Raw genomic sequence first — 72,089 nt, 5'->3', positions numbered from 1 at the left:
ATGCTTCACCTCGGGTTTACTGAAATCCTTGGACTTTATAATTGACGATGAAACAGAGAAATTGCATCGAATTAAATTGAAAAGGCACAAGCCAACTTAAGTACAAGAGTACAGTCACTCTAACTTTCGTTGATTTGAACCTCTCCTGTGAGTCCAGTTTCAGATTCCAATGCTCCACTTCAGGTGTACTGTCTACCTTGGACCTTCTTTTCGACGATGAAGCACAGAAATTGCGTCGGAATTAAATACAAAAGGAACACTGCCGACTTAAGTAAAACATGACTGACACTCTAACTTTCTACGATTTGAACCTCTCCTGTGAGTACAGTTTTAGATTCCGATGCTTCACTTCAGGTTTACAGTATCCCTTGGACCTTCTTATTGACGATGAAAGACAGAAATTGCATCCGAATATAATACAAAAGGCACAATGCCGACTTAAGTACAAGACGACTGACACTCTAACTTTCTATGATTTAAACATCTCCTGTGAGTCCAGTTTTAGATTCCGATGCTTCACATCAGGTTTACTGTATGCCTTGGGCCATCTTATTGACGAAGAAACACAGAAATTGCATCCGAATGTAATACAAAAGGCTCAATGCCGACATAAGTAAAACATGACTGACACTCTAACTTTCTATGATTTGAACCTCTCCTGTGAGTCCAGTTTTAGATTCGGATGCTTCACTTCAGGTTTACTGTATACCTTGTACCTTCGTATTGACGATGAAGAGCAGAAATTGCGTCGAAATTAAATTCAAAAGGCACATTGCCGACTTAAGTACAAGAGGACTGACACTCTAACATTCTATGATTGGAACCTCTCCTGTGAGTTCAGTTTTAGATTCCGATGCTTCACTTCAGGTTTATTGTATACCTTAGACCTTCTTATTGCCGATGAAGCACAGAAACTGCGTCGAAATTAAATTCAAAAGGTACAATATCGACTTAACTACAAGAGGACATACACTCTACCTTTCTATGGTTTGAACGTCTCCTGTGAGTCCAGTTTTAGATTCCGATGCTTCACTTCAGGTTTACTGTATACCTTGGACCATCTTATTGACGATGAAACATAGTAATTGCATCCCAATATAATACAAAAGGCACAATGCCGAATTAAGTACAAGAGGACTGACCCTCTAACTTTCTATGATTTGAGCCACTCCTGTGAGACCAGTTTTAGACTCCGATGCTTCACTTCAGGTGTACTGTATACCTTGGACATTCTTATTGACGATGAAGCACAGAAATTGCGTCGGAATTAAATACAAAAGGCACAATGCCGACTTAAGTACAAGACGACTGACACTCTAACTTTGTATGATTTGAACGTCTCCTGTGAGTCAAGTTTTAGATTCCGATGCTTCACTTCAGGTTTCCTGTATCCCTTGGACCTTCTTATTGACGATGAAACACATAAATTGCATCCGAACTTCATTCAAAATCACAATGCCGACTTAGGTACGAGAGGACTAACACTCTAACTTTCTATGATCTGAACATTTCCTGTGAGTCCAGTTTTAGATTCCGATGCTTCACTTCAGGTTTACTGTATACCTTGGACTTTCTTATTGACGATGAAGGACAGAAATTGCGTCGGAATTAAATTCAAAATTCACAATGCTGACTTAAGTACGAGAGGACTGACACTCTAACATTCTATGATTTGAACCTCTCCTGTGAGTTCAGTCTTAGATTCCGATGCTTCACTTCAGGTTTACTGTATCCGTTGGAAATTCTTATTGACGATGAAAAACAGAAATTGCATCGGAACTAAATTCAAAAGCCACAATCCCGACATAAGTACAAGAGGACTGACACACTAACTTTCTATGATTTGAACCTCTCCTGTGAGTCCAGTTTTAGATTCCGATGATTCACTTCAGATTTACTGTATACCTTGGAACTTCTTATTGACCATGAAGCACAGAAATTGCATCGGAATTATATTCAAAAGGCACAATGCCGACTTAAGTACAAGAGGACTGACACTCTTACTTTCTATGATTTGAACCTCTCTTGTGAGTCCAGTTTTAGATTCCGATGCTTCACTTCAGGTTTACTGTATCCCTTGGATCTTCTTATTGACGATGAAACACAGAAATTGCGTCGGAATTAAATTCAAAAGGGCCAATGCCAACTTAAGTACGAGAGGACTGACACCCTAACATACTTTGATTTGAACCTCTCCTGAGGAGTCCAGTTTTAGATTCGGATGCTTAGCTTCAGGTTTACTGTATCCCTTGGACCTTCTTATTGACGATGAATAAAAGAAATTGCATCCGACTTTAATACAAAAGGCACAACGCCGACTTAAGTACGAGAAGGACTGACACTCTAACTTTCTATGATTTGAACCTCTACTGTGAGTTTAGTTATAGATTCCGATGCTTCACGTCAGGTTAACTGTATGCCTTGGACCATTTTATTGACGATGAAAAACAGAATTTGCATCCGAATTTAATACAAAAGGCACAATGGCGACTTAAGTAATACATGACTGAGACTTGAACATTCTATGATTTCAACGTCTCCTGTGACTCCAGTTTTAGATTCCGATGCTTCACTTCAGGTTTACTGTATTCCTTGGACCTTCTTATTGACGATGAAGCACAGAAATTGCATCGGAATTAGATTCAAAAGGCACAATGCCGCCTTAAGTAAAGGAGGACCGACATTCGAACTTTCTATGATTTGAACAACTCCTGTGAAAGCAGTTTTAGATTCCGATGCTTCACTTCAGGTTTACTGTATCCCTTGGACATTCTTATTGACAATGAAACACAGAAATTGCATCTGAAATTAATACAAAATGCACAATGCCGACTTAAGTACAAGAGGACTGACACTCTAACTTTCTATGATTTGAACCTCTCCTGTCAGTCCTGTTTTAGATTCGGATGCTTCACTTCAGGTTTACTGTATACCTTGGACCTTCTTACTGACGATGAAACACAAAAATTGCATCTCAATTTAATACAAAAGGCACAATGCCGACTTAAGTACAAGAGGACTGACACTCTAACTCTCTATGATTTGAACCACTCCTGTGAGTCCAGTTTTAGATTCCGATGCTTCACTTCAGGTTTACTGTATCCCTTGGACCTTCTTATTGACGATGAAACACAGAAATTGCATCCCTATTTAATACAAAAGGCACAATGCTGACTTAAGTACAAGAGGACTGACACTCTATCTTTCTATGATTTGAATCTTTCCTGTGAGTCCAGTTTTAGATTCCGATTCTTCACTTCAGGTTTACTGTATCCCTTGGACCTTCTTATTGACAATGAAACACAGAAATTGCTTCCGAATATAATACAAAAGGCACAATGCCGACTTAAGTGCAAGAGGACTGACGCTCTAACTTTCTATGATTTGAACCACTCCAGTGAGTCCAGTTTTAGATTCCGATGCTTCACTTCAGGTTTACTGTATCCCTTGGACCTTCTTATTGACGATGAAAGACAGAAATTGCATCCGAATATGATACAAAAGGCACGATGCCGACTTAAGTACAGGACGACTGACACTCTAACTTTCTATGATTTGAAAATCTCCTGTGAGTCCAGTTTTAGGTTCCGATGCTTCACTTCAGGTTTACTGTATGCTTTGGACCTTCTTATTGACGATGAAACACAGAAATTGAATCGAAATTAAATTCAGAATTCACAATGCTTACTTAAGTACAAGAGAACAGACTCTCTAACTTTCTATGATTTCAACCTCTCCTGTGAGTCCAGTTTTAGATTCCGATGATTCACTTCAGGTTTACTGTATACCTTGGACCTTCTTATTGCCGATGAAGCACAGAAATTGCTTCGGAATTAAATTCAAAAGGCACAATGCCGACTTAAGTACAAGAGGACTGACACTCTAACTTTCTATGATTTGAACCTCTCCTGTGAGTCCAGTTTTAGATTCCGATGCTTCACTTCAGGTTTACTGTATCCCTTGGACCTTCTTATTGACGATGAAAGACAGAAATTGCATCCAAATATAATACAAAAGGCACAATGCCGACTTAAGTACAAGACGACTGACACTCTAACTTTCTATGATTTGAACATCTCCTGTGAGTCCAGTTTTAGATTCCGATGCTTCACTTCAGGTTTACTGTGTACCTTGGACCTTCTTATTGACGATGTAACATAGTAATTGCATCCCAATTTAATACAAAAGGCACAATGCCGAAGTAAGTACAAGAGGACTGACCCTCTAACTTTCAATGATTTGAACCACTCCTGTGAGTCCAGTTTTAGACTCCGATGCTTCACTTCAGGTGTACTGTATACCTTGGACATTCTTAGTGACGATGAAGCATAGAAATTGAGTCGGAATTAAATACAAAAGGCACAATGCCGACTTAAGTACAAGACGACTGACACTCTAACTTTGTATGATTTAAACGTCTCCAGTGAGTCCAGTTTTAGATTCCGATGCTTCACTTCAGGTTTCCTGTATCCCTTGGACCTTCTTATTGACGATGAAGCACAGAAATTTCATCCGAATTTAATACAAAAGGCACAATGCCGACCTAAGTACATTAGGACTGACACTCTAACTTTCTATGATTTGAACCTCTCCTGTGAGTCCAGTTTTAGATTCCGATGCTTCACTTCAGGAGTACTCTATACCTTGGACCTTCTTATTGACGATGAAGCACAGAAATTGCGTCGGAATTAAATACAAAAGGCACAATGCCGAGCTAAGTACAAGAGGACTTTCACTCAAACTTTCTATGATTTGAACCTCTCCTGTTAGTCCAGTTGTAGATTCCGATGCTTCGCAGCAGGTTTACTGTATCCACTGGACCTTCTTGTTGACGATGAACCACAGAAATTGCATCCGAATTTTATACAAAAGTCACTATGCCGACTTAAGTACAAGAGAACTGACACTCTAACTTTCTATGATTTGAACCTCTCCTGTGAGTTTAGTTTTAGATTCCGATGCTTCACTTCAGGTTTACTGTATACCTTGGACCTTCTTATTGACGATGAAGTACAGAAATTGCATCGGAATTAAATTCAAATGTCACAATGCCGACTTAAGTACAAGAGGACTGACACTCTAACATTCTATGATCTGAACCTCTCCTGTGATTCCAGCTTTAGATACCGATGTTTAACTTTAGGATTACTGTATGCCTTAGACCTTCTTATTGACGATGAAACACAGAAATTGCATCCGAATTTAATACAAAAGGCACAATGCCGACTTAAGTACATGAAGACTGACACTCTAATTTTCTATGATTTGAACCTCTCCTGTGAGTCCAATTTTAGATTCCGATTCTTCACTTCAGGTTTACTGTATATCTTGGACCTTCTTATTGACGACGAAACATAGTAATTGCATCCGAATTTAATACAAAAGGCACAATGCCGAATTAAGTACAAGAGGACTGACACTCTAACTTTCTTTGATTAGAACCTCTCCTGTGAGTCCAGTTTTAGATTCCAATGCTTCACCTCGGGTTTACTGAAATCCTTGGACTTTATTATTGACGATGAAACAGAGAAATTGCATCGAATTAAATTGAAAAGGCACAAGCCAACTTAAGTACAAGAGCACAGTCACTCTAACTTTCGTTGATTTGAACCTCTCCTGTGAGTCCAGTTTCAGATTCCAGTGCTCCACTTCAGGTGTACTGTCTACCTTGGACCTTCGTTTTGACGATGAAGCACAGAAATTGCGTCGGAATTAAATACAAAAGGAACACTGCCGACTTAAGTATAACATGACTGACACTCTAACTTTCTATGATTTGAACCTCTCCTGTGAGTACAGTTTTAGATTCCGATGCTTCACTTCAGGTTTACTGTATCCCTTGGACCTTCTTATTGACGATGAAAGACAGAAATTGCATCCGAATATAATACAAAAGGCACAATGCCGACTTAAGTACAAGACGACTGACACTCTAACTTTCTATGATTTAAACATCTCCTGTGAGTCCAGTTTTAGATTCCGATGCTTCACATCAGGTTTACTGTATGCCTTGGGCCATCTTATTGACGAAGAAACACAGAAATTGCATCCGAATTTAATACAAAAGGCTCAATGCCGACTTAAGTAAAACATGACTGACACTCTAACTTTCTATGATTTGAACCTCTCCTGTGAGTCCAGTTTTAGGTTCCAATGCTTCACTTCAGGTTTACAGTATACCTTGGACCTTCTTATTGACGATGAGCACATAAATTGCATCGGAATTAGATTCAAAAGGCACAATGCCGACCTAAGTAAAAGAGGACTGACATTCCAACTTTCTATGATTTGAACATCTCCTGTGAGTCCAGTTTTAGGTTCCGATGCTTCACTTCAGGTTTACTGTATCCCCTGGACCTTCTTATTGACGATGAAACACAGAAATTGCATCCGAATTTAATACAAAAGGCACAATGCTGACTTAAGTACAAGAGGACTGACACTCTAACTTTCTATGATTTGAACCACTCCTGTGAGTCCAGTTTTAGATTCGGATGCTTCACTTCAGGTTTACTGTATACCTTGTACCTTCGTATTGACGATGAAGAGCTGAAATTGCGTCGAAATTAAATTCAAAAGGCACAATGCCAACTTAAGTACAAGAGGACTGACACTCTTAGTTTCTATGATTTGAATCTCTCCTAGGAGTCCAGTTTTAGATTCCGATTCTTCACTTCAGGTTTACTGTATCCCTTGGACCTTCTTATTGACGATGAAAGACAGAAATTGCATCTGAAATTAATACAAAAGGCACAATGCCGACTTAAGTACAAGAGGACTGAAACTCTAATTTTCTATGATTTGACCATGTCCTGTGAGTCCAGTTTTAGATTCCGATGCTTCATTTCAGGTTTACTGTATGCCTTGGACCATCTTATTGACGATGAAACACAGAAATTGCATCCGAATTTAATACAAAAGGCACAATGACGACTTAAGTAAAAAGGACTGACACTCTAACTTTCTAAGATTTGAACCTATCCAGTGAGTCCAGTTTTAGATTCCGATGCTTCACTTCAGGTTTACGGTATACCTAGGACCTTCGTATTGACGATGAAGCACAGAAATTGCATCGGAATTAGATTCAAAAGGCACAATGCCGACTTAAGTAAAAGAGGACTGTCATTCTAAATTTCTATGATTTGAACCCCTCCTGTGAGTCCTGTTTTTGATTCGGATGCTTCACTTCAGGTTTACTGTATACCTTGGACCTTCTCAATTACGATGAAGCACAGAAATTGCGGCGGAATTAAATTCAAAAGGCACAATGCCGACTTAAGTACAAGAGGACTGACACTGTAACATTCTATGATTTGAACCTCTCCTGTGAGTTCAGTTTTATATTCCGATGCTTCACTTCAGGTTTACTGTATCCCTTGGACCTTCTTATTGACGATGAAGCACAGAAATTGCAACGGAATTAAATTCAAAAGGCACAATGCCGACTTAAGTACAAGAGGACTGACACTCTAACTTTCTATGATCTCAACCTCTCCTGTGAGTCCAGTTTTAGACTCCGATGCTTCACTTCAGGTTTACTGTATCCCTTGGACCTTCTTATTGATGATGAAACTCAGAAATTGCATCCGAATTTAATACAAAAGGCACAATGTAGACTTAAATGCAAGTGGACTGACACTCTAACTTTCTATGATTTGAGCACTCTTGTGAGTCCAGTTTTAGATTCGGATGCTTAGCTTCAGGTTTACTGTATCCCTTGGACCTTCTTATTGACGATGAAAAGCAGAAATTGCATCCGAATTTACTACAAAAGGCACAAAGCCGACTTAAGTACGAGAAGGACTGACATTCTAACTTTCTATGATTTGAACCTGTCCTGTGAGTTCAGTATTAGATTCCGATGCTTCACTTCAGGTTAACTGTATGCCTTGGACCATCTTATTGACGATGAAACACAGAAATTGCATCCGAATTTAATACAAAAGGCACAATGGCGACTTAAGTAATACATGACTGAGACTTGAACATTCTATGATTTGAACCTCTCCTGTGAGTCCAGTTTTAGGTTCCTATGCTTCACTTCAGGTTTACTGTATCCCTTGGACCTTCTTATTGACGATGAAGCACAGAAATTGCATCGGAATTAGATTCAAAAGGCACAATGCCGACTTAAGTAAAGGAGGACTGACACTCCAACTTTCTATGATTTGAACAACTCCTGTGAAAGCAGTTTTAGATTCCGATGCTTCACTTCAGGTTTACTGTATCCCATGGACCTTCTTATTGACAATGAAACACAGAAATTGCATCCCTATTTAATACAAAAGGCACAATGCCGACTTAAGTACAAGAGGACTGACACTCTAACTTTCTATGATTTGAACCTCTCCTGTCACACCTGTTTTAGATTCGGATGCTTCACTTCAGGTTTACTGTATACCTTGGACCTTCTTATTGTCGATGAAACACAGAAATTGCATCCGAATTTAATACAAAATGCACAATGCCGACTTATGTACAAGAGGACTGACACTCTAACTTTCTATGATTTGAACCACTCCTGTGAGTCCAGTTTTAGATTCCGATGCTTCACTTCAGGTTATCTGTATTCCATGCACCTTCTTATTGACGATGAAACACAGAAATTGCATCCCTATTTAATACAAAAGGCACAATGCCGACTTAAGTACAAGAGGACTGACACTCTAACTTTCTATGATTTGAACCTCTCCTGTGAGTCCAGTTTTAGATTCCGATGCTTCACTTCATGTTTACTGTATCCCTTGGACCTTCGTATTGACGATGAAACACAGAAATTGCATCCGAATTTAATACACAATTCATAATGCCGACATAAGTACAAGAGGACTGACACTCTTAGTTTCTATGACTTGAATCTCTCCTAGGAGTCCAGTTTTAGATTCCGATTCTTCACTCAGGTTTACTGTATCCCTTGGACCTTCTTATTGACGATGAAAGACAGAAATTGCATCCGAAATTAATACAAAAGGCACAATGCCGACTTAAGTACAAGAGGACTGACACTCTAATTTTCTATGATTTGACCATGTCCTGTGAGTCCAGTTTTAGATTCCGATGCTTAATTTCAGGTTTACTGTATGCCTTGGACCATCTTATTGACGATGAAACACAGAAATTGCATCCGAATTTAATACAAAAGGCACAATGACGACTTAAGTAAAACAGGACTGAAACTCTAACTTTCTAAGATTTGAACCTATCCAGTGAGTCCAGTTTTAGATTCCGATGCTTCACTTCAGGTTTACGGTATACCTAGGACCTTCTTATTGACGATGAAGCACAGAAATTGCATCGGAATTAGATTCAAAAGGCACAATGTCGACTTAAGTAAAAGAGGACTGTCATTCTTTCTATGATTTGAACTTCTCCTGTGAGTCCTGTTTTAAATTCGGATGCTTCACTTCAGGTTTACTGTATACCTTGGAACTTCTTAATTACGATGAAGCACAGAAATTGCGTCGGAATTAAATTCAAAAGGCACAATGCCGACTTAAGTACAAGAGGACTGACACTGTAACATTCTATAATTTGAACCTCTCCTTTGATTTCAATTTTAGATTCCGATGCTTCACTTCAGGTTTACTGTATCCCTTGGACCTTCTTATTGACGATGAAGCACAGAAATTGCAACGGAATTAAATTCAAAAGGCACAATGCCGACTTAAGTACAAGAGGACTGACACTCTAACTTTCTATGATCTGAACCTCTCCTGTGAGTCCAGTTTTAGACTCCGATGCTTCACTTCAGGTTTACTGTATCCCTTGGACCTTCTTATTGACGATGAAACACAGAAATTGCATCCGAATTTAATACAAAAGGCACAATGCAGACTTAAATGCAAGAGGACTGACACTCTAACTTTCTATGATTTGAGCACTCTTGTGAGTCCAGTTTTAGAATCGGATGCTTAGCTTCAGGTTTCTGTATCCCTTGGACCTTCTTATTGACGATGAAAAGCAGAAATTGCATCCGAATTTTACAAAAGGCACAAAGCCGACTTAAGTACGAGAAGGACTGACACTCTAACTTTCTATGATTTGAACCTGTCCTGTGAGTTTAGTTTTAGATTCCGATGCTTCACTTCAGGTTAACTGTATGCCTTGGACCATCTTATTGACGATGAATCACAGAAATTGCATCCGAATTTAATACAAAAGGCACAATGGCGACTTAAGTAATACATGACTAAGACTTGAACATTCTATGATTTGAACCTCTCCTGTGAGTCCAGTTTTAGATTCCTATGCTTCACTACAGGTTTACTGTATCCCTTGGACCTTCTTATTGATGATGAAGCACAGAAATTGCATCCGAATGTCATACAAAAGGCACAATGCCGACTTAAGTACATTAGGACTGACACTCTAACTTTCTATGATTTGAACCACTCCTGTGAGACCAGTTTTAGATTCCGATGCTTCACTTAAGGTTTACTGGTATCCCTTGGACCTTCTTATTGACGATGAAACACAGAAATTGCATCCCTATTTAATACAAAAGGCACAATGCCGACTTAAGTACAAGAGGATTGACACTCTAACTTTCTATGATTTGAATCTTTCCTGTGAGTCCAGTTTTAGATTCCGATTCTTCACTTCAGGTTTACTGTATCCCTTGGACCTTCTTATTGACAATGAAACACAGAAATTGCTTCCGAATTTAATACAAAAGGCACAATGCCGACTTAAGTACAAGACGACTGACACTCTAACTTTCTATGATTTTAACATTTATTGTGAGTCCAGTTTTAGGTTCCGATGCTTCACTTCAGGTTTACTGTATCCTTTGGACCTTCTTATTGACGAAGAAACACAGAAATTGCATCGAAATTAGATTCAACAGTCACAATGCCTACTTAAGTACAAGAGAACTGACACTCTAACTTTCTATGATTTCAACCTCTCCTGTAGTCCTGTTTTAGATTCCGATGCTTCACTTCATGTTTACTGTATCCCTTGGACCTTCTTATTGACGATGAAACACAGAAATTGCATCCGAATTTAATACACAATTCATAATGCCGACATAAGTACAAGAGGACTGACACTCTTAGTTTCTATGATTTGAATCTCTCCTAGGAGTCCAGTTCTAGATTTCGATGCTTCACTTCAGGTTTACTGTATCCCTTGGACCTTCTTATTGACGATGGAAGAGAGAAATATCATCCGAGTTTAATACAAAAGGCACAATGCCGACTTAAGTACAAGAGGACTGACATTCTAACGTTCTATGATCTGAACCTCTCCTGTGAGTCCAGTTTTAGACTCCGATGCTTCACTTCAGGTTTACTGCATACCTAGGACCTTCTTATTGACGATGAAGCACAGAAATTGCGTCGGAATTAAATACAAAAGGCACTATGCCGAGCTAAGTACAAGAGGACTTTCATTCAAACTTTCTATGATTTGAACCTCTCCTGTTAGTCCAGTTGTAGATTCCGATGCTTCGTATCAGGTTTACTGTATCCATTGGACCTTCTTGTTGACGATGAAACACAGAAATTGCATCCGAATTTTATACAAAAGTCACTATGCCGACTTAAGTACAAGAGAACTGACACTCTAACTTTCTATGATTTGAACCTCTCCTGTGAGTTTAGTTTTAGATTCCGATGCTTCACTTCAGGTTTACTGTATACCTTGGACCTTCTTATTGACGATGAAGTACAGAAATTGCATCGGAATTAAATTCAAATGTCACAATGCCGACTTAAGTACAAGAGGACTGACACTCTTACTTTCTATGATTTGAACCTCTCCTAGGAGTCCAGATTTAGATTCCGATGCTTCACTTAAGGTTTACTGTATACCTTGGACCTCCTTATTGACGATGAAACACAGAAATTCCATCCGAATTTAATACAAAAGGAACAATGCCGACTTAAGTACAAGAGGACTGACACTCTATCTTTCTATGATTTGAACCTGTCCAGTGAGTCCAGTTTTAGATTTCGATGCTTCACTTCAATTTTACTGTATACCTTGGACCTTCTTATTGTCGATGAAGCACAGAAATTGCATCGGAATCAAATTTAAAAGGCAAAATGCCGAGTGAAGTACAAGAGGACTGACACTCTAACATTCTATGATCTGAACCTCTCCTGTGATTCCAGCTTTAGATACCGATGTTTAACTTCAGGATTGCTGTATGCCTTAGACCTTCTTATTGACGATGAAACACAGAAATTGCATCCGAATTTAATACAAAAGGCACAATGCCGACTTAAGTACATGAAGACTGACACTCTAATTTTCTATGATTTGAACCTCTCCTGTGAGTCCAATTTTAGATTCCGATTCTTCACTTCAGGTTTACTGTATATCTTGGACCTTCTTATTGACGACGAAACATAGTAATTGCATCCGAAATTAGTACAAAAGGCACAATGCCGAATTAAGTACAAGAGGACTGACACTCTAACTTTCTTTGATTAGAACCTCTCCTGTGAGTCCAGTTTTAGATTCCAATGCTTCACCTCGGGTTTACTGAAATCCTTGGACTTTATAATTGACGATGAAACAGAGAAATTGCATCGAATTAAATTGAAAAGGCACAAGCCAACTTAAGTACAAGAGTACAGTCACTCTAACTTTCGTTGATTTGAACCTCTCCTGTGAGTCCAGTTTCAGATTCCAATGCTCCACTTCAGGTGTACTGTCTACCTTGGACCTTCTTTTCGACGATGAAGCACAGAAATTGCGTCGGAATTAAATACAAAAGGAACACTGCCGACTTAAGTAAAACATGACTGACACTCTAACTTTCTACGATTTGAACCTCTCCTGTGAGTACAGTTTTAGATTCCGATGCTTCACTTCAGGTTTACAGTATCCCTTGGACCTTCTTATTGACGATGAAAGACAGAAATTGCATCCGAATATAATACAAAAGGCACAATGCCGACTTAAGTACAAGACGACTGACACTCTAACTTTCTATGATTTAAACATCTCCTGTGAGTCCAGTTTTAGATTCCGATGCTTCACATCAGGTTTACTGTATGCCTTGGGCCATCTTATTGACGAAGAAACACAGAAATTGCATCCGAATGTAATACAAAAGGCTCAATGCCGACATAAGTAAAACATGACTGACACTCTAACTTTCTATGATTTGAACCTCTCCTGTGAGTCCAGTTTTAGATTCGGATGCTTCACTTCAGGTTTACTGTATACCTTGTACCTTCGTATTGACGATGAAGAGCAGAAATTGCGTCGAAATTAAATTCAAAAGGCACATTGCCGACTTAAGTACAAGAGGACTGACACTCTAACATTCTATGATTGGAACCTCTCCTGTGAGTTCAGTTTTAGATTCCGATGCTTCACTTCAGGTTTATTGTATACCTTAGACCTTCTTATTGCCGATGAAGCACAGAAACTGCGTCGAAATTAAATTCAAAAGGTACAATATCGACTTAACTACAAGAGGACATACACTCTACCTTTCTATGGTTTGAACGTCTCCTGTGAGTCCAGTTTTAGATTCCGATGCTTCACTTCAGGTTTACTGTATACCTTGGACCATCTTATTGACGATGAAACATAGTAATTGCATCCCAATATAATACAAAAGGCACAATGCCGAATTAAGTACAAGAGGACTGACCCTCTAACTTTCTATGATTTGAGCCACTCCTGTGAGACCAGTTTTAGACTCCGATGCTTCACTTCAGGTGTACTGTATACCTTGGACATTCTTATTGACGATGAAGCACAGAAATTGCGTCGGAATTAAATACAAAAGGCACAATGCCGACTTAAGTACAAGACGACTGACACTCTAACTTTGTATGATTTGAACGTCTCCTGTGAGTCAAGTTTTAGATTCCGATGCTTCACTTCAGGTTTCCTGTATCCCTTGGACCTTCTTATTGACGATGAAACACATAAATTGCATCCGAACTTCATTCAAAATCACAATGCCGACTTAGGTACGAGAGGACTAACACTCTAACTTTCTATGATCTGAACATTTCCTGTGAGTCCAGTTTTAGATTCCGATGCTTCACTTCAGGTTTACTGTATACCTTGGACTTTCTTATTGACGATGAAGGACAGAAATTGCGTCGGAATTAAATTCAAAATTCACAATGCTGACTTAAGTACGAGAGGACTGACACTCTAACATTCTATGATTTGAACCTCTCCTGTGAGTTCAGTCTTAGATTCCGATGCTTCACTTCAGGTTTACTGTATCCGTTGGAAATTCTTATTGACGATGAAAAACAGAAATTGCATCGGAACTAAATTCAAAAGCCACAATCCCGACATAAGTACAAGAGGACTGACACACTAACTTTCTATGATTTGAACCTCTCCTGTGAGTCCAGTTTTAGATTCCGATGATTCACTTCAGATTTACTGTATACCTTGGAACTTCTTATTGACCATGAAGCACAGAAATTGCATCGGAATTATATTCAAAAGGCACAATGCCGACTTAAGTACAAGAGGACTGACACTCTTACTTTCTATGATTTGAACCTCTCTTGTGAGTCCAGTTTTAGATTCCGATGCTTCACTTCAGGTTTACTGTATCCCTTGGATCTTCTTATTGACGATGAAACACAGAAATTGCGTCGGAATTAAATTCAAAAGGGCCAATGCCAACTTAAGTACGAGAGGACTGACACCCTAACATACTTTGATTTGAACCTCTCCTGAGGAGTCCAGTTTTAGATTCGGATGCTTAGCTTCAGGTTTACTGTATCCCTTGGACCTTCTTATTGACGATGAATAAAAGAAATTGCATCCGACTTTAATACAAAAGGCACAACGCCGACTTAAGTACGAGAAGGACTGACACTCTAACTTTCTATGATTTGAACCTCTACTGTGAGTTTAGTTATAGATTCCGATGCTTCACGTCAGGTTAACTGTATGCCTTGGACCATTTTATTGACGATGAAAAACAGAATTTGCATCCGAATTTAATACAAAAGGCACAATGGCGACTTAAGTAATACATGACTGAGACTTGAACATTCTATGATTTCAACGTCTCCTGTGACTCCAGTTTTAGATTCCGATGCTTCACTTCAGGTTTACTGTATTCCTTGGACCTTCTTATTGACGATGAAGCACAGAAATTGCATCGGAATTAGATTCAAAAGGCACAATGCCGCCTTAAGTAAAGGAGGACCGACATTCGAACTTTCTATGATTTGAACAACTCCTGTGAAAGCAGTTTTAGATTCCGATGCTTCACTTCAGGTTTACTGTATCCCTTGGACATTCTTATTGACAATGAAACACAGAAATTGCATCTGAAATTAATACAAAATGCACAATGCCGACTTAAGTACAAGAGGACTGACACTCTAACTTTCTATGATTTGAACCTCTCCTGTCAGTCCTGTTTTAGATTCGGATGCTTCACTTCAGGTTTACTGTATACCTTGGACCTTCTTACTGACGATGAAACACAAAAATTGCATCTCAATTTAATACAAAAGGCACAATGCCGACTTAAGTACAAGAGGACTGACACTCTAACTCTCTATGATTTGAACCACTCCTGTGAGTCCAGTTTTAGATTCCGATGCTTCACTTCAGGTTTACTGTATCCCTTGGACCTTCTTATTGACGATGAAACACAGAAATTGCATCCCTATTTAATACAAAAGGCACAATGCTGACTTAAGTACAAGAGGACTGACACTCTATCTTTCTATGATTTGAATCTTTCCTGTGAGTCCAGTTTTAGATTCCGATTCTTCACTTCAGGTTTACTGTATCCCTTGGACCTTCTTATTGACAATGAAACACAGAAATTGCTTCCGAATATAATACAAAAGGCACAATGCCGACTTAAGTGCAAGAGGACTGACGCTCTAACTTTCTATGATTTGAACCACTCCAGTGAGTCCAGTTTTAGATTCCGATGCTTCACTTCAGGTTTACTGTATCCCTTGGACCTTCTTATTGACGATGAAAGACAGAAATTGCATCCGAATATGATACAAAAGGCACGATGCCGACTTAAGTACAGGACGACTGACACTCTAACTTTCTATGATTTGAAAATCTCCTGTGAGTCCAGTTTTAGGTTCCGATGCTTCACTTCAGGTTTACTGTATGCTTTGGACCTTCTTATTGACGATGAAACACAGAAATTGAATCGAAATTAAATTCAGAATTCACAATGCTTACTTAAGTACAAGAGAACAGACTCTCTAACTTTCTATGATTTCAACCTCTCCTGTGAGTCCAGTTTTAGATTCCGATGATTCACTTCAGGTTTACTGTATACCTTGGACCTTCTTATTGCCGATGAAGCACAGAAATTGCTTCGGAATTAAATTCAAAAGGCACAATGCCGACTTAAGTACAAGAGGACTGACACTCTAACTTTCTATGATTTGAACCTCTCCTGTGAGTCCAGTTTTAGATTCCGATGCTTCACTTCAGGTTTACTGTATCCCTTGGACCTTCTTATTGACGATGAAAGACAGAAATTGCATCCAAATATAATACAAAAGGCACAATGCCGACTTAAGTACAAGACGACTGACACTCTAACTTTCTATGATTTGAACATCTCCTGTGAGTCCAGTTTTAGGTTCCGATGCTTCACTTCAGGTTTACTGTATCCTTTGGACCTTCTTATTGACGATGAAACACAGAAATTGCATCGAAATTAAATTCAAAAGTCACAATGCCTACTTAAGTACAAGAGAACTGACACTCTAACTTTCTATGATTTCAACCTCTCCTGTCATTCCAGTTTTAGATTCCGATTCTTCACTTCAGGTTTACTGTATCCCTTGGACCTTCTTATTGACGATGAAAGAAATTGCATCCCAATTTAATACAAAAGGCACAATGCCGAATTAAGTACAAGAGGACTGACCCTCTAACTTTCTATGATTTGAACCACTCCTGTGAGTCCAGTTTTAGACTCCGATGCTTCACTTCAGGAGTACTGTATACCTTGGACATTCTTATTGACGATGAAGCACAGAAATTGCGTCGTAATTAAATACAAAAGGCACAATGCCGACTTAAGTACAAGACGACTGACACTCTAACTTTGTATGATTTGAACGTCTTCTGTGAGTCCAGTTTTTGATTCCGATGCTTCACTTCAGGTTTCCTGTATCCCTTGGACCTTCTTATTGACGATGAAACACAGAAATTGCATCCGAACTTAATTCAAAATCACAATGCCGACATAAGTACAAGAGGACTGACACTCTACTTTTCTATGATCTGAACCTCTCCTGTGATTCCAGTTTTAGATTTTGATGTTTCACTTCAGGTTTACTGGATCCCTTGGACCTTCTTATTGACGATGAAACACAGAAATTGCATCCGAATTTAATACAAAAGGCACAATGCCGACTTAAGTACATTAGGACTGACACTCTAACTTTCTATGATTTGAACCTCTCCTGTGAGTCCAGTTTTAGATTCCGATGCTTCACTTCAGGAGTACTGTATACCTTGGACCTTCTTATTGACGATGAAGCACAGAAATTGCGTCGGAATTAAATACAAAAGGCACAATGCCGACTTAAGTACAAGAGGACTTTCACTCTAACTTTCTGTGATTTGAACCTCTCCTGTTAGTCCAGTTGTAGTTTCCGATGCTTCGCATCAGGTTTACTGTATCCATTGGACCTTCTTGTTGACGATGAAACACAGAAATTGCATCCGACTTTTATACAAAAGTCACTATGCCGACTTAAGTACAAGAGAACTGACACTCTAACTTTCTATGATCTGAACCTCTCCTGTTAGTCCAGTTGTAGATTCCGATGCTTCACTTCAGGTTTACTGTATCCCTTGGACCTTCTTATTGACGATGAAACACAGAAATTGCATCCGAATTTAATACAAAAGGCACAATGCCGACTTAAGTGCAAGAGGACTGACACTCTAACTTTCTTTGATTTGAACCTTTCCTGTGACTCCGATTTTGGATTCCGATTCTTCACTTCAGGTTTACTGTATCCCTTGGACCATCTTATTGACGATGACAGACAGAAATTGCATTCGAATTTTATACAAAAGGCACAATGCCGACTGAAGTACAAGAGGACTGACACTCTAACTTTCTATGATTTGAACCTCTCCAGTGGGTCCAGTTTTAGATTCCGATGCTTCACTTCAGGTCTACTGTATCCCTTGGACCTTCTTATTGACGATGAAACACATAAATTGCATCCGAATTTAATTCAAAATCACAATGCCGACTTAAGTACAAGAGGACTGACACTCTAACTTTCTATGATCTGAACATTTCCTGTGAGTCCAGTTTTAGATTCCGATGCTTCACCTCATGTTTACTGTATACCTTGGACTTTCTTATTGACGATGAAGGACAGAAATTGCGTCGGAATTAAATTCAAAATTCACAATGCCGACTTAAGTACGAGAGGACTGACACTCTAACATTCTATGATTTGAACCTCTCCTGTGAGTTCAGTCTTAGATTCCGATGCTTCACTTCAGGTTTACTGTATCCCTTGGAAATTCTTATTGACGATGAAAAACAGAAATTGTATCGGAACTAAATTCAAAAGCCACAATCCCGACATAAGTACAAGAGGACTGACAGACTAACTTTCTATGACTTGAACCTCTCCTGTGAGTCCAGTTTTAGATTCCGATGATTCACTTAAGGTTTACTGTATACCTTGGAACTTCTTATTGACGATGAAGCACAGAAATTGCATCGAAATTATATTCAAAAGGCACAATGCCGACTTAAGTACAAGAGGACTGACACTCTTACTTTCTATGATTTGAACCTCTCTTGTGAGTCCAGTTTCAGATTCCGATGCTTGACTTCAGGTTTACTGTATCCCTTGGATCTTCTTATTGACGATGAAACACAGAAATTGCATCCAAATATAATACAAAAGGCACAATGCCGACTGAAGTACATGAGAACTGACACACTAACTTTCTATGATTTGAACCTCTCCTGTGAGTCCAGTTTTACATTCAGATGCTTCACTTCAGGTTTACTGTATCCCTTGGACCATCTTATTGATGATGAAACACAGAAATTGCATCTGAACATAATTCAAAATCACAATGCCGACTTAAGTACGAGATGTCTGACACTCTAATTTTCTATGATCTGAACCTCTCCTGTGAGTCCAGTTTTAGATTCCGATGCATCACTTCAGGTTTACTGTATCCCTTGGACCTTCTTATTGACGATGAAACACAGAAATTGCATCCAAATTTAGTACAAAAGGCACAATGCCGTCTGAAGTACATGAGGACTGACACTCTAACTTTCTATGATTTGAACCTCTCCTGTGAGTCCAGTTTTAGATTCCGATGCTTTACTTCAGGTTTACTGGATAACTTGGACCTTCTTATTGACGATGAAACATAGTAATTACATCCGAATATAATACAAAAGGCACAATGCATAATTAAGTACAAGAGGACTGACACTCTAACTTTCTATGATTTGAACCTTTCCTGTGAGTCCAGTTTTACATTCCGATGCTTCACTTCAGGTTTACTGTATACCTTGGACCTTCTTATTGACGATGAAGCACAGAAATCGCGTCGGAATTAAATTCAAAAGGGCCAATGCCAACTTAAGTACGAGAGGACTGACACCCTAACATACTTTGATTTGAACCTCTCCTGTGAGTTCAGTTTTAGATTCCGATGCTTCACTTCAGGTTTACTGTATCCCTTGGACCTTCTTATTGACGATGAAACACAGAAATTGCATCCCAATTTAATACAAAAGGCACAATGCCGACTTAAGTACAAGAGAACTGACCCTCTAACATTCTATGATTTGAATCTCTCCTGTGAGTCCAGTTTTAGAATACGATGCTTTACTTCAGGTTTACTGTATCCCTTGGACCTTCTTATTGACGATGAAACACAGAAATTGCATCCGAATTTAATACAGAAGGCACAATGCCGGCTTAAATGCAAGAGGACTGACACTCTAACTTTCTATGATTTGAGCACTCTTGTGAGTCCAATTTTGGATTCGGATGCTTAGCTTCAGGTTTACTGTATCCCTTGGACCTTCTTATTGACGATGAATAAAAGAAATTGCATCCGAATTTAATACAAAAGGCACAAGGCCGACTTAAGTACGAGAAGGACTGACACTCTAACTTTCTATGATTTGAACCTCTACTGTGAGTTTAGTTTTAGATTCCGATGCTTCACTTCAGGTTAACTGTATGCCTTGGACCATCTTATTGACGGTGAAAACAGAATTTGCATCCGAATTTAATACAAAAGGCACAATGGCGACTTAAGTAATACATGACTGAGACTTGAACATTCTATTATTTCAACGTCTCCTGTGACTCCAGTTTTAGATTCCGATGCTTCACTTCAGGTTTACTGTATCCCTTGGACCTTCTTATTGACGATGAAGCACAGAAATTGCATCGGAATTAGATTCAAAAGGCACAATGCCGCCTTAAGTAAAGGAGGACTGACACTCCAACTTTCTATGATTTGAACAACTCCTGTGAAAGCAGTTTTAGATTCCGATGCTTCACTTCAGGTTTACTGTATCCCTTGGACCTTCTTATTGACAATGACACACAGAAATTGCATCCGAAATTAATACAAAATGCACAATGCCGACTTAAGTACAAGAGGACTGACACTCTAACTTTCTATGATTTGAACCTCTCCTGTCAGTCCTGCTTTAGATTCGGATGTTTCACTTCAGGTTTACTGTATACCTTGGACCTTCATATTGACGATGAAACACAAAAATTGCATCTGAATTTAATACAAAAGGCACAATGCCGACTTAAGTACAAGAGGACTGACACTCTATCTTTCTATGATTTGAATCTTTCCTGTGAGTCCAGTTTTAGATTCCGATTCTTCACTTCAGGTTTACTGTATCCCTTGGACCTTCTTATTGACAATGAAACACAGAAATTGCTTCCGAATTTAATACAAAAGGCACAATGCCGGCTTAAGTGCAAGAGGACTGACACTCTAACTTTCTATGATTTGAACCACTCCAGTGAGTCCAGTTTTAGATTCCGATGCTTCACTTCAGGTTTACTGTATCCCTTGGACCTTCTTATTGACGATGAAAGACAGAAATTGCATCCGAATATGATACAAAAGGCACAATGCCGACTTAAGTACAGGACGACTGACACTCTAACTTTCTATGATTTGAAAATCTCCTGTGAGTCCAGTTTTAGGTTCCGATGCTTCACTTCAGGTTTACTGTATCCTTTGGACCTTCATATTGACGATGAAACACAGAAAATGAATCGAAATTAAATTCAAAAGTCACAATGTTTACTTAAGTACAAGAGAACTGACTCTCTAACTTTCTATGATTTCAACCTCTCCTGTGAGTCCAGTTTTAGATTCCGATGAATCACTTCAGGTTTACTGCATACCTTGGACATTCTTATTGCCGATGAAGCTCAGAAATTGCTTCGGAATTAAATTCAAAAGGCACAATGCCGACTTAAGTACAAGAGGACTGACACTCTAACTTTCTATGATTTGAACCACTCCTGTGAGTCCAGTTTTAGATTCCGATGCTTCACTTCATGTTTGCTATATCCCATGGACCTTCTTATTGACGATGAAACACAGAAATTGCATCCGAATTTAATACACAATTCATAATGCCGACATAAGTACAAGAGGACTGACACTCTTAGTTTCTATGATTTGAATCTCTCCTAGGAGTCCAGTTTTAGATTCCGATTCTTCACTTCAGGTTTACTGTATCCCTTGGACCTTCTTATTGACGATGAAACACAGAAATTGCATCCGAACTTAATTCAAAATCACAATGCCGACATAAGTACAAGAGGACTGACACTCTACTTTTCTATGATCTGAACCTCTCCTGTGATTCCAGTTTTAGAATTTGGTGTTTCACTTCAGGTTTACTGGATCCCTTGGACCTTCTTATTGACGATGAAACACAGAAATTGCATCCGAATTTAATACAAAAGGCACAATGCCGACTTAAGTACATTAGGACTGACACTCTAACTTTCTATGATTTGAACCTCTCCTGTGAGTCCAGTTTTAGGTTCCGATGCTTCACTTCAGGAGTACTGTATACCTTGGACCTTCTTATTGACGATGAAGCACAGAAATTGCGTCGGAATTAAATACAAAAGGCACAATGCCGACTTAAGTACAAGAGGACTTTCACTCTAACTTTCTATGATTTGAACCTCTCCTGTTAGTCCAGTTGTAGTTTCCGATGCTTCGCATCAGGTTTACTGTATCCATTGGACCTTCTTGTTGACGATGAAACACAGAAATTGCATCCGACTTTTATACAAAAGTCACTATGCCGACTTAAGTACAAGAGAACTGACACTCTAACTTTCTATGATCTGAACCTCTCCTGTTAGTCCAGTTGTAGATTCCGATGCTTCACTTCAGGTTTACTGTATCCCTTGGACCTTCTTATTGACGATGAAACACAGAAATTGCATCCGAATTTAATACAAAAGGCACAATGCCGACTTAAGTGCAAGAGGACTGACACTCTAACTTTCTTTGATTTGAACCTTTCCTGTGACTCCGATTTTGGATTCCGATTCTTCACTTCAGGTTTACTGTATCCCTTGGACCATCTTATTGACGATGACAGACAGAAATTGCATTCGAATTTTATACAAGAGGCACAATGCCGACTGAAGTACAAGAGGACTGACACTCTAACTTTCTATGATTTGAACCTCTCCAGTGGGTCCAATTTTAGATTCCGATGCTTCACTTCAGGTCTACTGTATCCCTTGGACCTTCTTATTGACGATGAAACACATAAATTGCATCCGAATTTAATTCAAATTCAAAATGCCGACTTAAGTACAAGAGGACTGACACTCTAACTTTCTATGATCTGAACATTTCCTGTGAGTCCAGTTTTAGATTCCGATGCTTCACCTCATGTTTACTGTATACCTTGGACTTTCTTATTGACGATGAAGGACAGAAATTGCGTCGGAATTAAATTCAAAATTCACAATGCCGACTTAAGTACGAGAGGACTGACACTCTAACATTCTATGATTTGAACCTCTCCTGTGAGTTCAGTCTTAGATTCCGATGCTTCACTTCAGGTTTACTGTATCCCTTGGAAAATCTTATTGACGATGAAAAACAGAAATTGTATCGGAACTAAATTCAAAAGCCACAATCCCGACATAAGTACAAGAGGACTGACAGACTAACTTTCTATGACTTGAACCTCTCCTGTGAGTCCAGTTTTAGATTCCGATGATTCACTTAAGGTTTACTGTATACCTTGGAACTTCTTATTGACGATGAAGCACAGAAATTGCATCGAAATTATATTCAAAAGGCACAATGCCGACTTAAGTACAAGAGGACTGACACTCTTACTTTCTATGATTTGAACCTCTCTTGTGAGTCCAGTTTCAGATTCCGATGCTTGACTTCAGGTTTACTGTATCCCTTGGATCTTCTTATTGACGATGAAACACAGAAATTGCATCCAAATATAATACAAAAGGCACAATGCCGACTGAAGTACATGAGAACTGACACACTAACTCTCTATGATTTGAACCTCTCCTGTGAGTCCAGTTTTACATTCAGATGCTTCACTTCAGGTTTACTGTATCCCTTGGACCATCTTATTGATGATGAAACACAGAAATTGCATCCGAACTTAATTCAAAATCACAATGCCGACTTAAGTACGAGATGTCTGACACTCTAATTTTCTATGATCTGAACCTCTCCTGTGAGTCCAGTTTTAGATTCCGATGCATCACTTCAGGTTTACTGTATCCCTTGGACCTTCTTATTGACGATGAAACACAGAAATTGCATCCAAATTTAGTACTAAAGGCACAATGCCGTCTGAAGTACATGAGGACTGACACTCTAACTTTCTATGATTTGAACCTCTCCTGTGAGTCCAGTTTTAGATTCCGATGCTTTACTTCAGGTTTACTGTATAACTTGGACCTTCTTATTGACGATGAAACATAGTAATTACATCCGAATTTAATACAAAAGGCACAATGCATAATTAAGTACAATAGGACTGACACAATAACTTTCTATGATTTGAACCTTTCCTGTGAGTCCAGTTTTACATTCCGATGCTTCACTTCAGGTTTACTGTATACCTTGGACCTTCTTATTGACGATGAAGCACAGAAATTGCGTCGGAATTAAATTCCAAAGGGCCAATGCCTACTTAAGTACGAGAGGACTGACACCCTAACATACTTTGATTTGAACCTCTCCTGTGAGTTCAGTTTTAGATTCCGATGCTTCACTTCAGGTTTACTGTATCCCTTGGACCTTCTTATTGACGATGAAACACAGAAATTGCATCCCAATTTAATACAAAAGGCACAATGCCGACTTAAGTACAAGAGAACTGACCCTCTAACATTCTATGATTTGAATCTCTCCTGTGAGTCCAGTTTTAGAATCCGATGCTTTACTTCAGGTTTACTGTATCCCTTGGACCTTCTTATTGACGATGAAACACAGAAATTGCATCCGAATTTAATACAGAAGGCACAATGCCGGCTTAAATGCAAGAGGACTGACACTCTAACTTTCTATGATTTGAGCACTCTTGTGAGTCCAATTTTGGATTCGGATGCTTAGCTTCAGGTTTACTGTATCCCTTGGACCTTCTTATTGACGATGAATAAAAGAAATTGCATCCGAATTTAATACAAAAGGCACAAGGCCGACTTAAGTACGAGAAGGACTGACACTCTAACTTTCTATGATTTGAACCTCTACTGTGAGTTTAGTTTTAGATTCCGATGCTTCACTTCAGGTTAACTGTATGCCTTGGACCATCTTATTGACGGTGAAAAACAGAATTTGCATCCGAATTTAATACAAAAGGCACAATGGCGACTTAAGTAATACATGACTGAGACTTGAACATTCTATTATTTCAACGTCTCCTGTGACTCCAGTTTTAGATTCCGATGCTTCACTTCAGGTTTACTGTATCCCTTGGACCTTCTTATTGACGATGAAGCACAGAAATTGCATCGGAATTAGATTCAAAAGGCACAATGCCGCCTTAAGTAAAGGAGGACTGACACTCCAACTTTCTATGATTTGAACAACTCCTGTGAAAGCAGTTTTAGATTCCGATGCTTCACTTCAGGTTTACTGTATCCCTTGGACCTTCTTATTGACAATGACACACAGAAATTGCATCCGAAATTAATACAAAATGCACAATGCCGACTTAAGTACAAGAGGACTGACACTCTAACTTTCTATGATTTGAACCTCTCCTGTCAGTCCTGCTTTAGATTCGGATGTTTCACTTCAGGTTTACTGTATACCTTGGACCTTCATATTGACGATGAAACACAAAAATTGCATCTGAATTTAATACAAAAGGCACAATGCCGACTTAAGTACAAGAGGACTGACACTCTATCTTTCTATGATTTGAATCTTTCCTGTGAGTCCAGTTTTAGATTCCGATTCTTCACTTCAGGTTTACTGTATCCCTTGGACCTTCTTATTGACAATGAAACACAGAAATTGCTTCCGAATTAAATACAAAAGGCACAATGCCGGCTTAAGTGCAAGAGGACTGACACTCTAACTTTCTATGATTTGAACCACTCCAGTGAGTCCAGTTTTAGATTCCGATGCTTCACTTCAGGTTTACTGTATCCCTTGGACCTTCTTATTGACGATGAAAGACAGAAATTGCATCCGAATATGATACAAAAGGCACAATGCCGACTTAAGTACAGGACGACTGACACTCTAACTTTCTATGATTTGAAAATCTCCTGTGAGTCCAGTTTTAGGTTCCGATGCTTCACTTCAGGTTTACTGTATCCTTTGGACCTTCTTATTGACGATGAAACACAGAAAATGAATCGAAATTAAATTCAAAAGTCACAATGCTGACTTAAGTACAAGAGAACTGACTCTCTAACTTTCTATGATTTCAACCTCTCCTGTGAGTCCAGTTTTAGATTCCGATGAATCACTTCAGGTTTACTGCATACCTTGGACATTCTTATTGCCGATGAAGCTCAGAAATTGCTTCGGAATTAAATTCAAAAGGCACAATGCCGACTTAAGTACAAGAGGACTGACACTCTAACTTTCTATGATTTGAACCTCTCCTGTGAGTCCAGTTTTAGATTCCGATGCTTCACTTCATGTTTGCTATATCCCATGGACCTTCTTATTGACGATGAAACACAGAAATTGCATCCGAATTTAATACACAATTCATAATGCCGACATAAGTACAAGAGGACTGACACTCTTAGTTTCTATGATTTGAATCTCTCCTAGGAGTCCAGTTTTAGATTCCGATTCTTCACTTCAGGTTTACTGTATCCCTTGGACCTTCTTATTGACGATGAAAGAAATTGCATCCGAAATTAATACAAAAGGCACAATGCCGACTTAAGTACAAGAGGACTGACACTCTAACTTTCTAAGATTTGAACCTATCCAGTGAGTCCAGTTTTAGATTCCGATGCTTCACTTCAGGTTTACGGTATACCTAGGACCGTCTTGTTGACGATGAAGCACAGAAATTGCATCGGAATTTGATTCAAAAGGCACAATGCCGACTTAAGTAAAAGAGGGCTGACATTCTAACTTTCTATGATTTGAACCTCTCCTGTGAGTTCAGTTTTAGATTCCGATGCTTCACTTCAGGTTTACTGTATCCCTTGGACCTTCTTATTGACGATGAAGCACGGAAATTGCAACGGAATTAAATTCAACAGGCACAATGCCGACTTAAGTACAAGAGGACTGACACTCTAACTTTCTATGATCTGAACCTCTCCTGTGAGTCCAGTTTTAGACTCCGATGCTTCACTTCAGGTTTACTGTATCCCTTGGACCTTCTTATTGACGATGAAACACAGAAATTGCATCCGAATTTAATACAAAAGGCACAACGCCGACTTCAGTACGAGAAGGACTGACACTCTAACTTTCTATGATTTGAACCTCTACTGTGAGTTTAGTTTTAGATTCCGATGCTTCACTTCAGGATAACTGTATGCCTTGGACCATCTTATTGACGGTGAAAAACAGAATTTGCATCCGAATTTAATACAAAAGGCACAATGGCGACATAAGTAATACATGACTGAGACTAGAACATTCTATGATTTCAACGTCTCCTGTGACTCCAGTTTTAGATTCCGATGCTTCACTTCAGGTTTACTGTATCCCTTGGACCTTCTTATTGACGATGAAGCACAGAAATTGCATCGAAATTAGATTCAAAAGGCACAATGCCGCCTTAAGTAAAGGAGGACTGACACTCCAACTTTCTATGATTTGAACAACTCCTGTGAAAGCAGTTTTAGATTCCGATGCTTCACTTCAGGTTTACTGTATCCCTTGGACCTTCTTATTGACAATGACACACAGAAATTGCATCCGAAATTAATACAAAATGCACAATGCCGACTTAAGTACAAGAGGACTGACACTCTAACTTTCTATGATTTGAACCTCTCCTGTCAGTCCTGTTTTAGATTCGGATGCTTCACTTCAGGTTTACTGTATACCTTGGACCTTCTTATTGACGATGAAACACAAAAATTGCATCTGAATTTAATACAAAAGGCACAATGCCGACTTAAGTACAAGAGGACTGACACTCTAACTCTCTATGATTTGAACCACTCCTGTGAGTCCAGTTTTAGATTCCGATGCTTCACTTCAGGTTTACTGTATCCCTTGGACCTTCTTATTGACGATGAAACACAGAAATTGCATCCCTATTTATTACAAAAGGCACAATGCCGACTTAAGTACAAGAGGACTGACACTCTATCTTTCTATGATTCGAATCTTTCCTGTGAGTCCAGTTTTAGATTCCGATTCTTCACTTCAGGTTTACTGTATCCCTTGGACCTTCTTATTGACAATGAAACACAGAAATTGCTTCCGAATTTAATACAAAAGGCACAATGCCGGCTTAAGTGCAAGAGGACTGACACTCTAACTTTCTACGATTTGAACCACTCCAGTGAGTCCAGTTTTAGATTCCGATGCTTCACTTCAGGTTTACTGTATCCCTTGGACCTTCTTATTGACGATGAAAGACAGAAATTGCATCCGAATATGATACAAAAGGCACAATGCCGACTTAAGTACAGGACGACTGACACTCTAACTTTCTATGATTTGAAAATCTCCTGTGAGTCCAGTTTTAGGTTCCGATGCTTCACTTCATGTTTACTGTATCCCTTGGACCTTCTTATTGACGATGAAACACAGAAATTGCATCCGAATTTAATACACAATTCATAATGCCGACATAAGTACGAGAGGACTGACACTCTTAGTTTCTATGATTTGAATCTCTCCTAGGAGTCCAGTTTTAGATTCCGATTCTTCACTTCAGGTTTACTGTATCCCTTGGACCTTCTTATTGACGATGAAAGAAATAGCATCCGAAATTAATACAAAAGGCACAATGCCGACTTAAGTACAAGAGGACTGACACTCTAACTTTCTAAGATTTGAACCTATCCAGTGAGTCCAGTTTTAGATTCCGATGCTTCACTTCAGGTTTACGGTATACTTAGGACCGTCTTATTGACGATGAAGCACAGAAATTGCATCGGAATTAGATTCAAAAGGCACACTGCCGACTTAAGTAAAAGAGGGCTGACATTCTAACTTTCTATGATCTGAACCTCTCCTGTGAGTCCAGTTTTAGACTCCGATGCTTCACTTCAGGTTTACTGTATCCCTTGGACCTTCTTATTGACGATGAAACACAGAAATTGCATCCGAATTTAATACAAAAGGCACAATGCAGACATAAATGCAAGAGGACTGACACTCTAACTTTCTATGATTTGAGCACTCTTGTGAGTCCAGTTTTAGATTCGGATGCTTAGCTTCAGGTTTACTGTATCCCTTGGACCTTCTTATTGACGATGAAAAACAGAAATTGCATCCGAATTTAATACAAAAGGCACAAAGCCGACTTAAGTACGAGAAGGACTGACACTCTAACTTTCTATGATTTGAACCTGTCCTGTGAGTTTAGTTTTAGTTTCCGATGCTTCACTTCAGGTTAACTGTATGCCTTGGACAATCTTATTGACGATGAAACACAGAAATTGCATCCGAATTTAGTACAAAAGGCACAATGGCGACTTACGTAATATATGACTGAGACTTGAACATTCTATGATTTGAACATCTCCTGTGAGTCCAGTTTTAGGCTCCGATGCTTCACTTCAGGTTTACTGTATCCTTTGGACCTTCTTATTGACGATGAAACACAGAAATTGCATCGAAATTAAATTCAAAAGTCACAATGCTTACTTAAGTACAAGAGAACTGACTCTCTAACTTTCTATGATTTCAACCTCTCCTGTGAGTCCAGTTTTAGATTCCGATGATTCACTTCAGGTTTACTGTATACCTTGGACCTTCTTATTGCCGATGAAGCACAGAAATTGCTTCGGAATTAAATTCAAAAGGCACAATGCCGACTTAAGTACAAGAGGACTGACACTCTAACTTTCTATGATTTAAACCTCTCCTGTGAGTCCAGTTTTAGATTCCGATGTTTCACTTCATGTTTACTGTATCCCTATGACCTTCTTATTGACGATGAAACACAGAAATTGCATCCGAATTTAATACACAATTCATAATGCCGACATAAGTACAAGAGGACTGACACTCTTAGTTTCTATGATTTGAATCTCTCCTAGGAGTCCAGTTTTAGATTCCGATTCTTCACTTCAGGTTTACTGTATCCCTTGGACCTTCTTATTGACGATGAAAGACAGAAATTGCATCCGAAATTAATACAAAAGGCACAATGCCGACTTAAGTACAAGAGGACTGACACTCTAATTTTCTATGATTTGACCATGTCCTGTGAGTCCAGTTTTAGATTCCGATGCTTCATTTCAGGTTTACTGTATGCCTTGGACCATCTTATTGACGATGAAACACAGAAATTGCATCCGAATTTAATACAAAAGGCACAATGACGACTTAAGTAAAACAGGACTGACACTCTAATTTTCTAAGATTTGAACCTATGCAGTGAGTCCAGTTTTAGATTCCGATGCTTCACTTCATGTTTACGGTATACCTAGGACCTTGTTATTGACGATGAAGCACAGAAATTGCATCGGAATTAGATTCAAAAGGCACAATGCCGACTTAAGTAAAAGAGGACTGCCATTCTAACTTTCTATGATTTGAACCCCTCCTGTGAGTCCTGTTTTAGATTCGGATGCTTCACTTCAGGTTTACTGTATACCTTGGACCTACTTATTGACGATGAAACACAGAAATTGCATCCAAATTTAATACAAAAGGCACAATGGCGACTTAAGCAATACATGACTAAGACTTGAACATTCTATGATTTGAACCTCTCCTGTGAGTCCAGTTTTAGATTCCTATGCTTCACTACAGGTTTACTGTATTCCTTGGACCTTCTTATTGACGATGAAGCACAGAAATTGCATCGGAATTAGATTCAAAGGGCACAATGCCGACTTAAGTAAAGGAGGACTGACACTCCAACTTTCTATGATTTGAACAACTCCTGTGAAAGCAGTTTTAGATTCCGATGCTTCACTTCAGGTTTACTGTATCCCATGGACCTTCTTATTGACAATGAAACACAGAAATTGCATCCGAAATTAATACAAAATGCACAATGCCGACCTGAGTACAAGAGGACTGACACTCTAACTTTCTATGATTTGAACCTCTCCTGTCAGTCCTGTTTTAGATTCGGATGCTTCACTTCAGGTTTACCGTATACCTTGGACCTTCTTATTGACGATGAAACCCAGAAATAGCATCCGAATTTAATACAAAAGGCACAATGCGGACTTAAGTACAAGAGGACTGACACTCTAACTTTCTATGATTTGAACCACTCCTGTGAGTCCAGTTTTAGATTCCGATGCTTCACTTCAGGTTTACTGGTATCCCTTGGACCTTCTTATTGACGATGAAACACAGAAATTGCATGCCTATTTAATACAAAAGGCACAATGATCACTTAAGTACAAGAGGACTGACACTCTAACTTTCTATGATTTGAACCTCTCCTGTGCGTCCAGTTTTAGATTCCGATGCTTCATTTCATGTTTACTGTATCCCTTGGACCTTCTTATTGACGATGAAACACAGAAATTGCATCCGAATTTAATACACAATTCATAATGCCGACATAAGTACAAGAGGACTGACACTCTTAGTTTCTATGATTTGAATCTCTCCTAGGAGTCCAGTTTTAGATTCCGATTCTTCACTTCAGGTTTACTGTATCCCTTGGACCTTCTTATTGACGATGAAAGACAGAAATTGCATCCGAAATTAATACAAAAGGCACAATGCCGACTTAAGTACAAGAGGACTGACACTCTAATTTTCTATGATTTGACCATGTCCTGTGAGTCCAGTTTTAGATTCCGATGCTTCATTTCAGGTTTACTGTATGCCTTGGACCATCTTATTGACGATGAAACACAGAAATTGCATCCGAATTTAATACAAAAGGCACAATGCCGACTTAAGTACAAGAGGACTGACACTGTAACATTCTATGATTTGAACCTCTCCTTTGAGTTCAGTTTTAGATTCCGATGATTCACTTCAGGTTTACAGTATCCCTTGGACCTTCTTATTGACGATGAAGCACAGAAATTGCAACGGAATTAAATTCAAAAGGCACAATGCCGACTTAAGTACAAGAGGACTGACACTCTAACTTTCTATGATCTGAACCTCTCCTGTGAGTCCAGTTTTAGACTCCGATGCTTCACTTCAGGTTTACTGTATCCCTTGGACCTTCTTATTGACGATGAAACACAGAAATTGCATCCGAATTTAATACAAAAGGCACAATGCAGACTTAAATGCAAGAGGACTGACACTCTAACTTTCTATGATTTGAACCACTCCTGTGAGTCCAGTTTTAGATTCCGATGCTTCACTTCAGGTTTACTGGTATCCCTTGGACCTTCTTATTGACGATGAAACACAGAAATTGCATCCCTATTTAATACAAAAGGCACAATGCCGACTTAAGTACAAGAGGATTGACACTCTAACTTTCTATGATTTGAATCTTTCCTGTGAGTCCAGTTTTAGATTCCGATTCTTCACTTCAGGTTTACTGTATCCCTTGGACCTTCTTATTCCAATGAAACACAGAAATTGCTTCCGAATTTAATACAAAAGGCACAGTGCCGACTTAAGTGCAAGAGGACTGACACTCTAACTTTCTATGATTTGAACCACTCCAGTGAGTCCAGTTTTAGATTCCGATGCTTCACTTCAGGTTTACTGTATCCCTTGGACCTTCTTATTGACGATGAAAGACAGAAATTGCATCCTAACATAATACAAAAGGCACAATGCCGACTTAAGTACAAGACGATTGACACTCTAACTTTCTATGATTTGAACATCTCCTGTGAGTCCAGTTTTAGGTTCCGATGCTTCAAGCTTACTGTATCCTTTGGACCTTCTTATTGACGATGAAACACAGAAATTGCATCGAAATTAAATTCAAAAGTCACAATGCCTACTTAAGTACAAGAGAACTGACACTCTAACTTTCTATGATTTCAACCTCTCCTGTGAGTCCAGTTTTAGATTCCGATGATTCACTTCAGGTTTACTGTATGCCTTGGACCATCTTATTGACGATGAAATACAGAAATTGCATCCGAATTTAATACAAAAGGCACAATGACGACTTAAGTAAAACAGGACTGACACTCTAACTTTCTAAGATTTGCACCTATCCAGTGAGTCCAGTTTTAGATTTCGATGCTTCACTTCAGGTTTACGGTATACCTAGGACCTTCTTATTGACGATGAAGCACAGAAATTGCATCGGAATTAGATTCAAAAGGCACAATGCCGACTTAAGTAAAAGAGGACTGACATTCTAACTTTCTATGATTTGAACCTCTCCTGTGAGTCCAGTTTTAGATTCGTATGCTTCACTTCAGGTTTACTGTATACCTTGGACCTTCTTATTTACGATGAAGCACAGAAATTGCGTCGGAATTAAATTCAAAACGCACAATGCCGACTTAAGTACAAGAGGACTGACACTGTAACACTCTATGATTTGAACCTCTACTGTGAGTTCAGTTTTAGATTCCGATGCTTCACTTCAGGTTTACTGTATCCCTTGGACCTTCTTATTGACGATGAAGCACAGAAATTGCAACGGAATTAAATTCAAAAGGCACAATGCCGACTTAAGTACAAGAGGACTGACACTCTAACTTTCTATGATCTGAACCTCTCCTGTGAGTCCAGTTTTAGACTCCGATGCTTCACTTCAGGTTTACTGCATACCTAGGACCTTCTCATCGACGATGAAGCACAGAAATTGCGTCGGAATTAAATTCAAAAGGCACAATGCCGACTTAAGTAAAAGAGGACTGACGCTCTAACATTCTATGATTTGAACCTTCTCCTAGGAGTCCAGTTTTAGATTCCGATGCTTCTCTTCAGGTTTACTGTATCCGTTGGACCTTCTTATTGACGATGAAACACAGTAATTGCATCCGAATTTAATACCAAATTCACAATGCCGACTTAAGTACAAGAGGACTGACACTCTTACTTTCTATGATTTGAACCTCTCCTAGGAGTGCAGTTTTAGATTCCGATGCTTCACTTCAGGTTTACAGTATACCTTGGACCTCCTTTTTGACGATGAAATACAGAAATTGCATCTGAATTAAATACAAAAGGCACAATGCCGACTTAGGTACAAGAGGACTGACACTCTAACTTTCTATGATTTGAACGTCTCCTGTGAGTCCAGTTTTAGATTCCGATGCTTCACTTCAGGTTTACTGTGTACCTTGGACCTTCTTATTGACGATGAAACATAGTAATTGCATCCCAATTTAATACAAAAGGCACAATGCCGAATTAAGTACAAGAGGACTGACCCTCAAACTTTCTACGATTTGAACCACTCCTGTGAGTCCAGTTTTAGACTCCGATGCTTCACTTCAGGTGTACTGTATACCTTGGACATTCTTATTGACGATCAAGCACCGAAATTGCGTCGGAATTAAATACAAAAGGCACAATGCCGACTTAAGTACAAGACGACTGACACTCTAACTTTGTATGATTTGAACGTCTTCTGTGAGTCCAGTTTTAGATTCCGATGCTTCACTTCAGGTTTCCTGTATCCCTTGGACCTTCTTTTTGACGATGAAACACAGAAATTGCATCCGAACTTCATTCAAAATCACAATGCCGACATAAGTACAAGAGGACTGACACTCTACTTTTCTATGATTTGAACCTGTCCAGTGAGTCCTGTTTTAGATTTCGATGCTTCACTTCAATTATACTGTATACCTTGGACCTTCTTATTGTCGATGAAGCACAGAAATTGCATCGGAATCAAATTCAAAAGGCACAATGCCGAGTTAAGTACAAGAGGACTGACACTCTAACATTCTATGATCCGAACCTCTCCTGTGATTCCAGTTTTAGATATCGATGTTTAACTTCAGGATTACTGTATGCTTTGGACCTTCTTATTGACGATGAAACACAGAAATTGCATCCGAATTTAATACAAAAGGCACAATGCCGACTTAAGTACATGAAGACTGACACTCTAACTTTCTATGATTTGAACCTCTCCTGTGAGTCCAATTTCAGATTCCGATTCTTCACTTCAGGTTTACTGTATACCTTGGACCTTCTTATTGACGACGAAACATAGTAATTGCATCCGAATTTAATACAAAAGGCACAATGCCGAATTAAGTACAAGGGGACTGACACTCTAACTTTCTTTGATTAGAACCTCTCCTGTGAGTCCAGTTTTAGATTCCAATGCTTCACCTCGGGTTAACTGAAATCCTTGGACTTTATTATTGACGATGAAACAGAGAAATTGGATCGAATTAAATTGAAAAGGCACAAGCCGACTTAAGTACAAGAGAACAGTCGCTCTAACTTTCTACGATTTGAACCTCTCCAGTGAGTCCAGTTTCAGATTCCAATGCTTCACTTCAGGTTTACTGTATCCCTTGGACCTTCTTATTGACGATGAAAGACAGAAATTGCATCCGAATATAATACAAAAGGCACAATGCCGACTTAAGTACAAGACGACTGACACTCTAACTTTCTATGATTTAAACATCTCCTGTGAGTCCAGTTTTAGATTCCGATGCTTCACTTCAGGTTTACTGTATGCCTTGGGACATCTTATTGACGAAGAAACACAGAAATTGCATCCGAATTTAATACAAAAGACTCAATGCCGACTTAAGTAAAACATGACTGACACTCTAACTTTCTATGATTTGAACCTCTCCTGTGAGTCCAGTCTTAGATTCCAATGCTTCACTTCAGGTTTACAGTATACCTTGGCCCTTCTTATTGACGATGAGCACATAAATTGCATCGGAATCAGATTCAAAAGGCACAATGCCGACTTAAGTAAAAGAGGACTGACATTCCAACTTTCTATGATTTGAACATGTCCTGTGAGTCCAGTTTTAGGTTCCGAAGCTTCACTTCAGGTTTTCTGTATCCCTTGGACCTTCTTATTGACGATGAAACACAGAAATTGCATCCGAATTTAATACAAAAGGCACAATGCCGACTTAAGTACAAGAGGACTGACACTCTAACTTTCTATGATTTGAACCTCTCCTGTGAGTCCAGTTTTAGATTCGAATGCTTTACTTCAGGTTTACTGTATACCTTGTACCTTCGTAGTGACGATGAAGAGCAGAAATTGCGTCGAAATTAAATTCAAAAGGCACAATGCCGACTTAAGTACAAGAGGACTGACACTCTAACATTCTATGATTTGAACCTCTCCTGTGAGTTCAGTTTTAGATTCCGATGCTTCAATTCAGGTTTACTGTATCCCTTTTACTTTCTTATTGACGATGAAGCACAGAAATTGCATCGAAATTAAATTCAAAAGGCACAATGCCCACTTAAGTAAAAGAGAACTGACACTCTATCTTTCTATGATTTGAACCTCTCCTGTGAGTACAGTTTTAGATTCCGATAATTCACTTCAGGTTTACTGTATACCTTGGACCTTCTTATTGCCGATGAAGCACAGAAATTGCGTCGAAATTAAATTCAAAAGGTACAATATCGACTTAAGTACAAGAGGACATACACTCTAACTTTCTATGATTTGAACGTCTCCTGTGAGTCCGGTTTTAGATTCCGATGCTTCACTTCAGGTTTACTGTATACCTTGGACCTTCTTATTGACGATGAAACATAGTAATTGCATCCCAATTTAATAGAAAAGGAACAATGACGAATTAAGTACAAGAGGACTGACCCTCTTACTTTCTATGATTTGAACCACTCCTGTGAGTCCAGTTTTAGACTCCGATGCTTCACTTCAGGTGTACTGTATACCTTGGACATTCTTATTGACGATGAAGCACAGAAATTGCGTCGGAATTAAATACAAAAGGCACAATGCCGACTTAAGTACAAGACGACTGACACTCTAAATTTGTATGATTTGAACGTCTCCTGTGAGTCCAGTATTAGATTCCGATGCTTCACTTCCGGTTTCCTGTATCCCTGGACCTTCTTATTGACGATGAAACACGGAAATTGCATCCGAACTTAATTCAAAATCACAATGCCGACATAAGTACAAGAGGACTGACACTCTACTTTTCTATGATCTGAACCTCTCCTGTGATTCCAGTGTTAGATTTTGATGTTTCACTTCAGGTTTACTGGATCCCTTGGACCTTCTTATTGACGATGAAGCACAGAAATTGCATCCGAATTTAATACAAAAGGCACAATGCCGACTTAAGTACATTAGGACTGACACTCTAACTTTCTATGATTTGAACCTCTCCTGTGAGTCCAGTTTTTGATTCCGATGCTTCACTTCAGGAGTACTGTAGATCTTGGACCTTCTTATTGACGATGAAGCACAGATATTGCGTCGGAATTAAATACAAAAGGCACAATGCCGACTTAAGTACAAGACGACTGACACTCTAACTTTCTATGATTTGAACCTCTCCTGTTAGTCCAGTTGTAGATTCCGATGCTTCGCATCAGGTTTACTGTATCCATTGGACCTTCTTGTTGACGATGAAACACAGAAATTGCATCCGAATTTTATACAAAAGTCACTATGCCGTCTTAAGTACAAGAGAACTGACACTCTAACTTTCCCTGATTTGAACCTCTCCTGTGAGTTTAGTTATAGATTCCGATGCTTCACTTCAGGTTTACTGTATACCTTGGACCTTCTTATTGACGATGAAGTACAGAAATTGCATCGGAATTAAATTCAAATGTCACAATGCCGACTTAAGTACAAGAGGACTGACACTCTTACTTTCTATGATTTGAACCTCTCCTAGGAGTCCAGTTTTAGATTCCGATGCTTCACTTAAGGTTTACTGTATACCTTGGACCTTCTTATTGACGATGAGCACATGAATTGCATCGGAATTAGATTCAAAAGGCACAATGCCGACTTAAGTAAAAGAGGACTGACATTCCAACTTTCTATGATTTGAACATCTCCTGTGAGTCCAGTTTTAGGTTCCGATGCGTCACTTCATTTTTACTGTATCCCTTGGACCTTCTTATTGACGATGAAACACAGAAACTGCATCCGAATTTAATACAAAAGGCACAATGCCGACTTAAGTACAAGAGGACTGACACTCTAACTTTCTATGATTTGAACCTCTCCTGTGAGTCCAGTTTTAGATTCGGATGCTTCACTTCAGGTTTACTGTATACCTTGTACCTTCGTATTGACGATGAAGAGCAGAAATTGCGTCGAAATTTAATTCAAAAGGCACAATGCCGACTTAAGTGCAAGAGGACTGACACTCTAACATTCTATGATTTGAACCTCTCCTGTAAGTTCAGTTTTAGATTCCGGTGCTTCAATTCAGGTTTACTGTATCCCTTGGTCTTTCTTATTGACGATGAAACACAGAAATTGCTTCGAAATTAAATTCAAAAGGCACAAAGCCTAATTAAGTACAAGAGAACTGACACTCTAACTTTCTATGATTTGAACTTCTCCTGTGAGTACAGTTTTAGATTCCGATGCTTCAATTCAGGTTTAATGTATCCCTTGGACCATCTCATTGACGATGAAACACAGTAATTGCATCCGAATTTAATACACAATTCACAATGCCGACTTAAGTACAAGAGGACTGACACTCTTACTTTCTATGATTTGAACTTCTCCTGTGAGTACAGTTTTAGATTCCGATGATTCACTTCAGGTTCACTGTATACGTTGGACCTTCTTATTGACGATGAAGCACTGAAATTGCATCGGAATTAGATTCAAAAGGCACAATGCCGACTTAAGTAAAACAGGACTGACACTCCAACTTACTATGATTTGAACATCTCCTGTGAGTCCAGTTGTAGATTCCGATGCTTCACTTCAGGTTTACTGTATCCCTTGGACCTTCTTATTGACAATGAAAGACAGAAATTGCATCCGAATTTAATACAAAAGGCACAATGCCGATTTAAGTACAAGAGGACTGACATTCTAACTTTCTACGATTTGAGCCTCTCCTGCGAGTCCAGTTTTAGATTCCGATGCATCACTTCAGGTTTACTGTATGCCTTGGACCATCTTGTTGACGATGAAACACAGAAACTGCATCCGAATTTCATACAAAAGGCACAATGCCGACTTAAGTAAAACAGGACTGACAATTTAACATTCTATGATTTGAACCTCTCCTGTGAGTCCAGTTTTAGATTCCGATGCTTCAATTCATGTTTACTGTATACGTTGGACCTTCTTATTGACGATGAAGCACTGAAATTGCATCGGAATTAAATTCGAAAGGCACAATGCCGACTTAAGTAAAACAGGACTGACACACTTACTTTGTATGATTTGAACCTCTCCTAGGAGTCCAGTTTTAGATTCCGATGCTTCACTTAAGGTTTACTGTATACCTTGGCCCTCCTTATTGACGATGAAACACAGAAATTCCATCCGAATTTAATACAAAAGGAACAATGCCGACTTAAGTACAAGAGGACTGACACTCTAACTTTCTATGATTTGAACCTCTCCAGTGAGTCCAGTTTAAGTTTCCGATGCTTCACTTCAGGTTTACTGTATGCCTTGGGCCATCTTATTGACGATGAAACACAGAAATTGCATCCGAATTTAATACAAAAGGCTCAATGCCAACTTAAGTAAAACATGACTGACACTCTAACTTTCTACGATTTGAACCTCTCCTGTGAGTCCAGTTTTAGATTCCAATGCTTCACTTCAGGTTTACAGTATACCTTGGACCTTCTTATTGACGATGAGCACATGAATTGCATCGGAATTAGATTCAAAAGGCACAATGCCGACTTAAGTACAAGAGGACTGACATTCCAACTTTCTATGATTTGAACATCTCCTGTGAGTCCAGTTTTAGGATCCGATGCTTCACTTCAGGTTTACTGTATCCCTTGGACCTTCTTATTGACGATGAAACACAGAAATTGCATCCGAATTTAATACAAAAGGCACAATGCCGACTTAAGTACAAGAGGACTTACACTCTAACATTCTATGATTTGAACCTCTCCTGTGAGTTCAGTTTTAGATTCCGATGCTTCAATTCAGGTTTACTGTATCCCTTTTACTTTCTTATTGACGATGAAACACAGAAATTGCATCGAAATTAAATTCAAAAGGCACAATGCCTACTTAAGTGAAAGAGAACTGACACTCTAACTTTCTATGATTTGAACCTCTCCTTTGAGTCCAGTTTTAGATTCCGATAATTCACTTAGGGTTTACTGTATACCTTGGACCTTCTTATTGCCGATGAAGCACAGAAATTGCGTCGAAATTAAATTCAAAAGGTACAATATCGACTTAAGTACAAGACGACATACACTCTAACTTTCTATGATTTGAACGTCTCCTGTGAGTCCGGTTTTAGATTCCGATGCTTCACTTCAGGTTTACTGTATACCTTGGACCTTCTTATTGACGATGAAACATAGTAATTGCATCCCAATTTAATACAAAAGGCACAATGACGAATTAAGTACAAGAGGACTGACCCTCTAACTTTCTATGATTTGAACCACTCCTGTGAGTCCAGTTTTAGACTCCGATGCTTCACTTCAGGTGTACTGTATACCTTGGACATTCTTATTGACGATGAAGCACAGAAATTGCGTCGGAATTAAATACAAAAGGCACAATGCCGACTTAAGTACAAGACGACTGACACTCTAACTTTGTATGATTTGAACGTCTCCTGTGAGTCCAGTATTAGATTCCGATGCTTCACTTCAGGTTTCCTGTATCCCTGGACCTTCTTATTGACGATGAAACACGGAAATTGCATCCGAACTTAATTCAAAATCACAATGCCGACATAAGTACAAGAGGACTGACACTCTACTTTTCTATGATCTGAACCTCTCCTGTGATTCCAGTGTTAGATTTTGATGTTTCACTTCAGGTTTACTGGATCCCTTGGACCTTCTTATTGACGATGAAGCACAGAAATTGCATCCGAATTTCATACAAAAGGCACAATGCCGACTTAAGTACATTAGGACTGACACTCTAACTTTCTATGATTTGAACCTCTCCTGTGAGTCCAGTTTTTGATTCCGATGCTTCACTTCAGGAGTACTGTATACCTTGGACCTTCTTATTGACGATGAAGCACAGATATTGCGTCGGAATTAAATACAAAAGGCACAATGCCGACTTAAGTACAAGAGGACTTTCACTCTAACTTTCTATGATTTGAACCTCTCCTGTTAGTCCAGTTGTAGATTCCGATGCTTCGAATCAGGTTTACTGTATCCATTGGACCTTCTTGTTGACGATGAAACACAGAAATTGCATCCGAATTTAATACAAAAGGCACAATGCCGACTTAAGTACAAGAGGACTGACACTCTAACTTTCTATGATTTGAACCTCTCCTGTGAGTCCAGTTGTAGATTCGGATGCTTCACTTCAGGTTTACTGCATACCTTGTACCTTCGTATTGACGATGAAGAGCAGAAATTGCGTCGAAATTTAACTCAAAAGGCACAATGCCGACTTAAGTGCAAGAGGACTGACACTCTAACATTCTATGATTTGAACCTCTCCTGTAAGTTCAGTTTTAGATTCCGATGCTCCAATTCAGGTTTACTGTATCCCTTGGACTTTCTTATTGACGATGAAACACAGAAATTGCTTCGAAATTAAATTCAAAAGGCACAAAGCCTAATTAAGTACAAGAGAACTGACACTCTAACTTTCTATGATGTGAACTTCTCCTGTGAGTACAGTTTTAGATTCCAATGATTCACTTCAGGTTTACTGTATACCTTGGACCTTCTTATTGCCGATGAAGCACAGAAATTGCGTCGAACTTAATATCAAAAGGCACAATGCCGACTTAAGTACAAGAGGACTGACACTCTAACATCCTATGATTTGAACCTCTCCTGTGAGTTCAGTTTTAGATTCCGATGCTTCAATTCAGGTTTAATGTATCCCTTGGACCATCTCATTGACGATGAAACACAGTAATTGCATCCGAATTTAATACACAATTCACAATGCCGACTTAAGTACAAGAGGACTGACACTCTTACTTTCTATGATTTGAACTTCTCCTGTGAGTACAGTTTTAGATTCCGATGATTCACTTCAGGTTCACTGTATACGTTGGACCTTCTTATTGACGATGAAGCACTGAAATTGCATCGGAATTAGATTCAAAAGGCACAATGCCGACTTAAGTAAAACAGGACTGACACTCCAACTTACTATGATTTGAACATCTCCTGTGAGTCCAGTTGTAGATTCCGATGCTTCACTTCAGGTTTACTGTATCCCTTGGACCTTCTTATTGACAATGAAAGACAGAAATTGCATCCGAATTTAATACAAAAGGCACAATGCCAATTTAAGTACAAGAGGACTGACATTCTAACTTTCTACGATTTGAACCTCTCCTGCGAGTCCAGTTTTAGATTCCGATGCTTCACTTAAGGTTTACTGTATACCTTGGCCCTCCTTATTGACGATGAAACACAGAAATTCCATCCGAATTTAATACAAAAGGAACAATGCCGACTTAAGTACAAGAGGACTGACACTCTAACTTTCTATGATTTGAACCTCTCCAGTGAGTCCAGTTTTAGATTCCGATGCTTCACTTCAGGTTTACTGTATGCCTTGGGCCATGTTATTGACGATGAAACACAGAAATTGCATCCGAATTTAATACAAAAGGCTCAATGCCGACTTAAGTAAAACATGACTGACACTCTAACTTTCTACGATTTGAACCTCTCCTGTGAGTCCAGTTTTAGATTCCAATGCTTCACTTTAGGTTTACAGTATACCTTGGACCTTCTTATTGACGATGAGCACATGAATTGCATCGGAATTAGATTCAAAAGGCACAATGCCGACTTAAGTAAAACAGGACTGACACTCTTACTTTCTATGATTTGAACCTCTCCTAGGAGTCCAGTTTTAGATTCCGATGCTTCACTTCAGGTTTTACTGTATACCTTGGACCTCCTTATTGACGATGAAACACAGAAATTGCATCGGAATTAAATACAAAAGGCACAATGCCGACTTAAGTACAAGAGGACTGACACTCTAACATTCTATGATTTGAACCTCTCCTGTGAGTCCAGTTTTAGATTCGGATGCTTCACTTCAGGTTTACTGTATACCTTGTACCTTCGTATTGACGATGAAGAGCAGAAATTGCGTCAAAATTAAATTCAAAAGGCACAATGCCGACTTAAGTACAAGAGGTCTGACACATTAACATTCTATGATTTGAACCTCTCCTGTAAGTTCAGTTTTAGATTCCGATGCTACAATTCAGCTTTACTGTATCCCTTGGACTTTCTTATTCACGATGAAACACAGAAATTGCATCGAAATTAAATTCAAAAGGCACAATGCCTACTTAAGTACAAGAGAACTGACACTCTAACTTTCTATGATTTGAACCTCTCCTGTGAGTACAGTTTTAGATTCCGATGATTCACATCAGGTTTACTGTATATCTTGGACCTTCTTATTGCCGATGAAGCACTGAAATTGCATCGGAATTAGATTCAAAAGGCACAATGCCGACTTAAGTAAAACAGGACTGACACTTTAACATTCTATGATTTGAACCTCTCCTGTGAGTCCAGTTTTAGATTCCGAATCTTCAATTCAGGTTTACTGTATACGTTGGACCTTCTTATTGACGATGAAGCACTGAAATTGCATCGGAATTAAATTCGAAAGGCACAATGCCGACTTAAGTAAAACAGGACTGACACTCTTACTTTCTATGATTTGAACCTCTCCTAGGAGTCCAGTTTTAGATTCCGATGCTTCACTTCAGGTTTTACTGTATACCTTGGACCTCCTTATTGACGATGAAACACAGAAATTGCATCGGAATTAAATACAAAAGGCACAATGCCGACTTAAGTACAAGAGGACTGACACTCTAACATTCTATGATTTGAACCTCTCCTGTGAGTTCAGTTTTAGATTCCGATGCTTCACTTCAGGTTTACTGTATCCCTTGGACCTTCTTATTGACGATGAAGCACAGATATTGCGTCGGAATGAATTTCAAAAGGCACAATGCCGACTTAAGTACAAGAGGACTGACACTCTAACTTTCTATTATTTGAACCGCTCCTGTGAGTCCAGTTTTAGATTCCGATGCTTCACTTCAGGTTTACTGTATGCCTTGGACCATCTTGTTGACGATGAAACACAGAAATTGCATCCGAATTTCATACAAAAGGCACAATGCCGACTTAAGTAAAACAGGACTGACACTTTAACATGCTATGATTTGAACCTCTCCTGTGAGTCCAGTTTTAGATTCCGAATCTTCAATTCAGGTTTACTGTATACGTTGGACCTTCTTATTGACGATGAAGCACTGAAATTGCATCGGAATGACATTCGAAAGGCACAATGCCAACTTAAGTAAAACAGGACTGACACTCTTACTTTCTATGATTTGAACCTCTCCTAGGAGTCCAGTTTTAGATTCCGATGCTTCACTTCAGGTTTTACTGTATACCTTGGACCTCCTTATTGACGATGAAACACAGAAATTGCATCGGAATTAAATACAAAAGGCACAATGCCGACTTAAGTACAAGAGGGCTGACACTCTAACATTCTATGATTTGAACCTCTCCTGTGAGTTCAGTTTTAGATTCCGATGCTTCACTTCAGGTTTACTGTATCCCTTGGACTTTCTTGTTGACGATGAGACACAATAATTGCATCGAAGTTAAATTCAAAAGGCACAATGCCTACTTAAGTACAAGAGAACTGACACTCTAACTTTCTATGATTTGAACCTCTCCTGTGAGTACAGTTTTAGATTCCGATGATTCACTTCAGGTTTACTGTATACCTTGGACCTTCTTATTGCCGATGAAGCACAGAAATTGCATCGGAATTAAATTCAAAAAGCACAATGCCGACTTAAGTACAAGAGGACTGACACTCTAACTTTCTATGATTTGAACCTCTCCTGTCAGTCCAGTTTTAGATTCCGATTCTTCACTTGAGGTTTACTGTATCCCTTGGACCTTCTTATTGACGATGAAACACAGTAATTGCATCCGAATTTAATACACAATTCACAATGCCGACTTAAGTACAACAGGACTGACACTCTTACTTTCTATAATTTGAACCTCTCCTAGGAGTCAAGTTTTAGATTCCGATCCTTCACTTCAGGTTTACTGTATCCCTTGGAACTTCTTATCGACGATGAAAGACAGAAATTGCATCCGAATTTAATACAAAAGGCACAATGCCGACTTAAGTACAAGAGGACTGACACTCTAACCTTCTAGTATTTGAACCTCTCCTGTGAGTCCAGTTTTAGAATCCGATGTTTCACTTCAGGTTTACTGTATGCCTTGGACCATCTTATTAACGATGAAACACAGAAATTGCGACCGAATTTAATACAAAAGGCACAATGCCGACTTAGGTAAAACAGGACTGACACTCTAACATTCTATAATTTGAACCTCTCCTGTAAGTCCAGTTTTAGATTCCGATGCTTCAATTCAGGTTTACTGTATACCTTGGACCTTCTTATTGACGATGAAGCACTGAAATTGCATCGGAATTAAATTCAAAAGGCACAATGCCGACTAAAGTAAAAGAGGACTAACACTCCAACTTTCTATGATTTGAACATCTCCTGTGAGTCCAGTTTTAGATTCCGATGCTTCACTTCAGGTTTACTGTATCCCTTGGACCTTCTTATTGACAATGAAACACAGAAATTGCATCCGAATTTAATACAAAAGGCACAATGCCGACTTAAGTACAAGAGGACTTACATTCTAACTTTCTATGATTTGAACCTCTCCTGTGAGTCCAGTTTTAGTATCGGACGCTTCACTTCAGGTTAACTGTATACCTTGGACCTTCTTATTGACGATGAAGCACAGAAATTGCGTCGGAATTAAATTCAAAAGGCACAATGCCGACTTAAGTACAAGAGGACTGACACTCTAACAATCTATGATTTGAACCTCTCCTGTGAGTTCAGTTTTAGATTCCGATGCTTCACTTCAGGTTTACTGTATCCCTTGGAACTTCTTATCGACGATGAAAGACAGAAATTGCATCCGAATTTAATACAAAAGGCACAATGCCGACTTAAGTACAAGAGGACTGACACTCTAACTTTCTAGTATTTGAACCTCTCTTGTGAGTCCAGTTTTAGAATCCGATGTTTCACTTCAGGTTTACTGTATGCCTTGGACCATCTTATTAACGATGAAACACAGAAATTGCGACCGAATTTAATACAAAAGGCACAATGCCGACTTAGGTAAAACAGGACTGACACTCTAACATTCTATAATTTGAACCTCTCCTGTAAGTCCAGTTTTAGATTCCGATGCTTCAATTCAGGTTTACTGTATACCTTGGACCTTCGTATTGACGATGAAGCACTGAAATTGCATCGGAATTAAATTCAAAAGGCACAATGCCGACTAAAGTAAAAGAGGACTGACACTCCAACTTTCTATGATTTGAACATCGCCTGTGAGTCCAGTTATAGATTCCGATGCTTCACTTCAGTTTTACTGTATCCCTTGGACCTTCTTATTGACAATGAAACACAGAAATTGCATCCGAATTTAATACAAAAGGCACAATGCCGACTTAAGTACAAGAGGACTTACATTCTAACTTTCTATGATTTGAACCTCTCCTGTGAGTCCAGTTTTTGTATCGGATGCTTCACTTCAGGTTTACTGTATACCTTGGACCTTCTTATTGACGATGAAGCACAGAAATTGCGACGGAATTAAATTCAAAAGGCACAATGCCGACTTAAGTACATGAGGACTGACACTCTAACAATCTATGATTTGAACCTCTCCTGTGAGTCCAGTTTTAGATTCCAAATCTTCAATTCAGGTTTACTGTATACGTTGGACCTTCTTATTGACGATGAAGCACTGAAATTGCATCGAAATTAAATTCGAAAGGCACAATGCCGACTTAAGTAAAACAGGACTGACACTCTTACTTTCTATGATTTGAACCTCTCCTAGGAGTCCAGTTTTAGATTCCGATGCTTCACTTCAGGTTTTACTGTATACCTTGGACCTCCTTATTGACGATGAAACACAGAAATTGCATCGGAATTAAATACAAAAGGCACAATGCCGACTTAAGTACAAGAGGACTGACACCTCAACATTGTATGATTTGAACCTCTCCTGTGAGTTCAGTTTTAGATTCCGATGCTTCACTTCAGGTTTACTGTATCCCTTGGACCTTCTTATTGACGATGAAGCACAGAAATTGCGTCGGAATTAATTTCAAAAGGCACAAAGCCGACTTAAGTACAAGAGGACTGACACTCTAACTTTCTATTATTTGAACCGCTCCTGTGAGTCCAGTTTTAGATTCCGCTGCTTCACTTCAGGTTTACTGTATGCCTTGGACCATCTTGTTAACGATGAAACACAGAAATTGCATCCGAATTTCATACAAAAGGCACAATGCCGACTTAAGTAAAACAGGACTGACTCTTTAACGTGCTATGATTTGAACCTCTCCTGTGAGTCCAGTTTTAGATTCCGAATCTTCAATTCAGGTTTACTGTATACGTTGGACCTTCTTATTGACGATGAAGCACTGAAACTGCATCGGAATGAAATTCGAAAGGCACAATGCCAACTTAAGTAAAACAGGACTGACACTCTTACTTTCTATGATTTGAACCTCTCCTAGGAGTCCAGTTTTAGATTCCGATGCTTCACTTCAGGTTTTACTCTATACCTTGGACCTCCTTATTGACGATGAAACACAGAAATTGATTCGGAATTAAATACAAAAGGCACAATGCCGACTTAAGTACAAGAGGACTGACACTCTAACATTCTATGATTTGAACCTCTCCTGTGAGTTCAGTTTTAGATTCCGATGCTTCACTTCAGGTTTACTGTATCCCTTGGACTTTCTTGTTGACGATGAGACACAATAATTGCATCGAAGTTAAATTCAAAAGGCACAATGCCTACTTAAGTACAAGAGAACTGACACTCTAACTTTCTATGATTTGAACGTCTCCTGTGAGTACAGTTTTAGATTCCGATGATTCTCTTCAGGTTTACTGTATACCTTGGACCTTCTTATTGCCGATGAAGCACAGAAATTGCATCGGAATTAAATTCAAAAAGCACAATGCCGACTTAAGTACAAGAGGACTGACACTCTAACTTTCTATGATTTGAACCTCTCCTGTCAGTCCAATTTTAGATTCCGATTCTTCACTTGAGGTTTACTGTATCCCTTGGACCTTCTTATTGACGATGAAACACAGTAATTGCATCCGAATTTAATACACAATTCACAATGCCGACTTAAGTACAAGAGGACTGACACTCTTACTTTCTATAATTTGAACCTCTCCTAGGAGTCAAGTTTTAGATTCCGATCCTTCACTTCAGGTTTACTGTATCCCTTGGAACTTCTTATCGACGATGAAAGACAGAAATTGCATCCGAATTTAATACAAAAGGCACAATGCCGACTTAAGTACAAGAGGACTGACACTCTAACTTTCTAGTATATGAACCACTCCTGTGAGTCCAGTTTTAGAATCCGATGTTTCACTTCAGGTTTACTGTATGCCTTGGACCATCTTATTAACGATGAAACACAGAAATTGCGACCGAATTTAATACAAAAGGCACAATGCCGACTTAGGTAAAACAGGACTGACACTCTAACATTCTATAATTTGAACCTCTCCTGTAAGTCCAGTTTTAGATTCCGATGCTTCAATTCAGGTTTACTGTATACCTCGGACCTTCTTATTGACGATGAAACACTGAAATTGCATCGGAATTAAATTCAAAAGGCACAATGCTGACTAAAGTAAAAGAGGACTGACACTCCAACTTTCTATGATTTGAACATCTCCTGTGAGTCCAGTTTTAGATTCCGATGCTTCAATTCAGGTTTACTGTATCCCTTGGACCTTCTTATTGACAATGAAACACAGAAATTGTATCCGAATTTAATACAAAAGGCACAATGCCGACTTAAGTACAAGAGGACTTACATTCTAACTTTCTATGATTTGAACCTCTCCTGTGAGTCCAGTTTTAGTATCGGACGCTTCACTTCAGGTTTACTGTATACCTTGGACCTTCTTATTGACGATGAAGCACAGAAATTGCGTCGGAATTAAATTCAAAAGGCACAATGCCGACTTAAGTACAAGAGGACTGACACTCTAACAATCTATGATTTGAACCTCTCCTGTGAGTTCAGTTTTAGATTCCGATGCTTCACTTCAGGTTTACTGTATCCCTAGGACCTTCTTACTGATGATGAAACACAGAAATTGCATCGGAATTAAATACAAAAGGCACAATGCCGACTTAAGTACAAGAGGACTTACTCTCTAACTTTCTATGATTTGAACCCCCCTGTTAGTCCAGTTTTAGATTCCGATGCTTCACTTCAGGTTTACTGTATACCTTGGACCTTCTTATTGACGATGAAGCACAGAAATTGCATCGGAATTAAATTCAAAAGGTACAGTATCGACTTAAGTACAAGAGGACATACACTCTAACTTTCTATGATTTTAACCTCTCCTGTGAGTCAAGTTTTAGATTCCGATGCTTCACTTCAGGTTTACTGTATGCCTTGGACATTCTTATTGACGATGAAACACAGAAATTGCATCGAAGTTAAATTCAAAAGGCACAATGCCTACTTAAGTACAAGAGAACTGACACTCTAACTTTCTATGATTTGAACCTCTCCTGTGAGTACAGTTTTAGATTCCGATGATTCACATCAGGTTTACTGTATACCTTGGACCTTCTTATTGCCGATGAAGCACAGAAATTGCATCGGAATTAAATTCAAAAAGCACAATGCAGACTTAAGTACAAGAGAACTGACACTCTAACTTTCTATGATTTGAACGTCTCCTGTGAGTACAGTTTTAGATTCCGATGATTCTCTTCAGGTTTACTGTATACCTTGGACCTTCTTATTGCCGATGAAGCACAGAAATTGCATCGGAATTAAATTCAAAAAGCACAATGCCGACTTAAGTACAAGAGGACTGACACTCTAACTTTCTATGATTTGAACCTCTCCTGTCAGTCCAATTTTAGATTCCGATTCTTCACTTGAGGTTTACTGTATCCCTTGGACCTTCTTATTGACGATGAAACACAGTAATTGCATCCGAATTTAATACACAATTCACAATGCCGACTTAAGTACAAGAGGACTGACACTCTTACTTTCTATAATTTGAACCTCTCCTAGGAGTCAAGTTTTAGATTCCGATCCTTCACTTCAGGTTTACTGTATCCCTTGGAACTTCTTATCGACGATGAAAGACAGAAATTGCATCCGAATTTAATACAAAAGGCACAATGCCGACTTAAGTACAAGAGGACTGACACTCTAACTTTCTAGTATATGAACCACTCCTGTGAGTCCAGTTTTAGAATCCGATGTTTCACTTCAGGTTTACTGTATGCCTTGGACCATCTTATTAACGATGAAACACAGAAATTGCGACCGAATTTAATACAAAAGGCACAATGCCGACTTAGGTAAAACAGGACTGACACTCTAACATTCTATAATTTGAACCTCTCCTGTAAGTCCAGTTTTAGATTCCGATGCTTCAATTCAGGTTTACTGTATACCTCGGACCTTCTTATTGACGATGAAACACTGAAATTGCATCGGAATTAAATTCAAAAGGCACAATGCTGACTAAAGTAAAAGAGGACTGACACTCCAACTTTCTATGATTTGAACATCTCCTGTGAGTCCAGTTTTAGATTCCGATGCTTCAATTCAGGTTTACTGTATCCCTTGGACCTTCTTATTGACAATGAAACACAGAAATTGTATCCGAATTTAATACAAAAGGCACAATGCCGACTTAAGTACAAGAGGACTTACATTCTAACTTTCTATGATTTGAACCTCTCCTGTGAGTCCAGTTTTAGTATCGGACGCTTCACTTCAGGTTTACTGTATACCTTGGACCTTCTTATTGACGATGAAGCACAGAAATTGCGTCGGAATTAAATTCAAAAGGCACAATGCCGACTTAAGTACAAGAGGACTGACACTCTAACAATCTATGATTTGAACCTCTCCTGTGAGTTCAGTTTTAGATTCCGATGCTTCACTTCAGGTTTACTGTATCCCTAGGACCTTCTTACTGATGATGAAACACAGAAATTGCATCGGAATTAAATACAAAAGGCACAATGCCGACTTAAGTACAAGAGGACTTACTCTCTAACTTTCTATGATTTGAACCCCCCTGTTAGTCCAGTTTTAGATTCCGATGCTTCACTTCAGGTTTACTGTATACCTTGGACCTTCTTATTGACGATGAAGCACAGAAATTGCATCGGAATTAAATTCAAAAGGTACAGTATCGACTTAAGTACAAGAGGACATACACTCTAACTTTCTATGATTTTAACCTCTCCTGTGAGTCAAGTTTTAGATTCCGATGCTTCACTTCAGGTTTACTGTATGCCTTGGACATTCTTATTGACGATGAAACACAGAAATTGCATCGAAGTTAAATTCAAAAGGCACAATGCCTACTTAAGTACAAGAGAACTGACACTCTAACTTTCTATGATTTGAACCTCTCCTGTGAGTACAGTTTTAGATTCCGATGATTCACATCAGGTTTACTGTATACCTTGGACCTTCTTATTGCCGATGAAGCACAGAAATTGCATCGGAATTAAATTCAAAAAGCACAATGCAGACTTAAGTACAAGAGGACTTACACTCTAACTTTCTATGATTTGAACCCCTCCTGTGAGTCCAGTTTTAGATTCCGATTCTTCACTTGAGGTTTACTGTATCCCTTGGACCTTCTTATTGACGATGAAACACAGTAATTGCACCCGAATTTAATACACAATTCACAATGCCGACTTAAGTACAAGAGGACTGACACTCTTACTTTCTATAATTTGAACCTCTCCTTGGAGTCCAGTTTTAGATTCCGATCCTTCACTTCAGGTTTACTGTATCCCTTGGACCTTCTTATTGACGATGAAAGACAGAAATTGCATCCGAATTTAATACAAAAGGCACAATGCCGACTTAAGTACATGAGGACAGACACTCTAACTTTCTATTATTTGAACCTCTCCTGTGAGTCCAGTTTTAGATTCCGATGCTTCACTTCAGGTTTACTGTATCCCTTGCTCCTTCTTATTGACGATGAAGCACAGAAATTGCAACGGAATTAAATTCAAATGGCACAATGCCGACTTAAGTACTAGAGGACTGACACTCTAACTTTCGTTGATCTGAACCTCTCCTGTGAGTCCAGTTTTAGATTCCGATGCTTCACTTCAGGTTTACTGTATCCCTTGGACCTTATTATTGACGATGAATCACAGTAATTGCATCCGAATTTAATAAAAAATTCACAATGCCGACTTAAGTACAAGAGGACTGACACTCTTACTTTCTATGATTTTGAACCTCTCGTAGGAGTCCAGTTTTAGATTCCGATGCTTCACTTCAGGTTTACTGTTTACCTTATACCTCCTTATTGACGATGAAACACAGAAATCGCATCGAAATTAAATACAAAAGGCACAATGCCGACTTATGTACAAGAGGACTGACACTCTAACTTTCTATGATTTGAACGTCTCCTGTGAGTCCAGTTTTAGATTCCGATGCTTCACTTCAGATTTACTGTATACCTTGGACCTTCTTATTGACGATGAAGCACAGAAATTGCATCGAAATTAAATTCAAAAGGCACAATATCGACTTAAGTACAAGAGGACTGACACTCTATCTTTCTATGATCTGAACCTCTCCTAGGAGTCCAGTTTTAGATTCCGATTCTTCACTTGAGGTTTACTGTATCCCTTGGACCTTCTTATTGACGATGAAAGACAGAAATTGCATCCGAATTTAATACAAAAGGCACAATGCCGACTTAAGTACAAGAGGACTGACACTCTAACTTTCTATTATTTGAACCTCTCCTGTGAGTCCAGTTTTAGATTCCGACGCTACACTTCAGGTTTACTGTATGTCTTGGACCATCTTATTGACGATGAAACACAGATATTGCATTCGAATTTAATACAAAAGGCACAACGTCGACTTAAGTAAAACAGGACTGACACTTTAACATTCTATGATTTGAACCTCTCCTGTTAGTCCAGTTTTAGATTCCGATGCTTCAATTCAGGTTTACTGTATATGTTGGACCTTCTTATTGACGATGAAGCACTGAAATTGCATCGGAATTAGATTCAAAAGGCACAATGCCGACATAAGTAAAACAGGACTGTCACTCCAACTTTCTATGATTTGAACATCTCCTGTGAGTCCAGTTGTAGATTCCGATGCTTCACTTCAGGTTTACTGTATCCCTTGGACCTTCTTATTGACAATGAAACACAGAAATTGCATCCGAAATTAATACAAAACGCACAATGGAGATTTAAGTACAAGAGGACTGACATTCCAACTTTCTATGATTTGAACCTCTCCTGTGAGTCCAGTTTTAGATTCGGATGCTTCACTTCAGGTTTACTGTATACCTTGGACCTACTTATTGACGATGAAGCACAGAAAATGCGTCGGAATTAATTTCAAAAGGCACAATGCCGACTTAAGTACAAGAGGACTGACACTCTAACTTTCTATGATCTGAACCTCTCCTGTGAGTCCAGTTTTAGATTCCGATACTTCACTTCAGGTTTACTGTATCCCTTGGACTTTCTTATTGACGATGAAAAACAGTAATTCCATCCGAATTTAATACAAAATTCACAATGCCGACTAAAGTAAAAGAGGACTGACACTCCAACTTTCTATGATTTGAACATCTCCTGTGAGTCCAGTTTTAGATTCCGATGCTTCACTTCAGGTTTACTGTATCCCTTGGACCTTCTTATTGACAATGAAACACAGAAATTGCATCCGAATTTATTACAAAAGGCAAAATGACGACTTAAGTACAAGAGGACTTACATTCTAACTTTCTATGATTTGAACCTCTCCTGTGAGTCCAGTTTTAGATTCGGACGCTTCACTTCAGGTTTACTGTATACCTTGGACCTTCTTATTGACGATGAAGCACAGAAATTGCGTCGGAATTAAATTCAAAAGGCACAATGCCGACTTAAGTACAAGAGGACTGACACTCTAACAATCTATGATTTGAACCTCTCCTGTGAGTTCAGTTTTAGATTCCGATGCTTCACTTCAGGTTTACTGTATCCCTAGGACCTTCTTATTGATGATGAAACACAGAAATTGCATCGGAATTAAATACAAAAGGCACAATGCCGACATAAGTACAAGAGGACTTACTCTCTAACTTTCTATGATTTGAACCCCCCTGTTAGTCCAGTTATAGATTCCGATGCTTCACTTCAGGTTTACTGTATACCTTGGACCTTCTTATTGACGATGAAGCACAGAAATTGCATCGGAATTAAATTCAAAAGGTACAATATCGACTTATGTACAAAAGGACATACACTCTAACTTTCTATGATTTGAACCTCTCCTGTGAGTCCAGTTTTAGATTCCGATGCTTCACTTCAGGTTTACTGTATGCCTTGGACATTCTTATTGACGATGAAACACAGAAATTGCATCGAAGTTAAATTCAAAAGGCACAATGTCTACTTAAGTACAAGAAAACTGACACTCTAACTTTCTATGATTTGAACCTCTCCTGTGAGTACAGTTTTAGATTCCGATGATTCACTTCAGGTTTACTGTATACCTTGGACCTTCTTATTGCCGATGAAGCACAGAAATTGCATCGGAATTAAATTCAAAAAGCACAATGCCGACTTAAGTACAAGAGGACTTACACTCTAACATTCTATGATTTGAACCTCTCCTGTGAGTCCAGTTTTAGATTCCGATTCTTCTCTTGAGGTTTACTGTATCCCTTGGACCTTCTTATTGACGATGAAACACAGTAATTGCATCCGAATTTAATACACAATTCACAATGCCGACTTAAGTACAAGAGGACTGACACTCTTACTTTCTATAATTTGAACCTCTCCTTGGAGTCCAGTTTTAGATTCCGATCCTTCACTTCAGGTTTACTGTATCCCTTGGACCTTCTTATTGACGATGAAAGACAGAAATTGCATCCGAATTTAATACAAAAGGCACAATTCCGACTTAAGTACATGAGGACTGACACTCTAACTTTCTATTATTTGAACCTCTCCTGTGAGTACAGTTTTAGATTCCGATGCTTCACTTCAGGTTTACTGTATCCCTTGGTCCTTCTTATTGACGATGAAGCACAGAAATTGCAACGGAATTAAATTCAGATGGCACAATACCGACTTAAGTACTAGAGGACTGACACTCTAACTTTCGTTGATCTGAACCTCTCCTGTGAGTCCAGTTTTAGATTCCGATGCTTCACTTCAGGTTTACTGTATCCCTTGGACCTTATTATTGACGATGAAACACAGTAATTGCATCCGAATTTAATAAAAAATTCACAATGCCGACTTAAGTACAAGAGGACTGACACTCTTATTTTCTATGATTTTGAACCTCTCGTAGGAGTCCAGTTTTAGATTCTGATGCTTCACTTCAGGTTTACTGTATACCTTGGACCTCCTTATTGACGATGAAACACAGAAATCGCATCGAAATTAAATACAAAAGGCACAATGCCGACTTATGTACAAGAGGACTGACACTCTAACTTTCTATGATTTGAACGTCTCCTGTGAGTCCAGTTTTAGATTCCGATGCTTCACTTCAGGTTTACTGTATACCTTGGACCTTCTTATTGACGATGAAGCACAGAAATTGCATCGAAATTAAATTCAAAAGGCACAATATCGACTTAAGTACAAGAGGACTGACACTCTATCTTTCTATGATTTGAACCTCTCCTAGGAGTCCAGTTTTAGATTCCGATTCTTCACTTGAGGTTTACTGTATCCCTTGGACCTTCTTATTGACGATGAAGCACAGAAATTGCAACGGAATTAAATTCAGATGGCACAATGCCGACTTAAGTACTAGAGGACTGACACTCTAACTTTCGTTGATCTGAACCTCTCCTGTGAGTCCAGTTTTAGATTCCGATGCTTCACTTCAGGTTTACTGTATCCCATGGACCTTATTATTGACGATGAAACACAGTAATTGCATCCGAATTTAATAAAAAATTCACAATGCCGACTTAAGTACAAGAGGACTGACACTCTTACTTTCTATGATTTTGAACCTCTCGTAGGAGTCCAGTTTTAGATTCTGATGCTTCACTTCAGGTTTACTGTATACCTTGGACCTCCTTATTGACGATGAAACACAGAAATCGCATCGAAATTAAATACAAAAGGCACAATGCCGACTTAAGTACAAGAGGACTGACACTCTAACTTTCTATTATTTGAACCTCTCCTGTGAGTCCAGTTTTAGATTCCGACGCTTCACTTCAGGTTTACTGTATGCCTTGGACCATCTTATTGACGTTGAAGCACAGATATTGCATCCGAATTTAATACAAAAGGCACAACGCCGACTTAAGTAAAACAGGACTGACACTTTAACATTCTATGATTTCAACCTCTCCTGTGAGTCCAGTTTTAGATTCCGATGCTTCAATTCAGGTTTACTGTATATGTTGGACCTTGTTATTGACGATGAAGCACTGAAATTGCATCGGAATTAGATTCAAAAGGCACAATGCCGACTTAAGTAAAACAGGACTGACACTCCAACTTTCTATGATTTGAACATCTCCTGTGAGTCCAGTTGTAGATTCCGATGCTTCACTTCAGGTTTACTGTATCCCTTGGACCTTTTTATTGACAATGAAACACAGAAATTGCATCCGAATTTGATACAAAAGGCACAATGCCGATTTAAGTACAAGAGGACTGACATTCTAACTTTCTATGATTTGAACCTCTCCTGTGAGTCCAGTTTTAGATTCGGATGCTTCACTTCAGGTTTACTGTATACCTTGGACCTTCGTATTGACGATGAAGCACAGAAATTGCGTCGGAATTAATTTCAAAAGGCACAATGCCGACTTAAGTACAAGAGGACTGACACTCTAACTTTCTATGATCTGAACCTCTCCTGTGAGTCCAGTTTTAGATTCCGATACTTTACTTCAGGTTTACTGTATCCCTTGGACTTTCTTATTGACGATGAAAAACAGTAATTCCATCCGAATTTAATACAAAATTCACAATGCCGACTAAAGTAAAAGAGGACTGACACTCCAACTTTCTATGATTTGAACATCTCCTGTGAGTCCAGTTTTAGATTCCGATGCTTCACTTCAGGTTTACTGTATCCCTTGGACCTTCTTATTGACAATGAAACACAGAAATTGCATCCGAATTTATTACAAAAGGCACAATGCCGACTTAAGTACAAGAGGACTCACATTCTAACTTCCTATGATTTGAACCTCTCCTGTGAGTCCAGTTTTAGATTCGGACGCTTCACTTCAGGTTTACTGTATACCTTGGACCTTCTTATTGACGATGAAGCACAGAAATTGCGTCGGAATTAAATTCAAAAGGCACAATGCCGACTTAAGTACAAGAGGACTGACACTCTAACAATCTATGATTTGAACCTCTCCTGTGAGTTCAGTTTTAGATTCCGATGCTTCACTTCAGGTTTACTGTATCCCTAGGACCTTCTTATTGATGATGAAACACAGAAATTGCATCGGAATTAAATACAAAAGGCACAATGCCGACTTAAGTACAAGAGGACTTACTCTCTAACTTTCTATGATTTGAACCCCCCTGTTAGTCCAGTTTTAGATTCCGATGCTTCACTTCAGGTTTACTGTATACCTTGGACCTTCTTATTGACGATGAAGCACAGAAATTGCATCGGAATTAAATTCAAAATGTACAATATCGACTTAAGTACAAGAGGACATACACTCTAACTTTCTACGATTTGAACCTCTCCTGTGAGTCCAGTTTTAGATTCCGATGCTTCACTTCAGGTTTACTGTATGCCTTGGACATTCTTATTGACGATGAAACACAGAAATTGCATCGAAGTTAAATTCAAAAGGCACAATGCCTACTTAAGTACAAGAGAACTGACACTCTAACTTTCTATGATTTGAACCTCTCCTGTGAGTACAGTTTTAGATTCCGATGATTCACTTCAGGTTTACTGTATACCTTGGACCCTCTTATTGCCGATGAAGCACAGAAATTGCATCGGAATTAAATTCAAAAAGCACAATGCCGACTTAAGTACGAGAGGACTTACACTCTAACTTTCTATGATTTGAACCTCTCCTAGGAGTCCAGTTTTAGATTCCGATTCTTCACTTGAGGTTTACTGTATCCCTTGGACCTTATTATTGACGATGAAACACAGTAATTGCATCCGAATTAAATAAAAAATTCACAATGCCGACTTAAGTACAAGAGGACTGACACTCTAACTTTCTATGATTTTGAACCTCTCGTAGGAGTCCAGTTTTAGATTCCGATGCTTCACTTCAGGTTTACTGTATACCTTGGACCTCCTTATTGACGATGAAACACAGAAATCGCATCGAAATTAAATACAAAAGGCACAATGCCGACTTATGTACAAGAGGACTGACACTCTAACTTTCTATGATTTGAACGTCTCCTGTGAGTCCAGTTTTAGATTCCGATGCTTCACTTCAGGTTTACTGTATACCTTGGACCTTCTTATTGACGATGAAGCCCAGAAATTGCATCTAAATTAAATTCAAAAGGCACAATATCGACTTAAGTACAAGAGGACTGACACTCTATCTTTCTATGATTTGAACCTCTCCTAGGAGTCCAGTTTTAGATTCCGATTCTTCACTTGAGGTTTACTGTATCCCTTGGACCTTCTTATTGACGATGAAAGACAGAAATTGCATCCGAATTTAATACAAAAGGCACAATGCCGACTTAAGTACAAGAGGACTGACACTCTAACTTTCTATTATTTGAACCTCTCCTGTGAGTCCAGTTTTAGAATCCGACGCTTCACTTCAGGTTTACTGTATGCCTTGGACCATCTTATTGACGATGAAACACAGATATTGCATCCGAATTTAATACAAAAGGCACAACGCCGACTTAAGTAAAACAGGACTGACACTTTAACATTCTATGATTTGAACCTCTCCTGTGAGTCCAGTTTTAGATTCCGATGCTTCAATTCAGGTTTACTGTATATGTTGGACCTTCTTATTGACGATGAAGCACTAAAATTGCATCGGAATTAGATTCAAAAGGCACAATGCCGACTTAAGTAAAACAGGACTGACACTCCAACTTTCTATGATTTGAACATCTCCTGTAAGTCCAGTTGTAGATTCCGATGCTTCACTTCAGGTTTACTGTATCCCTGGGACCTTCTTATTGACAATGAAACACAGAAATTGCATCCGAATTTAATACAAAAGGCACAATGCCGATTTAAGTACAAGAGGACTGACATTCTAACTTTCTATGATTTGAACCTCTCCTGTGAGTCCAGTTTTAGATTCGGATGCTTCACTTCAGGTTTACTGTATACCTTGGACCTTCTTATTGACGATGAAGCACAGAAATTGCGTCGGAATAAAGCCGATGAAGCACAGAAATTGCATCGGAATTACATTCAAGAGGCACAATGCCGACTTAAGTACAAGAGGATTGACACTCCAACTTTCTATGATTTGAACCGCTCCTGTGAGTCCTGTTTTAGATTCCGATGCTTCACTGCAGGTTTACTGTAAACCTTTGACCTCCTTATTGATGATAAAACACAGAAATTGCATCCGAATTTAATACAAAAGGCACAATGCCGACGTAAGTACAAGAGGACTGACACTCTAACTTTCTATGATTTGAACCTCTCCTGTGAGTCCAGTTTTAGATTCCGATGCATCACATCAGCTTTACTGTATAACTTGGACCTTCTTATTGACAGCAAAGCACATAAATTGCATCGGAATTAAATTGAAAAGGCACATTGACGACGTAAGAACCAGAGGACTGACGCTCTAACTTTCTATGATATGAACCTCTTCTGAGAGTCCAGTTTTAGTTTCCGATGATTCCCTTCAGGTTTCCTGCATCTCTTGGACCTTCTTATTGACGATGAAACACAGAAATTGCATCCGAATTTAATACAAATGGCACAATGCCGGCTTAAGTACAAGAGGACTGACATTCTAACTTTCTATGATTTGAACCTCTCCTGTGAGTCCAGTTTTAGATTCCGATGCTTCACTTCAGGATTACTGTATCCCTTGGACCTTCTTATTAACGATGAAACATAGAAATTTCATCCGAATTTAATACAAAAGTCACAATGCCGAATAAGTACAAGAGGACTGACACTCCAACTTTCAATGATTTGAACCTCTCCTGTGAGTCCAGTTTTAGATTCCGATGCTTCACTTCAGGCTTAGTGTATACCTTGGACCTTCTTATTGACGATGAAACACATAAATTGCATCGGAATTATATTCAAAAGGCACAATGCCGACTTAATTACAATTGGACTTATGCTCTAACTTTCTATGGTTTGAACCTCTCCTGTGAGTCCAGTTTTAGATTCCGAAGCTTCACTTAAGTTTACTGTATACCTTGACCATGTTATTGACGGCGAAACACAGAAATTGCATCGGAATTAAATTCAAAAGGCACTATGCCGCCTTAAGTACAAGAGGACTGACACTCTAACTTTCTATGATCTCAACCCCTCCTGTGAGTCCAGTTTTAGATTCCGATGCTTCACTTCAGGTGTACCGTATACCTTGGACCTCCTTATTGACGATGAAACACAGAAATTGCATCGAATTAAATTCAAAAGGCACAATGCCGACTTAAGTACAAGAGGATTGACACTCTTACTCTCTATGATTTGAACCTCTCCTGTGAGTCCAGTTTTAGATTCCGATGCATCACTTCAGGTTTACTGTGTACCTTGGACCTCCTTATTGACGATGAAACACAGAAATTGCATCGAATTAAATTCAAAAGGCACAATGCTGACTTAAGTACAAGAGGACTGACACTCCAACTTTCTATGATTTGAACCTCTCCTGTGAGTCCAGTTTTTGATTCCGATGCTTCACTTCAGGTTTACTGTTTACCTTGGTCCTTCTTATTGACGATGAAACACAGAAATTGCATCGGAAATACATTCAAAAGGCACAATGCCGACTTAAGTACAAGAGGACTGACACTCCAAATTTCTATGATTTGAACCGCTCCTGTGAGTCCTGTTTTAGATTCCGATGCTTCACTTCAGGTTTACTGTATACCTTGGACCTCCTTATTGACGATGAAACACAGAAATTGCATCGAATTAAATTCAAAAGGCACAATGCCGACTTAAGTACAAGAGGACTGACACTCAAACTTTCTATGATTTGAATCTCTCCTGTGAGTCCAGTTTTAGATTCCGATGCTTCACTTCAGGTTTACTGAATACATTGGTCCTTCTTATTTACGATGAAACACAGAAATTGCATCGGAATTACATTCAAAAGGCACAATGCCGACTTAAGTACAAGAGGACTGACACTCCAACTTTCTATGATTTGAACCGCTCCTGTGAGTCCTGTTTTAGATTCCGATGCTTCACTGCAGGTTTACTGTAAACCTTTGACCTCCTTATTGATGATAAAACACAGAAATTGCATCCGAATTTAATACAAAAGGCACAATGCCGACGTAAGTACAAGAGGACTGACACTCTCACTTTCTATGATTTGAACCTCTCCTGTGAGTCCAGTTTTAGATTCCGATGCATCACTTCAGCTTTACTGTATAACTTGGACCTTCTTATTGACAGCAAAGCACATAAATTGCATCGGAATTAAATTGAAAAGGCACATTGACGACGTAAGAACCAGAGGACTGACGCTCTAACTTTCTATGATATGAACCTCTTCTGAGAGTCCAGTTTTAGTTTCCGATGATTCCCTTCAGGTTTCCTGCATCTCTTGGACCTTCTTATTGACGATGAAACACAGAAATTGCATCCGAATTTAATACAAATGGCACAATGCCGGCTTAAGTACAAGAGGACTGACATTCTAACTTTCTATGATTTGAACCTCTCCTGTGAGTCCAGTTTTAGATTCCGATGCTTCACTTCAGGATTACTGTATCCCTTGGACCTTCTTATTAACGATGAAACATAGAAATTTCATCCGAATTTAATACAAAAGTCACAATGCCGAATAAGTACAAGAGGACTGACACTCCAACTTTCAATGATTTGAACCTCTCCTGTGAGTCCAGTTTTAGATTCCGATGCTTCACTTCAGGCTTAGTGTATACCTTGGACCTTCTTATTGACGATGAAACACATAAATTGCATCGGAATTATATTCAAAAGGCACAATGCCGACTTAATTACAATTGGACTTATGCTCTAACTTTCTATGGTTTGAACCTCTCCTGTGAGTCCAGTTTTAGATTCCGAAGCTTCACTTAAGTTTACTGTATACCTTGACCATGTTATTGACGGCGAAACACAGAAATTGCATCGGAATTAAATTCAAAAGGCACTATGCCGCCTTAAGTACAAGAGGACTGACACTCTAACTTTCTATGATCTCAACCTCTCCTGTGAGTCCAGTTTTAGATTCCGATGCTTCACTTCAGGTGTACCGTATACCTTGGACCTCCTTATTGACGATGAAACACAGAAATTGCATCGAATTAAATTCAAAAGGCACAATGCCGACTTAAGTACAAGAGGATTGACACTCTTACTCTCTATGATTTGAACCTCTCCTGTGAGTCCAGTTTTAGATTCCGATGCATCACTTCAGGTTTACTGTGTACCTTGGACCTCCTTATTGACGATGAAACACAGAAATTGCATCGAATTAAATTCAAAAGGCACAATGCTGACTTAAGTACAAGAGGACTGACACTCCAACTTTCTATGATTTGAACCTCTCCTGTGAGTCCAGTTTTTGATTCCGATGCTTCACTTCAGGTTTACTGTTTACCTTGGTCCTTCTTATTGACGATGAAACACAGAAATTGCATCGGAAATACATTCAAAAGGCACAATGCCGACTTAAGTACAAGAGGACTGACACTCCAAATTTCTATGATTTGAACCGCTCCTGTGAGTCCTGTTTTAGATTCCGATGCTTCACTTCAGGTTTACTGTATACCTTGGACCTCCTTATTGACGATGAAACACAGAAATTGCATCGAATTAAATTCAAAAGGCACAATGCCGACTTAAGTACAAGAGGACTGACACTCAAACTTTCTATGATTTGAATCTCTCCTGTGAGTCCAGTTTTAGATTCCGATGCTTCACTTCAGGTTTACTGAATACATTGGTCCTTCTTATTTACGATGAAACACAGAAATTGCATCGGAATTACATTCAAAAGGCACAATGCCGACTTAAGTACAAGAGGACTGACACTCCAACTTTCTATGATTTGAACCGCTCCTGTGAGTCCTGTTTTGATTCCGATGCTTCACTTCAGGTTTACTGTATACCTTGGACCTCCTTATTGATGATGAAACACAGAAATTGCATCCGAAATTAATACAAAAGGCACAATGCCGACTTAAGTACAAGAGGACTGACACTCTAACTTTCTATGATTTGAACCACTCCTGTGAGTCCAGTTTTAGATTCCGATGCTTCACTTCAGCTTTACGGTATAACTTGGACCTTCTTATTGACGGCGAAACACATAATTTGCATCGGAATTAAATTGAAAAGGCACATTGCCGACTTAATTACAAGAGGACTGACGCTCTAACTTTCTATGATATGAAACTCTCCTGTGAGTCCAGTTTTAGTTTCCGATGATTCCCTTCAGGTTTCCTGTATCTCTTGGACCTTCTTATTGACGATGAAACACAGAAATTGCATCCGAATTTAATACAAAGGGCACCATGCCGGCTTAAGTACAAGAGGACTGACACTCTAACTTTCTATGATGTGAACCTCTCCTGTGAGTCCAGTTTTAGATTCTGATGCTTCAGTTCAGGTTTACTGGATCCCTTGGACCTTCTTATTAATGATGAAACATTGAAATTTCATCCGAATTTGACACAAAAGGCACAATGCCGAACTAAGTACAAGAGGACTGACACTCCAACTTTCAATGATTCGAACCTCTCCTGTGAGTCCAGTTTTAGATTCCGATGCTTCACTTTAGGCTTACTGTATACCTTGGACCTTCATATTGCCGATGAAACACATAAATTGCATCGGAATTATATTCAAAAGGCCCAATGCCGACTTAATTACATTTGGACTGACGCTCTAACTTTCTATGGTTTGAACCTCTCCTGTGAGTCCAGTTTTAGATTCCGAAGCTTCACTTCAAGTTTACTGTATACCTTGATCATATTATTGACGGTGAAACACAGAAATTGCATCGGAATTAATTTCAAAAGGCACTATGCCGACTTAAGTACAAGAGGACTGACACTCTAACTTTCTATGATTTGAACCTCTCCTGTGAGTCCAGTTTCAGATTCCGAAGCTTCACTTCAGGTTTACTGTATACCTTGGACTTTCTTATTGCCGATAAAGCACAGAAATTGCATCGGAAATAAATTGAAAAGGCACAATGCCGACTCAAGTACAAGAGGAGTGACACTCTAACTTTCTATGATTTGAACCTCTCCTGTTAGTCCAGTTTTTGGATTCCGATGCTTCACTTCAGGTTTACTGTATACCTTTGACCTCCTTATTGACGATGAAACACAGAAATAGCATCTAATTAAATTCTAAAGGCACAATGCCGCATTAAGTACAAGAGAACTCACACTCTAATTTTCTATGATTTGAACCTCTCCTGTGAGTCCTGTTTTGGATTCCGATGCTTCGTTTCAGGTTTACTGTATAACTTGGACCTTCTTATTGACGATGAAACACAGAAATTGCATCCGAAATTAATACAAAAGGCACAATGCCGACTTAAGTACAAGAGGACTGACACTCTAAGTTTCTATGATTTGAACCTCTCCTGTGAGTCCAGTTTTAGATTCCGATGCTTCACTTCAGCTTTACTGTATAACTTGGACCTTCTTATTGACGGCAAAACACATAAATTGCATCGGAATTAAATTGAAAAGGCACATTGCCGACGTAAGAACCAGAGGACTGACGCTCTAACTTTCTATCATATGAACCTCTTCTGAGAGTCCAGTTTTAGTTTCCGATGATTCCCTTCAGATTTCCTGTATCTCTTGGACCTTCTTATTGACGATGAAACACAGAAATTGCATCCGAATTTAATACAAAGGGCACAATGCCGGCTTAAGTACAAGAGAACTGACACTCTAACTTTCTATGATTTGAACCTCTCCTGTGAGTCCAGTTTTAGATTCCGATGCTTCACTTCAGGTTTACTGTATCCCTTGGACCTTCTTATTAACGATGAAACAAAGAAATTTCATCCGAATTTAATACAAAAGTCACAATGCCGAATTAAGTACAAGAGGACTGACACTCCAACTTTCAATGATTTAAACCTCTCCTGTGAGTCCAGTTTTAGATTCCGATACTTCACTTCAGACTTACTGTATACCTTGGACCTTCTTATTGACGATTAAACACAGAAATTGCATCCGAATTGAATACAAAAGGCACAATGCCGACTTAAGTACAAGAGGACCGACACTCTAACTTTCTATTATTTGAACCTCACCTGTGAGTCCAGTTTTAGATTCCGATACTTCACTTCAGGTGTACTGTATACCTTGGACCGCCTTATTGACGATGAAACACAGAAATTGCATCGAGTTAAATTCAAAAGGCACAATGCCGACTTAAGTACAAGAGGATTGACACTCTAACTTTCTATGATTTGAACCTCTCCTGTGAGTCCAGTTTCAGATTCCGATGCTTCACTTCAGGTTTACTGTATACCTTGGACCACCTTATTGACGATGATACACAGAAATTTCATCGAATTAAATTCAAAAGGCACAATGCCGACTCAAGTACAAGAGGACTGACACTCGAACTTTCTATGATTTGAACCTCTCCTGTGAGTCCAGTTTTTGATTCCGATGCTTCACTTCAGGTTTACTGTTTACCTTGGTCCTTCTTATTGACGATGAATCACAGAAATTGCATCGGAAATACATTCAAAAGGCACAATGCCGACTTAAGTACAAGAGGACTGACACTCCAACTTTCTATGATTTGAACCGCTCCTGTGAGTCGTGTTTTAGATTCCGATGCTTCACTTGAGGTTTACTGTATACCTTGGACCTCCTTATTGACGATGAAACACAGAAATTGCATCGAATTAAATTCAAAAGGCACAATGCCGACTTAAGTACAAGAGGACTGACACTCCAACTTTCTATGATTTGAACCGCTCCTGTGAGTCCTGTTTTGATTCTGATGCTTCACTTCAGGTTTACTATATACCTTGGTCCTCCTTATTGATGATGAAACACAGAAATTGCATCGGAATTACATTCAAAAGGCACAATGCCGACTTAAGTACAAGAGGATTGACACTCTTACTCTCTATGATTTGAACCTCTCCTGTGAGTCCAGTTTTAGATTCCGATGCATCACTTCAGGTTTACTGTGTACCTTGGACCTCCTTATTGACGATGAAACACAGAAATTGCATCGAATTAAATTCAAAAGGCACAATGCTGACTTAAGTACAAGAGGACTGACACTCCAACTTTCTATGATTTGAACCTCTCCTGTGAGTCCAGTTTTTGATTCCGATGCTTCACTTCAGGTTTACTGTTTACCTTGGTCCTTCTTATTGACGATGAAACACAGAAATTGCATCGGAAATACATTCAAAAGGCACAATGCCGACTTAAGTACAAGAGGACTGACACTCCAAATTTCTATGATTTGAACCGCTCCTGTGAGTCCTGTTTTAGATTCCGATGCTTCACTTCAGGTTTACTGTATACCTTGGACCTCCTTATTGACGATGAAACACAGAAATTGCATCGAATTAAATTCAAAAGGCACAATGCCGACTTAAGTACAAGAGGACTGACACTCAAACTTTCTATGATTTGAATCTCTCCTGTGAGTCCAGTTTTAGATTCCGATGCTTCACTTCAGGTTTACTGAATACATTGGTCCTTCTTATTTACGATGAAACACAGAAATTGCATCGGAATTACATTCAAAAGGCACAATGCCGACTTAAGTACAAGAGGACTGACACTCCAACTTTCTATGATTTGAACCGCTCCTGTGAGTCCTGTTTTGATTCCGATGCTTCACTTCAGGTTTACTGTATACCTTGGACCTCCTTATTGATGATGAAACACAGAAATTGCATCCGAAATTAATACAAAAGGCACAATGCCGACTTAAGTACAAGAGGACTGACACTCTAACTTTCTATGATTTGAACCACTCCTGTGAGTCCAGTTTTAGATTCCGATGCTTCACTTCAGCTTTACGGTATAACTTGGACCTTCTTATTGACGGCGAAACACATAATTTGCATCGGAATTAAATTGAAAAGGCACATTGCCGACTTAATTACAAGAGGACTGACGCTCTAACTTTCTATGATATGAAACTCTCCTGTGAGTCCAGTTTTAGTTTCCGATGATTCCCTTCAGGTTTCCTGTATCTCTTGGACCTTCTTATTGACGATGAAACACAGAAATTGCATCCGAATTTAATACAAAGGGCACCATGCCGGCTTAAGTACAAGAGGACTGACACTCTAACTTTCTATGATGTGAACCTCTCCTGTGAGTCCAGTTTTAGATTCTGATGCTTCAGTTCAGGTTTACTGGATCCCTTGGACCTTCTTATTAATGATGAAACATTGAAATTTCATCCGAATTTGACACAAAAGGCACAATGCCGAACTAAGTACAAGAGGACTGACACTCCAACTTTCAATGATTCGAACCTCTCCTGTGAGTCCAGTTTTAGATTCCGATGCTTCACTTTAGGCTTACTGTATACCTTGGACCTTCATATTGCCGATGAAACACATAAATTGCATCGGAATTATATTCAAAAGGCCCAATGCCGACTTAATTACATTTGGACTGACGCTCTAACTTTCTATGGTTTGAACCTCTCCTGTGAGTCCAGTTTTAGATTCCGAAGCTTCACTTCAAGTTTACTGTATACCTTGATCATATTATTGACGGTGAAACACAGGAATTGCATCGGAATTAAATTCAAAAGGCACTATGCCGACTTAAGTACAAGAGGACTGACACTCTAACTTTCTATGATTTGAACCTCTCCTGTGAGTCCAGTTTCAGATTCCGAAGCTTCACTTCAGGTTTACTGTATACCTTGGACTTTCTTATTGCCGATAAAGCACAGAAATTGCATCGGAAATAAATTGAAAAGGCACAATGCCGACTCAAGTACAAGAGGAGTGACACTCTAACTTTCTATGATTTGAACCTCTCCTGTTAGTCCAGTTTTTGGATTCCGATGCTTCACTTCAGGTTTACTGTATACCTTTGACCTCCTTATTGACGATGAAACACAGAAATAGCATCTAATTAAATTCTAAAGGCACAATGCCGCATTAAGTACAAGAGAACTCACACTCTAATTTTCTATGATTTGAACCTCTCCTGTGAGTCCTGTTTTGGATTCCGATGCTTCGTTTCAGGGTTACTGTATAACTTGGACCTTCTTATTGAAGATGAAACACAGAAATTGCATCCGAAATTAATACAAAAGGCACAATGCCGACTTAAGTACAAGAGGACTGACACTCTAAGTTTCTATGATTTGAACCTCTCCTGTGAGTCCAGTTTTAGATTCCGATGCTTCACTTCAGCTTTACTGTATAACTTGGACCTTCTTATTGACGGCAAAACACATAAATTGCATCGGAATTAAATTGAAAAGGCACATTGCCGACGTAAGAACCAGAGGACTGACGCTCTAACTTTCTATCATATGAACCTCTTCTGAGAGTCCAGTTTTAGTTTCCGATGATTCCCTTCAGATTTCCTGTATCTCTTGGACCTTCTTATTGACGATGAAACACAGAAATTGCATCCGAATTTAATACAAAGGGCACAATGCCGGCTTAAGTACAAGAGAACTGACACTCTAACTTTCTATGATTTGAACCTCTCCTGTGAGTCCAGTTTTAGATTCCGATGCTTCACTTCAGGTTTACTGTATCCCTTGGACCTTCTTATTAACGATGAAACAAAGAAATTTCATCCGAATTTAATACAAAAGTCACATTGCCGAATTAAGTACAAGAGGACTGACACTCCAACTTTCAATGATTTGAACCTCTCCTGTGAGTCCAGTTTTAGATTCCGATACTTCACTTCAGACTTACTGTATACCTTGGACCTTCTTATTGACGATTAAACACAGAAATTGCATCCGAATTGAATACAAAAGGCACAATGCCGACTTAAGTACAAGAGGACCGACACTCTAACTTTCTATTATTTGAACCTCACCTGTGAGTCCAGTTTTAGATTCCGATACTTCACTTCAGGTGTACTGTATACCTTGGACCGCCTTATTGACGATGAAACACAGAAATTGCATCGAGTTAAATTCAAAAGGCACAATGCCGACTTAAGTACAAGAGGATTGACACTCTAACTTTCTATGATTTGAACCTCTCCTGTGAGTCCAGTTTCAGATTCCGATGCTTCACTTCAGGTTTACTGTATACCTTGGACCACCTTATTGACGATGATACACAGAAATTTCATCGAATTAAATTCAAAAGGCACAATGCCGACTCAAGTACAAGAGGACTGACACTCGAACTTTCTATGATTTGAACCTCTCCTGTGAGTCCAGTTTTTGATTCCGATGCTTCACTTCAGGTTTACTGTTTACCTTGGTCCTTCTTATTGACGATGAATCACAGAAATTGCATCGGAAATACATTCAAAAGGCACAATGCCGACTTAAGTACAAGAGGACTGACACTCCAACTTTCTATGATTTGAACCGCTCCTGTGAGTCGTGTTTTAGATTCCGATGCTTCACTTGAGGTTTACTGTATACCTTGGACCTCCTTATTGACGATGAAACACAGAAATTGCATCGAATTAAATTCAAAAGGCACAATGCCGACTTAAGTACAAGAGGACTGACACTCCAACTTTCTATGATTTGAACCGCTCCTGTGAGTCCTGTTTTGATTCTGATGCTTCACTTCAGGTTTACTATATACCTTGGTCCTCCTTATTGATGATGAAACACAGAAATTGCATCGGAATTACATTCAAAAGGCACAATGCCGACTTAAGTACAAGAGGACTGACACACCAACTTTCTAGGATTTGAACCGCTCCTGTGAGTCCTGTTTTGAATCTGATGCATCACTTCAGGTTTACTATTAACCTTGGTCCTCCTTATTGATGATGAAACACAGAAATTGCATCCGAAATTAATACAAAAGGCACAATGCCGACTTAAGTACAAGAGGACTGACACTCTGACTTTCTATGATTTGAACCTCTCCTGTGAGTCCAGTTTTAGATTCCGATGCTTCACTTCAGCTTTCCTGTATAACTTGGACCTTCTTATTGACGGCGAAACTCATTATTTGCATCGGATTTAAATTGAAAAGGCACATCGCCGACTTAATTACAAGAGGACTGACGCTCTAACTTTCTATGATATGAACCACTCCTGTGAGTCCAGTTTTAGTTTCCGATGATTCCCTTCAGGTTTCCTGTATCTCTTGGACCCTCGTATTGACGATGAAACACAGAAATTGCATCCGAATTTAATACAAAGGGCACAATGCCGGCTTAAGTACAAGAGGACTGACACTCTAATTTTCTATGATTTGAACCTCTCCTGTGAGTCCTGTTTTGGATTCCGATGCTTCGTTTCAGGTTTACTGTATAACTTGGACCTTCTTATTGACGATGAAACACAGAAATTGCATCCGAAATTAATACAAAAGGCAAAATGCCGACTTAAGTACAAGAGGACTGACACTCTAACTTTCCTTGATTTGAACCTCTCCTGTGAGTCCAGTTTTAGATTCCGATGCTTCACTTCAGGTTTACTGTTTACCTTGGACCTTCGTATTGCCGATGATGCACACAAATTGCATCGGAATTAAATTCAAAAGGCACAATGCAGACTTACGTACAAGAGGACTGACACTTTAGCTTTCTATGGTTTGAACGTCTCCTGTGAGTCCTGTTTTGGATTCCGATGCTTCGTTTCAGGTTTACTGTATAACTTGGACCTTCTTATTGACGATGAAACACAGAAATTGCATCCGAAATTAATACAAAAGGCACAATGCCGACTTAAGTACAAGAGGACTGACACTCTAACTTTCTATGGTTTGAACCTCTCCTGTGAGTCCAGTTTTAGATTCCGAAGCTTCACTTCAAGTTTACTGTATACCTTGACCATATTATTGACGGTGAAACACAGAAATTGCAGCGGAATTAAATTCAAAAAGCACAATGCCGACTTAAGTACAAGAGGACTGACACTCTAGCTTTCTATGATTTGAACCTCTCCTGTGAGTCCTGTTTTAGATTCCGATGCTTCACTTCAGGTTTACTGTATACCTTGGACCTCCTTATTGATGATGAAACACAGAAATTGCATCCGAATTTAATACAAATGCACAATGCCGACTTAAGTACAAGAGGACTGACACTCTAACTTTCTATGATTTGAACCTCTCCTGTGAGTCCCGTTTTAGATTCCGATGCTTCACTTCAGCTTTACTGTATACCTTGGTCCTTCTTATTGACGACGAAACACAGAAATTGCACCGGAATTACATTCAAAAGGCACAATGCCGACTTAAGTACAAGAGGACTGACATTCCAACTTTCTATGATTTGAACCGCTCCTGTGAGTCCTGTTTTGATTCCGATGCTTCACTTCAGGTTTACTGTATACCTTGGACCTCCTTATTGATGATGAAACACAGAAATTGCATCCGAAATTAATACAAAAGGTACAATGCCGACTTAAGTACAAGAGGACTGACACTCTAACTTTCTATGATTTGAACCTCTCCTGTGAGTCCAGTTTTAGATTCCGATGCTTCACTTCAGCTTTACTGTATAACTTGGACCTTCTTATTGACGGCGAAACACATAAATTGCATCGGAATTAAATTGAAAACGCACATTGCCGACTTAATTACAAGAGGACTGACGCTCTAACTTTCTATGATATGAACCCCTCCTGTGAGTCCAGTTTTAGTTTCCGATGATTCCCTTCAGGTCTCCTGTATCTCTTGGACCATCTTATTGACGATGAAAGACAGAAATTGCATCCGAATTTAATACAAAGGGGACAATGCCGGCTTAAGTACAAGAAGACTGACACTCTAACTTTCTATGATTTGAACCTCTCCTGTGTGTCCAGTTTTAGATTCTGATGCTTCAGTTCAGGTTTACTGTATCCCTTGGACCTTCTTCTTGACGATGAAACATAGAAATTTCATCCGAATTTAACACAAAAGGCACAATGCTGAACTAAGTACAAGAGGACTGACACTCCAACTTTCAATGAT

This window comes from Schistocerca serialis, unplaced genomic scaffold, assembly GCF_023864345.2.
Source record: "Schistocerca serialis cubense isolate TAMUIC-IGC-003099 unplaced genomic scaffold, iqSchSeri2.2 HiC_scaffold_1417, whole genome shotgun sequence".
Taxonomy (NCBI): Eukaryota; Metazoa; Arthropoda; class Insecta; order Orthoptera; family Acrididae; genus Schistocerca; species Schistocerca serialis.
This window is presented reverse-complemented; position numbering follows the sequence as displayed.